The 64,871-nt window shown below is 34.6% G+C and overlaps 7 protein-coding genes and 1 pseudogene across 21 annotated transcripts; 6 read left to right on the top strand and 2 right to left on the bottom strand.

Annotated features, from left to right (window-relative positions):
* The first annotated feature begins 5,246 nt into the window (after positions 1-5,246).
* Positions 5,247-9,890, top strand: LOC130941398 (BTB/POZ and MATH domain-containing protein 5-like). Its single transcript, XM_057869883.1, has 5 exons — positions 5,247-5,933; positions 6,665-7,010; positions 8,144-8,423; positions 9,095-9,256; positions 9,331-9,890. The coding sequence occupies exons 1-5, from the start codon at positions 5,524-5,526 to the stop codon at positions 9,516-9,518; spliced, it is 1,386 nt and encodes a 461-aa protein (XP_057725866.1). The 5' UTR covers positions 5,247-5,523; the 3' UTR covers positions 9,519-9,890.
* A 1,260-nt stretch (positions 9,891-11,150) lies between these two features.
* LOC130941304 (KRR1 small subunit processome component homolog) lies at positions 11,151-18,045 on the top strand. Of its 6 annotated transcripts, none has more exons than XM_057869758.1 (13): positions 11,151-11,575; positions 13,730-13,968; positions 14,819-15,179; positions 15,282-15,392; positions 15,959-16,027; positions 16,187-16,243; positions 16,389-16,427; positions 16,541-16,645; positions 16,741-16,823; positions 16,910-16,991; positions 17,216-17,359; positions 17,473-17,547; positions 17,652-18,045. In XM_057869758.1, the coding sequence occupies exons 3-13, from the start codon at positions 14,886-14,888 to the stop codon at positions 17,766-17,768; spliced, it is 1,176 nt and encodes a 391-aa protein (XP_057725741.1). In that variant the 5' UTR covers positions 11,151-11,575; positions 13,730-13,968; positions 14,819-14,885; the 3' UTR covers positions 17,769-18,045. The 6 variants fall into 6 exon arrangements, with proteins under 6 accessions (XP_057725741.1, XP_057725738.1, XP_057725739.1 ...); XM_057869755.1 differs by having other exon boundaries at positions 14,816-15,179; XM_057869756.1 differs by having other exon boundaries at positions 14,754-15,179.
* Positions 18,046-28,446: 10,401 nt separating this feature from the next.
* Positions 28,447-29,228, top strand: LOC130939162 (uncharacterized). The gene is made up of 2 exons (XM_057867264.1): positions 28,447-28,642; positions 28,772-29,228. The coding sequence occupies exons 1-2, from the start codon at positions 28,542-28,544 to the stop codon at positions 29,034-29,036; spliced, it is 366 nt and encodes a 121-aa protein (XP_057723247.1). The 5' UTR covers positions 28,447-28,541; the 3' UTR covers positions 29,037-29,228.
* A 1,175-nt stretch (positions 29,229-30,403) lies between these two features.
* On the top strand, positions 30,404-35,269 carry LOC130940967 (pentatricopeptide repeat-containing protein At1g77405-like). Of its 10 annotated transcripts, none has more exons than XM_057869284.1 (4): positions 30,408-30,664; positions 31,188-31,273; positions 31,452-31,656; positions 33,788-35,269. In XM_057869284.1, exon 4 carries the CDS (start codon positions 33,802-33,804, stop codon positions 35,140-35,142), a length of 1,341 nt encoding a protein of 446 aa, XP_057725267.1. In that variant the 5' UTR covers positions 30,408-30,664; positions 31,188-31,273; positions 31,452-31,656; positions 33,788-33,801; the 3' UTR covers positions 35,143-35,269. The 10 variants fall into 10 exon arrangements, with proteins under 10 accessions (XP_057725258.1, XP_057725267.1, XP_057725268.1 ...); XM_057869282.1 differs by having other exon boundaries at positions 30,412-30,664; positions 31,107-31,273; XM_057869280.1 differs by having other exon boundaries at positions 30,412-30,664; positions 31,107-31,273; positions 31,411-31,656.
* On the bottom strand, positions 30,998-31,597 carry LOC130940968 (pathogenesis-related protein 2-like; annotated as a pseudogene).
* Positions 35,270-38,144: 2,875 nt separating the features above from the next.
* Positions 38,145-42,412, top strand: LOC130941236 (3-hydroxy-3-methylglutaryl coenzyme A reductase 1). Its single transcript, XM_057869658.1, has 4 exons — positions 38,145-39,315; positions 40,182-40,363; positions 41,204-41,550; positions 41,648-42,412. The coding sequence occupies exons 1-4, from the start codon at positions 38,378-38,380 to the stop codon at positions 41,888-41,890; spliced, it is 1,710 nt and encodes a 569-aa protein (XP_057725641.1). The 5' UTR covers positions 38,145-38,377; the 3' UTR covers positions 41,891-42,412.
* A 1,040-nt stretch (positions 42,413-43,452) lies between these two features.
* On the top strand, positions 43,453-48,035 carry LOC130942015 (T-complex protein 1 subunit eta). Its single transcript, XM_057870681.1, has 14 exons — positions 43,453-43,581; positions 43,676-43,936; positions 44,212-44,337; positions 44,428-44,631; positions 44,726-44,895; positions 45,007-45,142; positions 45,320-45,436; positions 45,525-45,644; positions 45,731-45,829; positions 45,916-46,005; positions 46,705-46,792; positions 46,969-47,057; positions 47,132-47,206; positions 47,645-48,035. The coding sequence occupies exons 1-14, from the start codon at positions 43,567-43,569 to the stop codon at positions 47,744-47,746; spliced, it is 1,692 nt and encodes a 563-aa protein (XP_057726664.1). The 5' UTR covers positions 43,453-43,566; the 3' UTR covers positions 47,747-48,035.
* Positions 48,036-49,231: 1,196 nt separating this feature from the next.
* Positions 49,232-52,015, bottom strand: LOC130940268 (very-long-chain enoyl-CoA reductase). The gene is made up of 5 exons (XM_057868371.1): positions 51,834-52,015; positions 51,381-51,483; positions 51,139-51,178; positions 49,873-50,624; positions 49,232-49,574 (listed from the first exon to the last, which is right to left on the bottom strand). Exons 2-5 carry the CDS (start codon positions 51,447-51,449, stop codon positions 49,506-49,508), a joined length of 930 nt encoding a protein of 309 aa, XP_057724354.1. The 5' UTR covers positions 51,450-51,483; positions 51,834-52,015; the 3' UTR covers positions 49,232-49,505.
* Between the last annotated feature and the right edge of the window lie 12,856 nt (positions 52,016-64,871).

Below are 64,871 nucleotides of genomic sequence, written 5' to 3'. Positions count from 1 at the left end.
CATTTCTGTTCCAGTAATTTTACGTCGTCGTATCGTCTCTGTGCTCCACTGTTTTTCTCTTTTCTATTCTGATTTTGAATTCCTCTTTTGAATTTGATTTTGACATGTAACGAGATTGTTGTTGTTTTTAGTATTATTGTTGTTGTTAGTTGTGGAATTTGATATGGTGTTATGAGTTTGTTGTTGTTGTTGTGAAATCTGATTTATCATTTATGTGACAGTATTACTATTGTTGTTGGTGGTAGAGGTGTGGTGATGAGATGAGACTGTAGGGATGGCAACACCGCCCGAACCCACGGGTATCCACCCGCCCCTACCTGTTCGGAGCAGATTTTAGCAGGGCGGGATGGGATCGGGTTTAGGTACTACCTGCCCCTATCTGCCTCGGTGTATATATATATTATATAATTTTAATATATAATATGTGTAATATATGTAAAATAATTAGTAAAATAATTGATAATATTATATCATATTTAAAATTTGAGTAAAGGACAAATAGGTCCCTATTTTTTTCCGTAGACATTTTCGTCCCCAAAGATTGGAAAATACATTCATATCCCTGACCCTTCCAAAACGCGGACAAATTTATCCTTCCGTTAAAGTGACTCTGTTGGACTCAACGGAAAACGCTGATATGGCTCCCGTGGCACTGACCTGGCCGTTACGGGAGCACACGAGGCATATAACTTTTTAAAACATGACATATTAGTCATCTCACACCAAAACGTGTAGCTTTTCAAAACAGGATATATTAGTCCTCCCACCCCAAAACGACGTTGTTTCACCCAAACCCTCAATATTTCACATTCATGAGCCCTAATCCTTTTTATAGAAACGGTGAAGTGGGTCACTGTCCTCAGCCACCTCCAACCCCAACCACTTTCTGCCCCCTGACTCCCTCTTTCACCACCACCTACGCTGCTCCTCCTCTCCTTGCCCTATCCCCTCCCTCTCCACTCCCTCGCTTACCCTAACACACTCTACTTTTCTCCCCATGATGCGCACCCTCCACACCACACCCAACAACAAAGACAAAGATTCAAAGAACAAAGAAGGAGAAGAAGAAGAAAGTGTTGCTTTTCTTTATTTCTTTGAAATCATTGTGAACGACCCATCAAAATTTCACACACTGAAATGCTTATTTGATTTAAAAGATTGGTTCTTTTCATCGTTTCTCAATCTGGGTTTCGCTCTATTCCTTAAAACATCACCAAATTACTCTTTTTTATATTGAAAACCAAACCCATCGCTATAGAAAGAGGCAGAGGAGCTGCGGCTCTGAAACCCACAGTGGCGGTGGTAAACGGATCAGGGCCGATGCCAATATTGAAGGAAGTTAGATTATGTGGCGTAAGGAAGAGACCATGGGGAAGATTCGCCGCCGAAATCAGAGACCCGTTGAAGAAAGTAAGGGTTTGGCTCGGAACCTTCGATTCCGCCGAGGACGCCGCACGCGCTTACGACGCCACCGCAAGAACACTCCGGGGACCAAAAGCCAAGACCAATTTTCCTCATCGCTCAGGATCCAGCCGCCTCCATCATGCACGGTGTCTTCTCCTTCCTCCAATTTTTCTAGAATTATGAGGAGTTCTTACATGTTCTTCATAAATTGTACAATCTGGACTGGTTGAATTGTGAACTGAGCCTGTGTAATTGAATTTGTGCTCTGTTATTGGTGAATATGTCGCTAAATTGCTTATTAAATCTGAATTTACTTAGACTCCCACCTCGCGTTTTTCTTGAAATTTCACTGATGTTGCTGCAATTTGTTACTCTGTTGATTCTTTATTTGTGTGTTTTGGATGCATTGCTGATGATTCTGGAATTGTAAAACTGGAAGTGTTGAATTTGATGCTTCTGGATTTGGTGAAGTATTGTTGATTGGTTAAAAATCTGAATCCGATTTGGCTTGAATCTGGAATATTGATTGAAAATGTAAAAGGGTATTAAAGTTTGTTTGGAGGGGTGGGGGGAGAAACGGCGTTGTTTTGGTGGTGGGGGCTAATACGTCCTCTTTTCAAAAGATACAATCCACGTGTCATCCCATAACGGCCAGGTCAGCACCACGAGAGCGTTTTCTGTCGGGTCCAACTGGGTGACTTCAACGGAGGGGTAAATTTGTCCACGTTTTGGAAGGGTCAGGGACATGAATGTATTTTGCAATCATTCGGGACGAAAATATCCGCGAAAAAATGGTCAGGGACCTATTTGTCCTTTACTCTTAAAATTTTACTTTAATTTATGTTATGTATGTGATGATGGTTATATAAATTTTGAATTTAATTTTATTTATTAGATTTTAATAATTATAGGGGTGGAGCGGATACCTGCGGAGGCGGATTAGGGTTCAACCTTTTACTACCGCGGATAAAAGCGGGGCGAATTTTATGCAGATTATTGTAGAGTGAGGCAGAATTGGGTAGAACAAAAACCTTACTCTACCCGCCCCGTTGGCCATTGCCACCCCTAGATGAAAGGTAGAGTGAAATTGCATTGGAGTGAAGAATAGACTTAAAAATATAAAATTTTAAACGAGAATATTTTAAGAATAAAATGTTATTAAAATTTTAATTTTAATTTTTAAAAATTTCAGTTCTTTATATTTTTATTTTTTAAAAATATTAAAAAAAATTAAATTTTGTGTCTAAAAACTAACAATTTAATTCTAACCCTTGATAGCCAAATCCAATAATTTTTTTTTTTGATCAAGTGGATTGGACAACCTTCAATCCTAGGCATTACATCTATACATTTATGTATTATACACCCACACAACTCACTCACACACATTACATAGGAATACACATAAATGGTTCTATATTCCTCCATGAGGACTTGAACCCGGTGTAGCTCTATAAGAGGCACACAAAGTGGCCATCTAACCCAGGCCTCGGCTGCAGCCAAATCCAATAATTTCAATGTCCTAGTCGCAGTTACCAAACTACCTTATACTTGGTTGCTATCAATCTTAGTATTTCTCTACTATTAGACCAATAATATCTATTCTAACTGAATATATACATGTTTACATTTCAAAAAAAAAAAAAAAAAGCACTTTGCAATTTAGCGTTATTTATTTGTGTACCATAAAGAAATAGATCGATAATCATCATTGGCATCCAAACAAAGAACCATTCTTTCTAACCCAAACCCAATGTTATTAATAAAAGTTTCGAAGCCCAAAGCCCAGCCGTTAGAGTTAACAAGTCACTCCACTCCCTAGTCCCTACTCACATCACATCAGACATGCTCCTACCTTTTTTTATCCACAAAAGCCTAAATTCTACAAACGTTTGTTAACCTTACCTACCTTCTCTTTCTTTGCTTTTTGAACACTTTATTGAGTAAAACTGCTTAACTTGATTCAAATTAAGCTTTCATAGGCTCCCCCTCTTCCAATAATACCCCGCCACGTCACCAGACTTTGCACAAAATCAAGGGCACATTTGACATTTTAATACTTCACAAATTTATAGGGATCATACTATTTTAAAATAAAAAATTAAATAATTTATATCAATAAATTAATTAAAAAATAATTTTACGTAAATATTTTGAATAAAAATTAATTATACGTCTGTTTTAAATATATTTATATAAATTGAATCAAACAATTCAATTTAAACATTTACGTATAAATTAAAAAATAAATATATTTTTTGTCTCTAAAATTTGATAAAAATTTTAAAAATATCTTTAAATTTTATTTTGTTTTAATTTTGTCTCAATAGTTTTTTATTTACATCAAATATATCTAGCTAATTTTTCAAAAAATTTAAGACCAATTTAACAATAATTTCATAAAAACAATCTTTAACCCAATCAAATCAAGCATAATTTTCATGTATTATTGTGAGATTGGTCTTACATTTTTTGAAAATTTAGCTGTCGATAATATATTTGATACAAATCGAAAACTTTTAGGACAAAATTAAAATAAAATAAAACTTAGAAGTACTTTTAAAACCTTTATCAAATTTTAGAAACAAAAAATATACTTTACTCTAAATTAAATTAGCTTCATTCAATTTATTATTTATATAAAATATATATAATAAATCGTATCAGTACCTTTTATTAAAAGAATTTAATTATTTTTAATAACAAATTTAAAACTTTACTAATTTTGTTGCATATGCTTTGGAAGATTACACTAAAATCATAACAAACTATATAATATGTGTACTAAAAAATAACTATTATATATTTATATATAAATAAATGTATTATTTTATAATTTAATATATATTCTATATAAATAATTAATTTTTAATATATAAGTAAAATAGTTAAAACCATACTTATTATATAAATATTATTGTAAAAACTATATAAAAGAATTGTTAAAAACTTAAAGTAGATTAAATTCGAAGATTCATTTATTTAACCTATTAAAATTATGAATTAAGCTAATAAAATTTTAAATGTAGATATTTTAAAATAAAGACGTTGTTAAAGTGATAAAATGAAAAATTAATTAATATTAATTTTATAATTTTTATAAATTATGTTAAAAAATTAATTAATATTAACTTAATTAAATGCTTTTAAAAACTTTAAAATATAAAAATTCATATTAAAAGTAATTTATAAATAAATTAACTTTATGTTTAAGAAATTATTATAGAAAGACTTGTTTTAAAATTATGTAATAAATAAAAATGATAAAATAATTTTTAAAAAAATTTCAAAAATTCTTAAATAATTTTTAAAAAGGTTAAAAACATATATAAAAAATTGTGTCAATCATCGCTAATATGACTTTTTAAAAATTAAAAGCCAAAAAAATAATTCTTAAAACTTTTCAAATTAATCCTAAAAATAATTAACTTTATAGCTTTATTAACTTCTTACTTTTTTTTTGGTAAATGAAAATTTAAAACAATTAAGTAAAAAAGAAAAATAAAGTACTAAAAAACTAAAAAGACACACGACGATCCCTTTGAACTAATCTCAAATTTTTTTTAAAACACTAGATTACTAGAAGGTCTACATTCGACCTCAAGTCCTCAACGCTGTCTTAAACTCTTACTTCTTTGCTCTAGAAAATCTTACTCTTAAAATTTCTATACACATACATATAATTAATTTTAACGTAATTTGATTAGTTCGAAATTTTATTACTATCAATTTTTTAATTTCAAAAATTTTCCCCCAATGACGTCAACCACCGTTACCTCAGAAGTCTCCAGACCGTGACGACTGACGCACCCAATTGAATACCAATCTCAAACCCAAAACTCTTACTCTTTTCTTCTTCCTTCCCAGAAAAAAAAAAAAGAAAAACAAAATTAGAAAAAAAGAGAGTTAAATTAAATAAAAGCAAAATTGGAATTTAGATTCCAAATTCCTCAGATTCCCCAAATCCAGTTCACTTTCGTTTTTATTTCCATTTCAACTTCAATTTAATTTCATTTCCCGTTCAGATTGAGCTGAATTCGTTCTCCGTTGTCGTTTCGTTTCGCACCGAAATCGCATGAATCTGCGATTCTGATAGCATATAGCTAACAACCAACCGCCATGGCCGGAACCTCGACGACGCCGGAGAAGTCGGCGACGGCGATGGCGCTGATGTCTCCGACGACCTCGCGGTCGGTGACGCAGACGGTGAACGGCTCACATAAGTTTGTGATCCAGGGTTACTCTTTGGCGAAGGGTATGGGAATCGGAAAACACATCGCGAGCGACGTTTTCTGTGTCGGAGGTTACCAGTGGGCGATCTACTTCTACCCCGACGGGAAGAATCCGGAGGATAACTCAGCTTACGTTTCGGCGTTCATCGCTCTCGCTAGCGAAGGAACCGATGTGAGGGCGCTTTTCGAGCTCACGCTTGTTGATCAGAGTGGACAGGGAAAGCATAAGGTCCATAGCCACTTCGATCGGTCGCTTGAGAGTGGACCTTACACCCTCAAGTACAAGGGAAGCATGTGGTAGGGTTTTACGGATTCTCGATTTTTCTTTTTCCTAGTTTATATATGAATCCTATGACAATTCTATTGTGTTCCGAGTTTGATTTTGCTTTTCTTTTCTGTTGGTTTGCGGTGATATTTAGTTCGATTTTGATTTTTCATGGTGTTTGTATGTGTAATGAAGCTTATGTTGCATATGTGAGGAGAAATTAGGGATTATCTGGCCTCAGTTTCATGATTATTTCCTCCATTCTGCAATATTCTTAACTTTGTATATTTGATACGCTCATAATTCAATGTTTGTGGATACAAAATGATGGTGTGAGGAGAGAATAATTTTTTATATGATAGAAGTGGAGTTGGAATGTAACATTGTCATCTCAAAGTGAGTTCATTATTGTTCTTCCTTAGACTTAGAGGCACAGTTCATTATTGTTCTTGATTGGGTCGTTCTTGCTCATAATTAACTCAATTGAAAACATTATACTGGTCAGAATAGTATTTATTGTAATTTATATGGATAATTGTTATTTTTGCAGTGTCTTGTGATGCACAAATCGAATGCTTAACGGAAAAAAAACGCGCGTTCCATTAATTCTGTCCTTTTTAGTGTCTTCGATACATCATCATATTCCTTTTTGTTCCTCTTTATGCCAATTAGACGCTGAAATGGATGCTGGGTTAATGCGAAAAAAAGTACTGTGCTATTTTGATGATTGTGAAGTGATGATAAAGTTTATCTATTCTTGCAGGGGGTACAAGCGGTTTTTCAGACGGTCTGTGCTTGAAACCTCTGATTTTCTTAAGAACGATTGCTTGAAAATCAACTGTACAGTTGGAGTTGTGGTTTCAGCTACAGATTGTCCGCAACTTCACTCTATCAGTGTACCAGAGTCAGACATCGGATCTCATTTTGGTATGCTATTGGAAAATATGGAAGGGTCAGATGTTACTTTTAATGTAGCTGGGGAGAAGTTTCCTGCTCATAAGTTAGTGTTGGCTGCTAGATCCCCTCAATTTCGTTCGAAGTTTTTCGAAGGCTTAGATGCGGAAAAGCGAGAGATCACAATATCAGATTTAGAACCTAAGGTTTTTAAGGTAAAAACGTATTATTTTGGTCCCCTTCCTGATTTTCTTTCATTCATGGCATTGAGTTTGGCTAGGATTTACTTTCAGATATTGTGTTTTCGTCTGAGTTCTTTTGCTAGACTTTGTGATTTTCTATATAGAAATATGATATTACAGGAATTAAGGGAGAAAATACAGATAAAGTTTTCAAATTGCAAAAAGATAAGCCTTTTTAAAAAATAAATAGCTGTTTAGTATGAAATGAGGATATACGAATGAATGATGTGGCACATCAGTCTTTCCATATCCAGTCACGATTGTTGTCAAATGTAGAAAGAAACAGCCATTCTATTTTATTTTCCCGCCTTTACTGATTTTGCGGATGCCATGTGATTCTGTACGTCACTAGTATACGTACGACCCGCGCGATGCTCGGGCTGATTAACTGATCCATTGAAAATTGAAGGTTACCATTTCTGTTTGCATAAAAAACATTAAAAATATAAGGTAAGCCAATATATAGACGCAGCACGTGGCTTTGAAAATGAACTTGTTAAATGACTTTGCTGTTCATTTTTTCGCTAGAGAAGAAAGAAATAGTCTGCCCAAGGCAAAAAAACCTACCAAGTACATGTCTTTTCCAAAGGAGAGAGTTTTTTCAACACATAATAAAATTTAGAACCCACAACAAAACACATCTACGCACCCTTCACAGTAAAAAACTTATATAAGAATTAATAATTGCCACATGCCCCCTGTCAGAGTTGTTTCGATTGTGCTTTTGTACATCATTTGTCAAAATCTTTTAGTACCACATTTAAAAATATATGTTTAAGATACTATGCAGAACTGATTTAATCATAAGAAAAATCTCTTTTGCATTTGGATATAATTATTAAAATTGCTTATACTTTTAATAAATCTCCCTTCTTCTGCATCTCTTAAAACCAGAATTTTCTTCTCACATGCATCTCAGAAAAGAAAGCAGAACATTAAATTATTTTCTAATCATGATTTTTCTCTCTAAAAGAAGCGCTTATAAAAGCAGTCTGCAACTCTCCATAAACTCAGAAAAAATATTTTTGAAAGTATTTTTCTTGCAAAATAGGTACAAACATTATGCACCCTACCTAGGTATCCTAATTTTCCTTTTACTTTTGCAGGCCATGCTGCACTTTATCTATAGGGATACCCTTACAGAAGAGGTGGACATGGTTCCATCTACCACATATAGTGATTTTCCAGCTTCGGATACATTGAAAGGGAAGTTGTTAGCTGCAGCAGACAAGTATGGCTTGGAGAGGCTTAAACTGATGTGTGAATCTTGTCTTTGCAAGGACATTTGTGTGAGTTCCGTGGCCAATATTTTGACTTTGGCTGACAATTGCCATGCTACAGAGTTAAAATCTGTTTGCCTAAAATTTGCTGCTCAAAATCTAGCAGGTATGCTTGATTGTCATCACTTTACCTCTTTCTCAACTTGTAATCATACACACGTTAATAGGGATGATTTCCTTGCAAGTTTTTGTTAGTGATGGCTAACTTAAAATTAGACCTGAAATGAAACATGGTTCGAATGCAGATAAAGTTTCAAATTTAGAATTCCCCCCTTTCTTTTTGTTAGTTTTCTTCCACTACTTTCTTTTTTCACTCCTTCCTTTTCCCTTCTTAGTTATTTTTAATTTTCTGTGCTTGCATATTCCAATATAAAACACAGCATCTGGTGAGGGGTTTGTGTTTTGCATTTCGTTTTGTTTGTGTTTTGCATTTCGTTTTGTTTGTTCTTGAGATTTTAGAAAATTATGGATCATGAATTGCTGGGATGACTTTTGTTCCATGCGCTGATTCTGGGGCACAAGGAGCAGTTTCCTTGGCTTAGATGAACACACTGGACACCACAATCATTAGATTTTCATTAGCGTCATAATTAGTTATCAGTATTATGGACTTCCTTGATTCATTTTTCAAACATGTCAGGCTACACACACACACATACATATACACTTGTAGAGAATCGCGTAAAGAGTTAATTAAAAACATTGACCTTGTTATTTCCTTTACCTTAATTTTTTACATACTTCATATGACGGTTCCTGTTTTGTATGGACTTTTAGCTGTTATGAGGTCAGATGGATTTGAGCATATGAAAGAAAAATGCCCATGGCTACAGTCAGAGATCTTGAAGACAATTGCGGGCTGTGAGAGTGACAATTGCAGCGGAGGGGAAAAATCTCAGAGCGTGTGGGCGCAGCTATCAGAAGGTGGTGACACAAATGGTAGGAGGGTCAGGCAAAGAATCTGATATCTGTTGTCACACACTGGTATCTCTCTGAATCTTTTGTAAATGCAGGTGATCATGCTGATAAAAATGATAAAGGCAAAGGAGAGGGAAAACCCTTTTCTGTCCAACTTCCCAATGTTTCAATGGGTAGTAGTTTAGGAAAAAGAGGTAGACCACTACTAGTGGTATGCGTATGCAGGTTTTTGTTGTCAATGTCACAAGTGATGTGTATGTTGCTAGTGCAGAGAAGTCACTAAAAATGAGCTACCTCTGGAGTAGTAGACTTTTGACACTGAATATACTTTTAGAAGTGGATAATTGGGTTGCTGGACTATCGCTCCTGTCTTCGTTCTAGTTAATTGTGCTATATTTTAACCCTCTTAGCATGTGTTTGTGAGTTTGGGTCTTGAAGGGGAAAAGAGTTGAGGGAAGGGCTTGAGAACCGACTCTGATTCAGTCAAGTCATTCGTTTCTCTCCCTTCTAGTTAGGTGGTGTTGTTGTGTACCATGTACAAAAAATATTCATTTTGTAGCAATCATTTTCTTCATGATAACATTATCACAATTGGTAGTGACTAGCTCACAACATTTTATTTGTACAATAATATATTTCTCTGATATAAGCAATAGATGACTAGGGCCTTATATGGAAATGCTAGTTCTAAGTATTCTGGTTTCAGGCTATTGGAAATTTATGAATTTTAAACTTAAGTAGCCACTTTCTTACTCTTACGGGTCTGCTCAATTTTAGCAGACATTTATGTGCAACTAGTGTTTGGGTATGTGCACGATCGAATTGTACGTGAACCCGGGAATTTTTTGTAATTACTCATTTTATTTTCATCTGAATTCTTCAATAGGCAATGGATAATCTCGGTGGTGGTTGTTTTAATGCATTTTGAAGTTTGATAAGTTATTTCCCCTAATCAAAGAGGAAAAAGAATGGAAAAAGCCATGTGTCTAATTCAAAGAAACAAGTTACTATAAATTATAGTAGAAATTTAGGTGCAGTCAGAAGTTGATAGTCGAGAGAATTTGATAGTTGAGAGTCGTGTGCAGTTGATACTTGAGAGAATGAAAGCCGTTAAATAATTTAATTTGACTGATTTGATTAAATTTTTATCTAACAATTCTTGGTTATTAATTTTCAGGTGCACTTGAGTTTTTACTATAAATTATTTCCACCATCAAAGTTTTTTTTTGGTCCCACCATCAAAGATATCTCCATCTTGCTGTTACAACGTTTATCAAATCATCCAACATTTTATAGGCCTAATGCTATAGAATACAATTATATAATGAGCCCGCTAGAAGGTGGACAATTTTCTTGCCAACTATGTAGAAGGAGCTTAAGGCCTTAAGTTCACCCTCCCTCGACTTCATCTTTCTAGATACTGTGCCACAGTACTTGAAGGAGTCCTTACATGATGATGGTAGTTACGCCCCAGTCAAATTTTTATTGGTTTTTTTTTCTTTGGGCCTAGATCCCGTTTAGTTCACCAAATAAAAAATAGAATATAATAATTTATGTAGCTAAAATTATAGTTATAATATTTTTTTCGTTACCTGAATTGTGTGAAAAGTTGTGTGTAATATAAGTATAAATGTACTGTCCGTAAAAAAAAAGTATAAATATACTGAATTTATGTACAGAAAATCAAAATCTGACAAGTATTCTGAAAACCGGATCGGACCGGCCGGTTGAGCCGGGAACCGGCAAAGAAAATAGTCCGATCCAGTGTGTAAAACGCAAAATAAAAACCGCTGAACCGGCCGGTTACCGAAAGGTCGGACCGGACCGGAACCTGGCCGGTTTACAGAAAACGACGTCGTTTCCTTCCTTGAAAGGCAAAAAGCACGCGTTATCCCCCATTCCCCCTTCTCCAACTCCTTCCTTCAGCAAAGAGCAAATTGCCCTAGCCTCAAACCCTAGCCTCCACCAATAGTTGTCGCGGTCTGTCGGAGTGAGAGACTGCTGCCGCCGCCCATCGCACTCAAGAACTTCCGTCTTCGTGCTCTCGGGCCTCTCGCCGGATCCTCCACGTTGGGTGCTCGCATCTCGCCGTTCTCCTCTGTGCACGGCTGCTCGCGCCTCCCTCCGCCAGTGAGTGCTCGAGCTGTGCGTGTTGGTTGCTGCTCGTCGTCCGTGGTTGTCTCTGCTCGATTCTGCCTCCCAGTCTCACTCGAGTCTTGTCTCAGTCACTGGCATCTCGTGGTTCGTCTGTCTCGTTGCCGGCGGCAGAAGCAACTCGTGGGGTTGTCTCTTGCTTCGTCGCCTTCCGTGGGGTGGTCGCCGACACGCTGTCGACCGTTGGTGAGTCCCTGCACCATCCTTCCTGGTTCTCTCTTTTTCAGATTTCCCTTCTCCCTGTATTTTTGCATGTTGCTGAATTGCTAATCAAATTTGCCTTGTTGCTAATCTAAATGTTACTGTAAATTGGGACTTTACTTGGATTTGTTAAATTTGTTGCTGTAACTTGAATTTGTGGCTGAATTTGTTGCTTCCCAGTCACAGAATCAGAACAGAATACTTAGTTAGTGCTTGGTTGATTGGCTTTGCTCACTGATTATATTTGATGATAAATTTTAAATTGATAACTTTTAAATTTTAAATTTGCACTGCCTGTTACTGATTCACTGTTCCTTCAGTACTTTTTGTTGTTGTTAATCATTGTGATGAGCTTTATTAAAATTGGGTTGAAAACTGTTGAATCATTTTTTCATTTTTCATTGTTCTTAACTTCTGTTCTTATTAAAAAATTTGCAATTGGTGATCTTTTGATTTATTATATGCTTCATGTTTTTAATTTCACTCTGCTTCTAGGCTTTGAAATCAGTTATGTAACTGTGATGCAATTATTTAGTTGGATATCTGATGTAATTATTGAGTTTTTGATTTGCAAGGTGATTTTTGGTTGATTTTTTATTTAATTTGGTAATGGTGTTTATGATTGGGGTTATATGGTTTTCATTCTTTTTGAATTTGGTAATAGTGTGATTACTTGTTGCTGTTTGTAATGTTTGTTGCTGAATGATAATTGTTCTTTCTTGCCTCTGTTTAGTAATGTTTATTGAAATTTTGTACTTTTTCAATGCATATTTGCATATGTGTTATTAGTCAAAGTCATGTCAAGGCCATGCAAATTTATTCAATGTAGTTAAGCATTACTTGCCTAGTCCAGTATGTATGCTCTCTGGTTTCCTAGAGTAAACATTTTGTGAATTTATGAATATTATAATGTTTCTTGGAGACAAATTCACATGGGGAGCATTGTATAATCTCATGTTAACAACAGAGACAAAAATTCACCTCACTACACTATATAATCATGCATCTAAGCTCATATCTATTTTCAGTTAGTTTGTAGTTTTGTACTATACGTTATTTGTACATATCATAGTAAAAGAAAAAATAACACTGGTTACAACTGTTTGCTGAAAATGTGCAAACTTAAGTCATGAAAGTTGTTTGTATAATGTGAGAACTCAATGAATAAGTAGCTTTGCATTGTATTTAATGATTATGTTGTCTGAATGATAGTGTTGTCATGAGACAAAAATGGGTCGAGTTATATTTTAGGATGTGTATTTATAATTTATTTATTATTTTATTTTAAAACGGTTTTTTTAGTTGAATCATGATTAGACCGGTTGGACTAGTAAACCAGTAACTAGAATGGTTCAATGACTGGTTCGGTTCTCAGAACCTTGCAAAAGATTAGCTTGTTGGTCTGTTGGCTTTAGTTTCTATAATCAATTCAAAAATTATAATAGAAGATCTTGAAATTTATAATTATCATATTATATTATAAGAATATAATTCAAAATATATCCAAATCTATAATAGATAGTTTTTGAGCTATGGTTATTCTTTGATGTCAGAATCTATTCTAATTTAAAAACTTATAACTTATGGACGTACTACACTTTTACTGTTTCTAATAATCTTTGTATTATAGACAGTTGAGTATATAATGTTCTATTCAATTAAGCTGTTATACGAATTCCCAATAAGTTCTTGTTCCTGGTTGTTTTTCTATCTCTTTTTTCTACCTTTCACTTTTTTATTGATGGCTAGAAAAAAAAATAAAACGGTTGTTTTTCATAGACATTTTTTTTTTCTTTTGTCACATATTTCTTTAAAAAATCATAACTTCTATTTTTCTGTTTTGTAAAAAAATGGGAGGAATATTTTTTATTTATTATTTTAAAAATTGTACTAATTCAATTTTTTTTATTGAGTAACACACATCATATTTAACTCGGTATAATTAGAATTAGTTTCATTAATTACATAACCACGTGTTGCAGCCCAGACCAGGTTATTTTTTACTTTTTTTAATTTTTAAATGAAACGGCGTCGTACGCCAACTTCAAACCAAAACCCTAACTCTTGTCGCTCATCTCGAAGAACGTCTTTCTCCCTCAATTCTCAGACTTAAACTCTATCTTCTCTCTCACTGCCTAGCCCACTGGAGTCTCTCTCAGACTCACTCGCCGGAGTCTCGTCGTTCGTCTCGCGGCCTTCCTCGTCGTCTCGCGGCCTTCCTCGTCGTCTCACTCGAGTCTCGTCCCTGGGTTCCTCGTCGCTGGAGGAGGAAGCAACTCGTGGGGTCGTCGCTTGCTTCGTCGCCTTCCGTGGAGTCGTCGTCCCTCGTCGTCTTCTGGTTTCGGGTTCTCTCTGTTGCCGTGGGCCGTGGATAATTGGTGAGTCCCTGCATCATTGCTTCCCCTGTTCTCTCTTTTCCAGATTTTCCTTCTCCCTGTATTTTGAGATGTTGCTGAATTGCTAATCGATTAATATGCCTTGTTGCTGATCTAAATGTTGCTTTAAATCATGACTGAACTGGGATTTGTTGAATTTGTTTTTGTAAGTTGAATTTGTTGTTGTAAGTTAAATTTGTTGTTGAAAATATCACTGAGCTAATCTTTTGATTGATGAAAATCATCACGGAGTTGAATTTGTTGCTGCCTTGCTGAAATAATTACTTAGCTAAATTTTTTGTTGCTGTTAATCATCAAAGTTGAATTTATTGTTGAATAGCAATGAGCTGAATTTGTTGCTGTAAGAATAGGTTTGGTTTTTAGTACTGATTGATTTGATTCTTGCATAAGCAGTATTGATTTGGTATAATTTGTTGAATTTCGTTCTTAATTAGTTTTTAATTTACTTATTCTGTTATGATTTGCTCTCTTTATTTAAATTGAAAAAGTATTTTGTACTGGTGACTAGTTTATTTTCTACTTTTGCATCATTAGTTATGTTTAAGAATTGATACTTGTTTGTTATTAATGTGTTTGTGAATACATGCTTTTGAATTCTTAATTTTAAGCTTATTTTTTGTAATTTTATATTTATATTTGATTGTGACCGGATTAACTAGTTCAACCGATAATCCACCGGTTGAACCAGTGACCCAGTTGCATGATTGGATCGATTATCGGTTTGGTTCTGATAACTATACTTCGTCATTTTTTCCCCTTAAAAAAAGTTTGAGAGAGATAAAAAAGAACAGAATAACCATCAAATAATACTCCTCTCCACTTATTCCAGCAGCCACTGAACCCTCCAAAACCCTCGAAACCTCCCACCGCTGCTCCACCGCAAACCCCTAACACCCACCATGGTACGTGACGGCGACGCGACGGACCAAAACGGCGACGCTTTGGCACCACCACTTCCAACCAACGAGAAGCGGAAGGGGAAGCACGACAAGCCAAAGCCATGGGACGAGGACCCTAACATCGATCATTGGAAGGTCGAGAAGTTCGATCCTTCTTGGAACGAAGGCGGCATGCTTGAGGTCAGCTCGTTCTCCACTCTTTTCCCTCAGTACCGGGAGAAGTACCTTCAGGAAGCTTGGCCTTTGGTGAAGTCTGCGCTCAAGGAATTTGGCATCTCTTGCGAGCTCAACTTGGTAAAACCTAATTAATTCTCTTAAGTCTTACCGCTAGGGTTTGAGTATTCATGTGCTTAATTATGGTTTTAAATTTTTGTTTGCAATTTGGAATTTTTATAGGTTGAGGGTTCAATGACGGTTTCCACGACCAGGAAGACGAGGGATCCTTACATTATTGTCAAAGCTAGGGATCTTATTAAGCTTCTTTCACGAAGTGTTCCTGCTCCTCAGGTATTCGATATTGTGTTTATCTTAAAGCTATGAATAGTTTATAATTGTAGCGGTTTTTTATTGTTATGTTTTTTTGTATGTGCTTTGTTTGTTGTGCTTCAGCTTTGGTGTTTTCTGTTTCTGAGAGTGAATATAAGCCTAGCTTGTATTGTCAAGTACTCAAGTATGTGCAATAAGTGTGTGATTGAATTAGTTTATTTTAGGTTCAAACAATTTTTAATGTAATGCGTTCTGATGGAATCCAAATATGATATAGGAAAACAAGTATTTATTTTACTAGGATAAAAAGTTTCAGACTATTAAAGGTTTTTTGAAGTGAAAAATATGACCCCCGAAGGTCCAGTGTTAATTGCTGTTCTCATAAGCTTGAGTCTATAGACCTAAAAGGAGTGACTTCTTTTGAAAATTGATAAACTGATAAAACCTATGACATAGCATACTAGCATTGTTGTCTTTGCGCCTAAACAAACCGATGAATTCTGTGTTCTGTGTGTGATATTTTTTATTTCATATATTTGTACCTGGTGCTGCATTTTGGTTCTTATGTTGGGCTCCGTTGATTTCAGGCAATCAAAATACTTGACGATGAAGTGCAATGTGACATCATTAAAATTAGTGGCTTGGTTCGCAATAAGGTAATTTCTACGTTGCATTGCCTGAATTTCTAGCCGCCTTTGCAGATTCTCTCAATTTTCCCCTAGATTTTAAGAGGGTTTGCTAGATATTATTTCTGCTTGTTCAGGTGGTATATATATTGTCTAGTGAAGCTGAAGCCTTTCAATTGACTTTTGCAGGAGCGTTTTGTAAAAAGAAGACAACATCTTGTGGGTCCCAATTCTTCCACATTGAAGGTATGTTGTTTTTTTAAGGATTTTGATTTTTCTCGACTCTGGGATGGATTCTTTGTTAGCTCTCTTCCAAGGTCTTCATATTCATACTGCTGGTTGTTGATTTCGCCTTTGTAACTCACTTTTCTCCCACTATATTATTGTGTAGGCCCTTGAAATACTCACAGGTTGCTACATTCTTGTCCAGGTAATTTTTAATTGTTGCTCTAGATTGTTAAGATGGACTTCAACTTGATCCAAGATTTGGGTGGACTAGAGAATGAACTGACTTCTTTTGAATTTTTGTTCTCAATTCCACAGGGAAATACAGTTGCTGCAATGGGTTCATTTAAAGGCTTGAAGCAAGTAAGGAGGATTGTTGAAGAATGCATGCTGAATAAAATGCATCCTGTGTACAACATTAAGGTTAGTGTACTTGTATTTTCTGTAGACTAATTTTATTGTATGAAACTTCAGGTATCAAAAATTTCTCAAATTTCCCCTCTTTTTCACATTGTCAGGTTCTTATGCTGAAGAAAGAACTTGAAAAGGATCCGGCCCTTGCACAAGAAAACTGGGATAGGTTTCTTCCAAAGTTCAAGAAGTATGCCTGCATTCATTTGATATTTTGTATTAACATTCATAGTACCCACACTCTGCTGCAGCTTTATGACACCACACCTTTTGTAGGAAAAATGTTCAGCAAAAGAAGGTTAAATCTAAAGAAAAGAAGCCATATACTCCTTTCCCGCCTCCTCAACAGCCCAGTAAGGTGAGACAATGACTACCATCTCCTGTCATGTTGGATTTCATTCTATCATTGCTTAGTATAATCTCTTCTGACCTATTGACCCCTTCTAGCATCACTTCCAACCTCCTGCCTTTGTTCCCCTTTTCTCAGGAGTTATGTCCATACGAGTTTTAAATTGTGTTTGTTCTGTTCTTGTCTTGACATCCTGTGGTTTGTTGTTAATTTATGAATTGATGGTGTTTCAGGTTGATATTGAATTAGAAACTGGAGAATACTTCTTAAGTGCTAAGAAGAAATCAGCAAAGAAATGGCAAGAGAAGCAGGAGAAGCAAGCGGAAAAAACTGCCGAGAACAAAAGAAAAAGAGAAGAGGCCTTCATTCCACCCAAGGTTTTTCTCATATTTCTTTTGCAATATCCTCTACTTTTCGATACAAATTTTGCCGTGCATATTGTTTTTAATGTTCTTTATTGCATTGTAAAAATTTTATTTGCACTCTTCAGGAACCTGCAAAGCCGGTGGATAAGTCTGAAGATGCTAATAATAATAATGTAGCTGACATGACTAAGTCCTTAAAGGTAACTTCAGCAGAATTTCCATTTTGCCAAAATGAATGTCGAACTAGTAGTGTCTCTTGAATGTGTTATCATGTAACTTGAATCAAAATTTGGTTTATCAACAGCAAAAAGCAAAGAAGCTAGGGATGCGCAAATCCGAAGAAAACATAAATGCTGAGACATACATCATAGGATCATCAGAACAACCATCAGGAAAGAAATCAAAGAAGCAAAAATCTTAGTTAACATCTGATCCTTTGGAGATGGAAGATGGGCTTGTGGATTGAAATCGATCCCAAAAATTCGTCTCTTAGAAAAGTTTTGACACTAGTGTGCAAGTCTATGGACATTGCTGCCGCAATTTGTTGAGAAAGTGGGAGTGGGTTGCATTGTGTCTCACTCGTTTAGATTGTAACATGTACGACAATGGTCCCTTTTCTAAATGTATTGGCCAAAATGGATCTTTTCAATTTTTCCTTTTAATTGGTGTTATTAAGTGTGATTTTTTAACATATAATATCTCATAAATTCTTAGTTTCCTTTAAAAATTTCAATCATGTTAAGTGGATATTAAAATCAGTTATAAAAATCAGTTATTAATGTAGAATATACATTGGAGTATAAAACAAATTAAAATTAAGTTAAATTATACAAGTGACTGATTTAATCGCTGAATTTGGTGTGTAAATAATATTATATTTGACAATCTATTTGTTCATACCCTGGCCCAATGATAAGGGTCCAGGTCCTATTAAAAAGCCTAATCCAATAGATTAAGCCTTACTAAACGCCGCCTTTGCATACGAAGTCGGTGTTCATCCCGACCTGCGATGAAGAAGTCGGTTATAAGATTAGCTGGCAGATAAACACTCATTCAAATGAGTAACCACCCCGAAAATCTCTCTAACCACTTCATAAAGCCATATCTTAACCTCCCTAAGATAATGGGACGGTTATTATCCTAAAGATACGGCACTACACCAACGGTGGTTATTGGCTTACCACTATAAATACACTGACACCCCTCAGGTATCCCTAAGTCCAATACTCTCTAGATCTGCTCACACTCTTGCTAACTTAGGTATCGGAGTGTCTTTGCAGGTACCACCCCCCATTCACACGCGAGCATAAGTCGGACGGAGCCTCCCGAGTTGCGGACCTACCTGGAGTCCCCCTCTATTATACACTTGGGCCGCCAAACGCCATCCATTGGACTAATCTCCGGTTACCTACCGTAACATTGGCGCCGTTGCCGGGGACCCGCGAGATCATCCCTCGATGGCGGAAAGATCCCATGAAGAAGGCCATGTCGAAACAGATTCTGAACAAGAGAATCTAGACATGGGAAATGGTAATGAAGACAATGACCAGCATAGAGAGGGTACCTCCGGAGTAAAGAATCCGAAGGTAAATTCCTCAGATGGGCGTGAATCAGAAAAGGAGGGACCATCCCACGTAGCTGAACTAATAGGATTGGTTCATAGCCGCCTGGAGCAATTGGAGCAAGAGCGGGAGAAACAAAAGGAAACCGAAAGGTACCTTAAAGAGGAGATGGAGCGGCGAAAAGAGTTAGAAAGAAAACTCTTACAGCTAGAATCCTCCCTCAAGAACTCCCGCGACGAAGGCGAAGATCAACTCCCGGGCGGAGAAGATCCCTTCAGCGAGGACATAATGAGGGCAAAAGTTCCAAGGAACTTCAAAAGCCCTGATATGGACCTCTATGATGGAACTACGGATCCAAAGCATCACCTTAGCAACTTCAAAAGTCGGATGTATCTAGCTGATGCCTCCGACGCTACGAGATGCAAGGCTTTTCCGACCACTTTATCGAAAGCAGCGATGAAGTGGTTCGATAGCCTTCCCCCGAGATCCATCACTAGTTTTGAAGACCTCTCAAGGAAATTCTTGATGAGGTTCTCAATCCAAAAAGATAAGGTAAAACATGCACCCAGCCTCCTGGGAATAAAGCAGGAGGTCGGAGAGTCTTTACGAGCCTATATGGAAAGGTTCAATAAGGCATGTTTAGAGATCCAAGACCTGCCCACAGAGGCAGTAATAATGGGGTTAGTCAATGGACTCAGAGAAGGTCCATTCTCACAATCCATATCTAAAAGACACCCCGTTTCTCTAAGTGATGTACAAGAAAGGGCCGAGAAGTACATCAACATGGAAGAGAACGCAAAGCTAAGAGACCTGAGTTCACGACCTGGACCCACTTCCTCCTCTAGGGAGAGAGAAAGGGAAGGCAAAAAGAAGGAAGAACTCGGTCTCGAGAGGCCCAGGAAGTATCACTCTTATACTCCTCTAAAGACTTCTATAATGGACGTATACAGAGAGATTTGCAACACTGAAAGGCTGCCACCCCCAAGACCTATTAAAAATAAAAAAGGGGGAAGTCGCAGCGAGTATTGCGAGTACCATAAAATATATGGTCACTCCACCAATGACTGTTACGACCTCAAAAATGTGATAGAAAAGCTGGCTAGAGAAGGTCGGCTTGACAGATATCTCATGGAGAGGTCGGACACCCATGGAAAGAGAAAGCGAGATGACATGGACAGGAGAGATCCTCCACCACAGACCCCTGAGAGACACATCCACATGATCTCAGGAGGATTTGCGAGAGGTGGAATCACCAAATCTTCTCGCAAAAGACATCTCAAAAGAGTCTACCAAGTCGAGGAAGAGACACCCGACTTCCCCACCATCTCATTCACGAAAGAAGATGGGCAAGGGATAATCCCCGGGCATGATGATCCCGTGGTGATAACTATGATCCTAGCCAACGCCCATCTCCACAGAACCCTAGTAGACCAAGGAAGCTCAGCGGACATCCTTTTCAAGCCCGCCTTCGACAAGCTTGGGTTAGATGAAAAAGAGTTGAGAGCTTACCCCGACACCCTATATGGGTTAGGGGATACGCCAATAAAGCCGCTAGGATTTTTACCCCTTCACACCACCTTTGGAAAAGGGGAAAAATCAAGGACTCTGAGCATAGACTTTATAGTCATCGATGAAGGGTCAGCCTACAATGCCTTAATCGGCAGGACTACCCTTAATCGTCTTGGAGCAGTGGTATCAACTCCTCACCTCTGCATGAAATTCCCGACTTCAGGGGGAATAGCAACGGTGAGGGGAGATCAAAAATTGGCAAGGAAGTGCTATAATGAAAGTCTAAATCTGAGAGGAAAGGGCAAAGAAATTCACACCATAGAGCTGGGCGGCACAAGGACCAGAGAAGAGATACGACCCCAGCCGGGAGGAAAAACCGAGGAGATACAAGTCGGTGAGGAGGAAGGAAAAAACACCTACATAGGAGCCAACCTGGGGGAAATCCTGAAACAAAGGTTGGGTGAACTCCTAAGAGCTAATTCCGACCTCTTCGCCTGGAAGGCTTCCGACATGCCCGGGATTGATCCCGAGCTCATGTCCCATAGGCTCTCGGTTTTCCCAGGGTCCCGACCTGTACAGCAAAGAAGACGCAAGCTCGGCCCAGAACGAGCCTCAATAGTAGAAGAGCAAGTACAGGCGCTCCTGGAAGCCGGCTTTATTAGAGAGGTCAAATACCCAACGTGGCTAGCTAACGTAGTGCTAGTCAAAAAACAAAATGGTAAATGGAGAATGTGCGTCGACTATACCGACCTGAATAAGGCATGTCCTAAGGACCCTTATCCTCTACCAAGTATTGATACCCTGGTGGACTCCAGCTCGGGGTACCAATACCTATCATTCATGGATGCCTACTCGGGATATAAGCAAATCCCGATGCATGAACCCGATCAGGAGAAAACATCGTTCATCACACCAAAAGCCAACTATTGCTACGTGGTCATGCCATTCGGACTGAAGAATGCAGGAGCCACGTACCAAAGGCTGATGAACAAAGTGTTTTCCCCCCATTTAGGGAGCTTAATGGAGGTATACGTCGACGACATGTTAGTAAAAACCAAGCAAGAAGTCGACCTCTTAACCGACCTCTCACAAGTCTTCAACACTATAAGGTTGCATGGGATGAGACTAAATCCCGCAAAATGCGCCTTCGCAGTAGAAGCAGGAAAATTTCTAGGCTTCATGCTAACACAAAGAGGGATTGAGGCCAATCCCGAAAAATGCAGAGCCATCCTAGAAATGAAGAGCCCGACTTGTTTAAGAGAGGTTCAACAGCTCAATGGCCGACTTGCAGCCCTCTCCAGATTTTTGGCAGGATCGGCACTAAAATCCCTTCCATTATTCTCCTTATTAAGGAAAGGATGCCAGTTTGAATGGACTCCGGAATGTGAGGAGGCGTTCCAAGAGTTCAAAAAATTCTTAAGCCAACCTCCTATCTTAACCCGACCAGTATCGGGAAAAGACCTTGTCCTATACCTATCCGTGGCAAACAAGGCTGTCTCATCAGCCCTGATCAGAGAAGACGAGGTCGGTCAACACCCGGTCTACTTTACCAGTAAGGTTCTACAAGGCCCTGAGCTAAGGTACCACAAACTAGAGAAGTTTGCCTACTCCTTAGTGATAGCCTCACGAAGGCTACGACCTTACTTTCAGGCTCATACAATAAGAGTCCGCACAAACCAACCCATGAAGCAAATCCTCCAAAAGACGGATGTTGCAGGGAGAATAGTTCAATGGGCAATAGAGCTCTCCGAGTTCGATTTGAGATATGAAACTCGGACAGCAATCAAAGCCCAATGCCTCGCCGACTTCATTGCAGAATATGCAGGAGAACAAGAGGAAAAACCAACTACATGGGAGCTCTATGTAGACGGATCCTCCAACAAAACAGGGAGCGGCGCAGGTATAATATTGGTAGATGGAAAAGGAACCCAGATAGAGGTCTCCTTAAAATTTGAATTTCCGGCTTCAAACAATCAGGCAGAATATGAAGCCTTGATTGCCGGATTAAAGTTAGCAGAAGAAGTTGGCGCTACAAAGGTGATGATCTACAGCGACTCACAAGTGGTGACTTCCCAAATAAGTGGAGAATATCAGGCGAAGGACCCCAATATGAAGAAATACTTGGAAAAAACCTTGGAACATCTGGGGCACTTTGCGGAAACCGAGGTTAAGCACATAACTCGGGATCTAAATAGCAGAGCTGACGCCCTATCCAAGTTAGCAAGTACCAAACCCGGAGGGAACAATAGAAGCCTGATCCAAGAAACCCTCCAAGAGCCCTCGGTATCAAAAACAGAGGATCAACAAGAGGTACTTGAGGTAGTCGGCCTAAACCTCGGATGGATGAACCCCTTAGTCGAATACCTGAAATTCGACATCCTCCCCAAAGAGGAGAAAGAGGCTAAAAAGATCCGAAGGGAAGCACAACATTATACTTTGGTGAGAAATGTCCTTTACAGAAGAGGGATATCAACGCCATTGCTGAAGTGCGTACCGACCTCAAGAACCACCGAGATGTTGGAGGAAGTACATAGTGGGATCTGCGGAAACCATCTCGGAGCAAGGTCGCAGGCCAGGAAAGTAATCCGAGCAGGATTCTATTGGCCGACCTTGCAGAAAGATGCAACAGACTTCGTGAAAAAATGCCAGCCATGCCAGATGCATGCAAATTTCCACGTGGCTCCACCAGAAGAGCTCATCAGTATAACTTCCCCATGGCCTTTCGCAAAATGGGGAATGGATCTGTTAGGTCCTTTTCCCCAAGCACCAGGGCAAGTCAAATACTTGATCGTGGGAATAGATTACTTCACAAAGTGGATAGAAGCAGAACCACTAGCCACTATCACCGCCCAAAGAAGTCGCAGGTTTCTCTACAAAAACATTATCACAAGGTATGGAATACCTTATTCCATTACCACAGACAATGGAACCCAATTCACCGACGCCACCTTCAGAAATCTAGTAGCCAGTCTGAAAATCAAGCATCAGTTCACCTCGGTAGAACACCCACAAGCCAATGGGCAAGCCGAGGCAGCTAACAAAGTCATACTGGCAGGATTAAAGAAAAGACTACAGGAAGCAAAGGGAGCTTGGGCTGAAGAGCTCCCTCAAGTATTATGGGCTTATAGGACAACCCCCCAATCCGCCACAGGGGAAACACCCTTCCGACTAGTTTACGGCGTAGAAGCCATGATTCCAATAGAAATCAGCGAGCAAAGCCCAAAGGTAATTCTCCACGATGAGGTCGGAAATATACAGGGGCACAAAGAGGAGCTCGACTTGCTCCCCGAAGTCCGAGAGGGGGCCCAGATAAGAGAAGCTGCACTAAAGCAAAGAATGACTACGAGGTACAACAAAAAAGTCATTCGAAGAACATTTGCTACAGATGACTTGGTCTTAATCAGAAATGACATCGGAGTCAACAAATCGGGAGAGGGAAAACTCGCCGCGAATTGGAAGGGACCGTACAAAGTCAAAGAAGTCTTAGGAAAAGGTTATTATAAAGTAACCGACCTAAATGGCAATGAGCTACCGAGGTCGTGGCATGCTTGTAATATGAAAAGATACTACAGTTAGAAGCGAACTCTACTCCCTGATGTACTCTTTTCCCAACTTCACGATTTTTTCCCAAAGAAAAGGGTTTTTTCTGGAGAAGGGTTTTTAACGAGGCATCATAGTAGAGGCTAAGGGAAAATAAGCTATCAAGACCCTTAGTAGCAAAAAGGTACCTTCCCAGTTAATAAAGATCTTTTTCGTCTATTATATCTCTCTTAAATATCCTTCTTTATTTTTATAAGTCTTTCTACGAAACGCGCCGACTTAAGCTCGACAAAACGTGAAAATCCCATGAACCGACCTAACATGGTCGTCAGGATGAAACGACGAGGTACAAGTCGGCGTAAAGAGGTTATATGAGTTGATCGTATTAAACTCGGGAACAGTCCAACTCATAAGTCAAAGACAAGAACCCGAGTAGAAAAACTCGGATATATTCCGAGTAAATGAAAAACGCATCGCAAAAATAACCTAAGTCGTAAAAACTCACTAAAGCAAAAGTTGAGTATAAAGGATAACAAAAGAGATATCAAAACCTGGAAAAAGTTCAAAGGTTGCATACAAACCTTTGAACGAAAAGGGCTTGAGAAAACAATACAAGCTAACAAAAGGTTTTTTCAGAAAAGATCAAACATATCCAAAACAGAAAAGCATGTACACGCACAAGGTAACTTAAACCCTTATCCAAAAAGGGCATTTATTTTTAAAACCCTTATCCAAAAAAGGGTACGGATCGGAATATTTTGTTTACGGCCTTAAAAGGCCAGAAAAGGAAATTGTTCACAAGCACCAACAGATAAATAAAGTTTAAAAAAGGGGGGACCCACAGGCCGGGCCCCATATAGCCATAAAAATAAAGAAGTCATTTTTTGATCGGAGTAGAGGAATCACCACCACCAGGACCGGGAGGAGGAGCCAAAGAGGAAGTCGGGGTAAGGATTGAAGAACTCGGAGCATCTTGGGAACGAGGAGGAGACTCAATAATCCTCTGTCCCCGAGTCTTTAGGTCTGACTCGGAAACGACCTCGGGAACAGGAGGATCAACAATGGCGCCATCAATAACTACTTTGTCAGGATGTAGTGGAGAAAGGTCCAAGTCGGGAGCGATGACTCGGACCTGTTCCAAGAAAATTCTCCAAGACTCCTCGGCACCATTGGCGATAGAGTCCTCCAACTCGGCGTATGCGTTCCGAGAATTCAGCAAGTCCTTCCTCACGGCCACAATATCTTGAAATAAGCTGTGGTAGCTGTCTTGCGCCGTTTTCCTCAGATTCGCCTCCAAAGTGCATTGGGCCCGCAGTTTACCCTCCTCCTCCTTCAGGTGATCCCTCTCCTTCCTCAATTTATCCCTCTCCTCCTTCAACTCCTTCTCATGCTTTTCATAAATAAGAATCCTCCCCTCTAACTCCTCAACCCTCGAGGATGCCCCCAAAGAGCTGAGGGGAGCCTTCTCAAAAATGTCCAAAAGTTTGCCACAAACACCCGCCGCCCTAAAACTCTCCTCAGCCATGGTGGTAAGGTGGTTTCGAACAGAAACATCATCCATACTGATAAAAGGATAGATGTTCTTTCGGACGAATGCCATAGCATCCGCCTTAACCCCACCATCGAAGGAAGAAGAGCCAGACTCCAAAGTCTTACGCTTCTTCTTCTCGGGCTCGGAGAGAATTTGGGCTGAAGGGGGTGGTCGGGGCAAACTCGAGGAAGAAATTACAATGGGTTGAGAAGGAGTGCCAGTGTTCTTAGGAGGAGGAGGTGGAGGAGGAGGAGAGCTGATCGCCCCGGACCTAGCCCGGGACTTCGCCTTGGCCTCTCGGACCCTTTGGTAGGCCTCCTGAGCGTTCTTTTTTGCCATATCTACAAAAGAAACAACCAAGTTACAAGTCGGTATAATATAAGTCGGCGGAAACTACTCGGAAATAAAGAATGCATGCACTACCTATTTGAGATTGAACGAAAGACGGTGTTCCCTGAAGAATTTTTCTGGTATCCAAATATGGGGACCTCCCCCACGCTTCTCGGAAAAACCCTACAATGGCCGCCTCCACCTCATCCAGGTCATCGGGACCATATTTTTCACAAGAGGAGGGCGGCGACCAATAAAGGGGAAAGCGGGGAGAGGAATACTCATCCAGAAAAAAGGGTGGTGACCCTCTACGGCTTGAACTTTGAAAAAGAAGTTTTTAAAGTCGTGGAAAGATTCATCAAAAAGGGTGAAAATCCTCCGACCTTGAATGGCTCGGAAGGATACCCATTGCTGTTTATTGTTGAGCCCACTAAAGGGCTTGGTCACATGGAAGAGAAAGAAGAAAATCTTTAGAGAAGTCGGAAAGTCCAGAGCATGGCTTATAAACTGATAAATCTTCAAAAAACCCCAAGAATTGGGGTGAAGTTGAGTAGGGGCAACATTACAATGATGCAAAACAGATATCTCACAATCTGAGAAAGGAAAAAAAACACCCAAACGGGTGATCATGCACTCATACATAAAGAAAAAATGAGGGGCCTCCTCATTTTCTCTCCCAAAACAGACCCGGTCTTCGGGACCCGGGATTATCAGTTCGTATTTGGGCTCGTCCTCCTCTGAAGTACAGAGCCTGTGATGAGTGCGAAGATGAGTGATGAACTCAGCGTCGACCAACGGTTCCTCCCCAAGGACCGTAACATCTACCCATTGAGAAAGAACGTCTACGGAAGCCATTTTTTATATATAAAGAAAAGTGGCAGAAACCTACAAAAAGGGAAAAAGAAAAGGAAAAATCAAAAAACACGGCCTCTAAGGAGAAAGATTCGAAACTAGAATCTACAGGTCAACCTATCTACTGGCAAAACAAAACATGCAAACAAAAAGCATGACATGAAAAAGGCAAAGCTAACCTTTATCCGAAAATGAAGGATGGGGAAGAACGGAAATCTTCAAGCACAAGAATGCAGCAAAAGGAGAAGTTTGAAAAGATTGCAGAAACGGAAAAACGAAAGAGAGGGAAAGCATTTATAAATAGGCTAAGGGGCATAATGGTAAAAACGAGGTAGTCATTAATGAGATTGCACCGTTTCCAAAGCCCTCAATCCCTAAAGGATCCCTCAACAGGCACGACGCTTGAATTGACGTAACCGTCAGAAACAAAAGGTCGCGTAAATCACGTCGGTTTCAAAACCCGTGAAAGTCGGCTACGAACCCGAGTTGAATACTTGAACCCAAGCCTTAAAAGGATCTTGGGCTCAAGTAGGGGCACTGTTCATACCCTGGCCCAATGATAAGGGCCCAGGTCCTATTAAAAAGCCTAATCCAATAGATTAAGCCTTACTAAACGCCGCCTTCGCATACGAAGTCGGTGTTCATCCCGACCTGCGATGAAGAAGTCGGTTATAAGATTAGCTGGCAGATAAACACTCATTCAAATGAGTAACCGCCCCGAAAATCTCTCTAACCACTTCATAAAGCCATATCTTAACCTCCCTAAGATAATGGGACGGTTATTATCCTAAAGATACGGCACTACACCAACGGTGGTTATTGGCTCACCACTATAAATACACTGACACCCCTCAGGTATCCCTAAGTCCAATACTCTCTAGATCTGCTCACACTCTTGCTAACTTAGGCATCGGAGTGTCTTTGCAGGTACCACCCCCCATTCACACGCGAGCACAAGTCGGACGGAGCCTCCCGAGTTGCGGACCTACCTGGAGTCCCCCTCTATTATACACTTGGGCCGCCAAACGCCATCCATTGGACTAATCTCCGGTTACCTACCGTAACACTATTCTTTTCCATTTTAGTATTTTTATTACCAGCCACATCTCTATAAGGTTATTTAAAACAAAGAAAGCAAAAAAGGAAAAAAGATTTCAAAAGATTAGTTTAAACAAAGAAAGCAAAAAAGGAAAAAAGATTTCAAAAGATTAGTTTAATTTTCTTCTACCAAAGTTAGCAGTAATTAATTTACCTTCAATGTAGGCAAAGTTGCGAATTTATAGCTCGTATTATTAGTTTATGCTACTTGATGCAAATACACTTTTGAGCATAGTTCTTTGGAATAAAAAATAAAACTAGTCTTGAGATTTTAAGATATTTATCTTTATAGTTGTCAAAATTGTTTATCTAATCAAAATTAAAAATCAATTAAAGTTTTAAAAATTTGGATTAGATTAATCTTTATTTAAAAAATTACATGAATGAAAATGGATGGTTACAATTACATAATTCGATCTAATTTTAGAGTTTTTTTTAATTTAAAAATCAAATCTAAAAAATCTTATTCAAATTACAACTACTTATGAAAGAATCTTTTTATTTATTTATTTATTTATTTTTCCCATATTATTAGTACCAATTATTTATTTTAAAAAAACAACATAAATAAAAATCAATCTAAAAAGGTGGAATGTGTTATTTTAGAATCAAACAGAATCTTTGTTATTGTTATATATAGTGTGAAACTGTTGAACATATCAGTATATCACACATAACCTAATCAAAGTCTCATTCCTTGGTTCCCAAGTACTCAACAGAAAGCTATATTTATAGCCAATTCTCAATCCTTTCTTCAACTTGACAAGTGACAATGACAAAGACGGAGATACAGAAGGACAAAGAGTGGTGCGACCATTGTGTGAAGTTTTCCCAAGTCAAACGCGAAACCTACTCTAGTGATTTTTGGTCCAAGTAAGTATAGTATGTACATATATATATATTCCTAATTCATTCATCAACAGTTTTAAATTAATTATGATTCAGAAAAATTTTATTATACTTATGATTTCACTATGTTTTCCAACGTTGTGTGTGTTATAGTTCTTGTAATACATGTGGGAGGATTCTATCAGATTCATCACTAAGGGGCTTCCCACTCCCAATATCCTTTCGAGTGAGTATGAAGAGGAGACACAAAAGCGGTTCCGAAAGAAGAACAAAGAAGGCAGTGGATAAGCATAATCATGATGATATGGAACAAGTGGAGAAGAAACAAGGATTAAAATCAAAATCCAATGATGATGAAGATGATGATGGAATTGATGATACAGGAACAGATTGTGCAAGTTCTGTAACTCGTTCATAATTTTTTCCAGTTTAACTAACTAGGAGTATAGTCAAGTGGAGCCAGTTAAAAAATAGGTTAGTTATTTTATAACCTCCCACTATCTTAATGTTTAAAATCTTAAAATTAAAAATAAAAAGAGATTAATTTAAATTGGCTTATATTATAATTAAGTTTTTAGACTTTTTCTTTTTTTTTTTTCTTTCTGTACTCATTACGTTGTTATTGCCAATTTTTAACAAATTTATATTAATTGTGACTAATATTGCGGGTTTTTAATGTAAATTGCAAGGTCTTTTATTTATTCATTTTGCTCAATTATACTATATTATTTATTTGGTCAGTAGAATAAATGATGTAAAGTGAAATATATCAATAAAATAAAATAGTACGAATTTAATTATTAAAAAAATTATAATTCTTAATTATTTTTTATTTTAAATTTTAAATTCTAATTCCTAATTCATGTATAGGGTTTATTTTAGATTTGTATCTTCTAAAATTTAAATTTCACCTTAGAGAATAAAGTGTGATCTTTTATCCTTAAATAGGTTTTTTTATATTTATTCTCGATCACACCTGTAAAATTAATTGTGAAAAATTACACTTTATTCTCTAAAATAAAATTCAAGAGGATCCAAATCCGTTTATTCTTTATTGTAAAATCAAATCGAATTTTTTAACAACTAACTTTAAAACTGAAAAAATTATATTTTTTTAGATTTTTTTTACTAAATCAATCGGTTTTGAAAAAAAATTGAACCAAATCGAACAGAAATAACACATATTCCAACTTTGACTTGTCTCTTCTGTCATCATTAGCCCTCAAACAGTGCAATATTTAATGATTATTTTATTAGCAATAAGTTTATAAGTAAACTTTTTTTGACTTTTAACGTACAAAAAGATATAGTATTAATGGCTAGTACAATTTTTAAAATTAAAATATAGCTTTTTAACAAATTATTTAAGTGTTTATGAAAAAAATAATTTTTTTTATAATAAAAAATTTTTTTATCATATTTTTTTAAAATAAATATTTTTAGAATTAAAAATCCAAACATAAAATAACTTATTTATAAATTATTTTTAATATAATCATTTATTGTTTAAACTATTTTTTTTTTAAAAATTAATTAAATTATTTACTCAAATTAAACTTTAGTCTATTTAAATAAATATTGAAATTCGAATTTCATTTGTTTATACCATTATTTAAAATTGAATTAGATTGGCCGGTTGAACCGGTTCGACCGGGAACCGATGCTGTAAACGATTTGGTTCATCACTAAAAACCGCTCATAATAGAACCGGAGAAAAACTGATGAACCGGCCGGTTTGCCTAATGTGACGTCGTTTCGAGGGGAAAAGAATAACGCGTTGCTGCTTGCTGGTCTCTCTCCTCTCTTTTGTTACTTTCATTCATTCCTTCATTCAAAGAAAACACAAAAGGGAAAACCCTAGCTAGCCTCCATCGCCGCCGAACGGAGTGACCCATTGCCGCCCTCCGTGGCTGTCCGAGGAGTCTCTCTTTGTACTGTCGGCGTTATCCAAGTCAAATCCCCTGTTCGATGTCTTCTTCCTCGCTCGGCGCCCATCCTCCATTGGATTCGTCCTGTTGCCATCGTCTCGTCACCATTGTCTCGAAGGTCAGTGGCTTTGGTGTGCACTTGTTCTTCGATTTTTGTTTTATTCTTTGAATCTCTGTTCTGAAATCAACAAATCATTGAATGATTATAGGGTTTTGTGTTTTGTTGAAATCATTGATTTGCTCTGACTTTGGTGTCCTACTGTGGGTTCTGGGTTCTGGTGTGTTGTTGTGTGTTTTGCGGCTCTGCTGTGCTGTTGCTTTGTGTTTTTGTTGAAATCGTGAATGATTATTTGATTTTTGGGTTCTGGCTTTGCTGTGCTGCTGCTGCTGCTTTGTGTTTTTGTTGAATTTGTAGATGATTATTTAATTATTTAGCTCAGGGTTGTGTGTTTTGTGTTTTAGATTACATAGAAGAAAACCAATTACTTGAAACACTTGCACACAAACATGCCCAGAAAAAACAACTGCAACATTGAACAAAGTGTTCTAATATTGAGCAGGATTGGCCAAGTCGTAACCCTCAATAGCCTTGAAGAGAGCTTCACCCTTGGCCTTATCCTTCTTCATGTCTTCCTTGTCAGGCTTCGCATCTCCTTTGGAGTGGAACTTCACACTCAGCTTCCCAATGGATTCTCCGTTGGGTCCTTCTACCAACAACGCTGTAGTTGTATGCATAGTTAGCCTCATCTATTGCCTCCACTTTGTGCAATATAAACTTGCTTTCTCCATCTGCATATATATCATTATTATCACAATTCACAACTATGATTATCTCATATATAGTATGTTTACTGAATTGAATAGTTACTGACCCTCGACAATGGTGAGTTTCTTGATGGTTCCAGGACCACCGTTTCCCTCAACGATTTCAACACTCTTGATGTCATCAATAATCTTAGGGGTGATAGAATCCGCATCCTTCATAGCATTGTAAAGTTTGGCAGGGGGGCACGCGGGAGGTGATTGCATCCTCAAATGTGAAGACGGCCATGATTGTGAATTAAGAAGCTAAGGGAAGGAATCAAAGGAATGAGAAGTAGATGGTAATAGGTGAGGTTAGCTTTTGTAGTGTGTGTTTGATGAGCAGAGGAATGACTTCTATTTACTTTTAGGCTTTTAGCTGCTGGGAGAGTAATACTAATATGCTGTTGCTGTGTTGTGCAATTGTGACTTAATTATGCTCAGATAGATAGATTAGATTTATAGTTAGATTAGATTGTGATTGTTTTGATGATTTATTGATTTCAGTTATGGATGATAATATTAATCATGGAGCAATTCTTGATAATAATACATCTATGGATAACAATTTGTCTACCTCCTGTGTCGAATGTTGTTAATCCCAATCCTCCTAGTTCTAAACTTCCAACGATAGTCACTCATAAGCTTCTTCTATATTTTAGGATGTTTATTTATAATTTATTTATTATTTTATTCTAAAACGGTTTTTTCGGTTGAATCACGGTTGGACCGGTTAGACCAGTAAACTAGTGAACCAGTGATCAGAGCGGTTTGATAACCGGTCCGGTTTTTGGAACCTTGGTTTATACAGTAATTTATTGCCCAGTATCAAACAGTAAGTTTTAGATTTGCCGCGGACTAATTCTTGATAAGAAATATGCGAAAAAAAACCCTCTGAATCAGAGCTCCCAATCTCCCATTCCATCCCACCCTCCCCCTGTCCTCTCACTCTCTTCTCCCATTGAATCTGATTCACTCCCACCGTCTCACTCCCTCTCCATTCTTACCGGCGGCTCTCACTCTCCTCACTCCTCACTCCATCCCCGAGCAGTCCATGACGGAGCTTCCTCTCCTGCTACTGTCTTCCTCGGAGATTAGTATTTTATTTATTTACTTTTTCTATTTTGAAAATAACCTTCTCTGAATCTCTGTTGATCTCTTATTTTTTCTCTGAATTAAGCCCTGAATATAGTTATGTATGAATATAGTTCTAAACTGATAAGAAGGTCTCTTTTGTCTGAGCGTTTGGGAAGATTTCTTCAATTTAATGTAATGATTTCTTCTCTCTTTCAGTCTCTTCAATTTAGTCGATATGAACTTTGCTGTTTTTTAAATATTCAAAGTCTGTTAGCGTATTGATGTATGAAAGTTAATTGTGTATTTGGCTAATTGGCTCTATAATTTTATCTTCAGTTAGGTAGTCAATTTGTATTAACCATGTAAGTTTTATTATACTTAAAAGTGTAGTTATTATTGGTGCTATAAATATAATTCTTATTGTTATTGCTGCTACAAATGAATGATGTGAAAGAACGCTTTCTTAGCTTGATATTGTTGTTGAAGTGAATTGAGGTGTATGTTGTTGCTTTGGTTTTTTATCTTAGTTGTTGACTTCTTGTTTCAATTTTTTTATTCTTGAAGCTTATATGTTTCAATAGCTTGATGAAAAATCTTGAAGCTCGATAGTTGAATGTGTCTAATTAGGCAAAAACTAGCTATTCTGCTACTAATATGCAGAATTTCTTGGTGTTCATTTTTGTGACAGGATTTTATTTAGTTACTTAAATTTTTTAGTGTATAGATGTTGGTTTATAAGACATTTGTATCTTGAATTTGGATGTGATGTACTCATTATTCTTGTTTATCGAACATTTGGATTTGAGAATGTATATGATTTCCTTTCAATTAAGATTTAAAAACCGTTAAAATCGACCGAACCAAATTGCTTTTGGTTCGGTTTGGTGGAAACAACACAACCGATTGGTTGATATCTTGTAGCAACCGAATTGGTCAGTTCGGTTAAACCGAATTGATAAAACCTTTGGTATATAAATTGATAGTTTACACTACACTATATATTTCCATTACTGATTTTCTAGAAGAATTTCCATTTACACAGCACTATATATTTGCAAGCTAGTTATTTTAATATATTTCTTTGTTGGATTGAGTATAAATAAAACCTTTGGTATATAAATTGATAGTTTACATACTCCTAAAATATAGTTCTGTTCTACGTGGCTTTTAATATGCTTTGTAGGCTTACTAACTGCTTCCACCTATTTCAAGAATCAAGTCCCTAAGACTTGAAGTCAGTTGTAAAAAAATCTCTGCTCGTCCATAGTTTGAATTTCTGATTTGAATAGTTAACCTTGTTTAGGTAGTATTTTTCTTGGATTTAAGATGCATTGTGTATTCTTCTGCATGTCTCTTATTGAAGACTAGAGTTCTTGGATGATGGTAGCAAAGCCTCTGTGGCATTCTCACATACACCTCGTTAAGCAAACACTCGCCGCTATAATCAAAGACCTTCCCTTACATGCTCATCGACCTCCTTCCCCCTCTCCCTCGTGGACAGAAGATGCTGTTTCACAAGTGATTCGGTTCATCCCCTCATGCTTCTTTAGGTCCCCTCGCTCGATTGGCTGCCAAACCAGTTTCCGACACCGCACTCCTCTCCGACAGCGCAACCTCAATGAAGAACAACGAAAGTTCCACCACAAACTCCTTGTGCTTGGCCCTGCTGCACACAGGGACCCCGGCAGGGTCAACCTTGGTCTTCACAAAGCCCTCCAGTTCTTCCGATGGGTCGAGACTCACTTTGGGTTCCACCACACTGAGGTCACGTGTCGCGAGATGGCAATTGTGTTGGCCAGAGCAGATAGATTCACTGCTCTTTGGGATTTCTTGAAAGAGATGTCTGGAAAAGAGAGTTCCAAGCTTGTGACCACAGAGACCGTTACGTGTTTGATAAAAGTCCTAGGAGAAGTAGGGCTGGCTAATGAAGCATTGTTTGCATTTTATAGGATGAGGCAGCTTCACTGCAGACCGGACATTTATGCTTACAATACATTAATCAATGCGCTTTGTAGGGTTGGGAATTTCAGGAAGGCTAGGTTCTTTCTTGAGCAGATGGAGTTGCCGGGGTTCCGGTGCCCACCGGATACATTTACTTATACCATTTTGATAAGCTCTTATTGTAGGCATGCTATACAAACCGGGTGCAAGAAGGCCACAAGGAGGAGGTTGTGGGAAGCGAATCACCTTTTCCGACTCATGCTCTTCAAGGGATTTGTTCCTGATGTTGTGACTTACAATGCCTTAATAGATGGTTGCTGCAAGACCTATCGCATTGCGAGAGCATTGGAGTTGTTTGATGACATGAAGAAGAAAGGATGTGTCCCTAATAGAGTTACTTATAATTCTTTAATAAGATACTTCAGTGCAGTGAATGAGATTGATAGAGCTATTGAGATGTTAAGGGATATGCAGAGGTCGAATCATGGAGTACCCGGTTCGAGTTCATACACACCTATCATTCATGCCCTTTGTGAAGTTGGCAAGGTTCTTGATGCTTGGAATCTTCTTATTGAGATGGTTGATGGAGGGTTAATACCTAGAGAGTATACATATGCATTGGTTTGTGATGCAGTTTGCAAAGCAGGTGAGAGTAGCTTGTTAGAGGATGAAGTTCATAAGAAAATAAAAGAAGGTATTAGGAATAGATACAGGCAAACAATGAAATTCAAACCCATTATAGGTCGCAAGGGGTATCCTGAGATAGAGGACATTTGAATAGTTTGTAATTACATTATTTATACCAAGGTTTGTTGGTATTTTTTGTGTGCTATCATTGAAAATTTATTTCGTAGTTAACAACAGTTTAAACTTTAAATAGTTGTTATAAGTTGGAATATTTATTTGGCTCAATTGTTTATGAAACAATTATGAGGAAATAATGATATAATTCCCTAGCTAAATGTAATGACTAATGAGTAAAAGTAAAGTAGCAAACTCAAGACCCAATTAGGAGAGTTTTATTAGTCCGTGTAAATTATTAATTTATTATAAATAGAGATAGTAAGAATGTAATTAAAAGAAAAAAAAAAGTAATCGATATCTTTTCATCTTTAGAATTCAGGAATGATCTCTCTTTTATTTCTCTCTAACTTAACCAATTCTTTCCCTAATTTCCTCTAATCTCATCACACTAACTAAAAACAATAAATTAGAGACAATCACTAGGAATTAATTCACATAAACCATGATTTTTTTCCAATTGCGGGGATTTCAAAGTTGTGTGCATTTGATAACTAGCTTTTCATGAATTCAGAGAGGCCCAACAATTTGGCTTATTCCCTGGCAAGTCATGCTGTCAGTGCCCTATGATTTGTTGTATTTTTTGGATCATTCCTTAAAGGAAATTGGTTTTGTTTCAGGATAATAAAGAGAAAAAAAAAAGCAATTGGTTTTAGGGTTTTATTATGGTGGAAAGGTACAATGCAAATGCAAAAAGACATGAATGCATATATGGAGTGACCCCATGTATGGAGTCACCCCATGTAGATTGATTGAACTAGCATAGTTGTCATTTGTAGTAATTGATGGAATTATGAGAACGTGTTAATGAATTTAAAGTTATTCTATTTTGTTTCTATGTGGAAAGCCATTTACTCTTTTAAGAAGAAGCATACAAAATGTTGTACCAATGAAACTGAATTCTTAAATTGCATATGAATTGGCCAAACTATTTTATAAATCTTTTTTTTAATGAAAAAAATAAATGAATAACATATAATAATTGGTCATATTATTGTTGGCATAATATTTTTTCTATTAAGTGTAAAACACATCAAATCATTTTCTGTATCTAAATGTAAATGTGTTTCATTTTAAATTTTTTGAAACTTCAAAATTTTAATTCTTGATCATTAATCAACTGATATTAGTTTGCTTATGTGTTAAGTTTTTTCAACGAGTGCTAATGTTTAAGTCTCAATGTTATATTTTAGGTTCTGATAAATATTCAAATATTATGGTTTTAATATAGAACTTTGTTTAATTGCTTTAGATCATGGTAAATATTCCTAATTTTTCTTTTGATCATTATAATTATAAACCTCAATAGTTAACACTAAGCCTAAAGGGGAAAAATTTTTCCTTAAAAGATAACTAATGCTTATACTAAAAGAATATTAAAGCGATCCCTTTATCTATTCTATACCTTTTCAATAATTGTAAAAACAACAAATATTATTTGACTCCCATTTGGAAAGATATAACTAGATAAGATACGATATGATATATAATTAATTAAAATGCAAAGTAAGTTTGAAATTGGAAACTTCTAGCATGCCTTGTTGGGTATGTTTTTCACTTTTTTTGTGAGGATGACTTTTTTTATTGATTAAGCAAAATCAAAATCTTGGAACTTGGAAGAATAACAAAGCAAACTGACAAGGACATTTTAAACATAGTAGAAGTCTCTTTAAAACTACTCTCACTATTTTCTAAAATGCTTTTTTTTTTCAATAAGATTTTTAAAAAATTACAGGAATGATATTCATACAACTATTAACTTTTACCTACATTGATTTAATTTATAAATTTAAATTATATTTTTTTTAAATTGATCTCTAAACAGTAAACACTATAATGATCTCTGGATTTAAATATTAAAGGGTTGATACTTTTTTCTTCTTATGACTTTTTTTTAGTTTTTTACGGTATCTTTTAGACAGGTTAAGGACTAATTCGTCGCGGATTTGAACTCTATTTAAGGGTCTGCTGCTGGTCAATAAATTGCTGCATGCATAAGGCAGAATTCGAACCTTCAATACTTACTTAAGCAGACGAGTGAGTCTGACCATTCGACCAATTCAAATTAGTTCTTCTCATGACTTATAAGCAGACAAATGTACTCAAAGGAAAGAAGGGAATAGACATGTCACATGTCCAATGGCCCTCAACATTTCATCTATAACACAAATAAATAGATAAAATAAAAGAATAAAATTTTTTCGAAGAAAAAAAATTATTTACAATTTTTTAACTAATATATAAGTATATAACCAATAGTTTCCCATTCCTTTGACCCTTTTCTACATTAAATAATTAGTTTTTAAGAAAAAAAACAAATTTTACTTAAAAAAAATTTTTTTTTCTTGACTTTTAGTGAGACAAATATAGAAATATTAGGTGACTAATCAATTTTTTTTCTCAAATTGCGAAATTGTCCATCATGCATACAAAAATGTTAATAGACAACCATTTTTATCCAAAAAAATACTAACATTATCTCAAAGATAAAGTAAATATAATGAAAAAATAGTTATTTACATTTGTGAATTTTTTTTATAAATAATATTAGAAAGTCAATGATCTAGAAAAAAATAGAAATGAGTTAGTATTGACTATTAACTTAAATACAAAATAATTATAAAAATAATTGATTACTTTATATATTTTTATATCATTTGTTTAGTGAAATATGTAAAAAAAATATTAAAAATGATCAGAATTTATTATTTTTAGTTATTATTTAATTATTAATTTAATTTTTTTAAAAGAATGAATTTTTTAATTTTTTAATTATTTAATAAAGTACAATCTTTTACTTTAAATTATTTAAGTAAAATTATAAAAAAAATATTGAATAATACTTTATCAAATAATTAAAAAAAATTAAGAGGATTTACTTTTATTCTTTTGGTCTATTAATTGATCGACATATTTTATTATATGCTTTTAAATATTGAGGAGATTGTAAATGAATATTTTGATTTGAAAAAGAAGGGTTTGAAAATTGGAGGAGGTATGCATGTAGTGGGGAAGAGAAGAAAGAGCAAATGAAACAGCAAGGCAGCTGAAGGGTCCCCGGTGGCAGCTCAGCATTCCCCATTCACCACCTTCGCTGGCATCCACGCTTCTCTCTCTCTCTCTCTCTCTCTCTCTCTCTCTCTCTCTCTTCGCATTCCCTTTTTTATTCTTCTCATTCCTCATTTCTCATTCCCACCCCCCTCCCTTCACAATGGACCTCCGCCGCCGCCCTCCCCCCAACGCCACCGCAGCGGCCAAGAGACCAACAACCACCACCACCACCACTACACCTCCCAAGGCCTCCGACGCCCTCCCACTCCCTCTCTACCTCACCAACGCCATCTTCTTCACCCTCTTCTTCTCCGTCGCTTACTACCTCCTCCACCGTTGGCGCGACAAGATCCGCACCTCCACCCCTCTCCACCTCCTTACCTTCTCCGAGATCTCCGCCATCGTCTCCCTCATCGCCTCCTTCATCTACCTCCTCGGCTTCTTCGGCATCGATTTCGTCCAATCCTTCATCGCCCGCAACTCCAACGACGCATGGGAAGAAGAAGAAGAAAACGAACAACAAAAACTTGAGCAACACCGCCGCGCCACTCAGATCCTCCCTACTCCTCCGCCGCAGCCGCAGCAGCCTGAAACCCTAATTCCGTCGATTTCCTCCGCCGACGATGAGGAGATTGTCTGCTCGGTCGTCGACGGCAGGACACCGTCGTACTCGCTTGAGTCGCGTATCGGTGACTGTTTTCGCGCTGCAGCGATTCGCCGCGACGCGCTGCAACGCGTTACCGGGAGATCCTTGAAGGGTCTGCCATTGGAAGGGTTCGATTACGATTCGATTTTGGGGCAGTGTTGTGAGATGCCGGTGGGGTACGTTCAGATTCCGGTAGGTGTGGCGGGGCCGTTGCTTCTGGACGGTGTGCAGTATGTTGTGCCGATGGCGACGACGGAGGGGTGCCTCGTTGCGAGCACAAATCGGGGATGCAAGGCAATCAGCGCCTGCGGTGGGGCCAGCAGTGTTGTGTTGAGGGATGGGATGTCGAGGGCTCCGGTGGTGAGGTTCGGCACTGCGAAGAGGGCGGCGGAATTGAAGTTCTTCTTGGAGGACCCACTTAATTTTGATACACTTTCCGTTGTTTTCAACAGGTTGGTGTTCTTGTTTATTTTATTTTATTTTAATTTATCCTTTATATTTTAATTGATTTGCCAGCAAATGTCATCTAATCCTTTGTGGATTCATTTGAATGACTTTGGCAGTATATGATTGAATGAATGTCTGTGCATGCATGCATATAAATTGGTGCTTTTTTAAAAAAAAAAAGTAAAATATTTGTTTGAAGGATTTAAGTTTGGTACACCAGGATTAAACTTTTTTATTTATGCCATAATAATTAAGTTGTTTTATTTTTGTTGGGTTAGAAGTTGTATGAGATGGGCGTTATGTGGCCTCTTTTTGTAATGGTGGTGGTTGATGGTTCTGTACTTCTGTGTGTGGGAAAATCTTGTTGTTTTGATGGTGATGGATTGTTCTTGCATGGACTAGAGTCTCATAAGACAAGTGTGTGTCTTTTCTTTTTGGGGTTGGGTGGTGTTTGTTAGGTGAGAATTATAGCTGTAGTTACATCATTCACTTGAAAGTTGCATGATTTGTTTCCAAAAATGGTAAAAGAGGAAATTTGAGGGTGTTAAGGTGTAGAGCACTTTTAGTTTTAGACCCTAGTCTAATGGTTTCTGTTTCTTCTTAGAGGTTCCTCTCAATTTAATGCCTTGGCCTTTGGCCTTTGATTTTGCGCCCCTCATCTGTGAAAGACTGTTGGTGGAGAGATTATTGTTATAAATATCCCCCTCCTTTTTTCTCTTTTGTTTTTATTTGTATTTTTGGTGTTCTGAGTTTGATGTTGATCCCTTATTTAAAGTGAAGAGACGGAGGGCTAGATTGTGGATTCGTTTCTAGGATATTTCTATTTGTGTTGAAATTTGGATCTGATAATTTTTTTTATGCGTGGTTTCAGGTCCAGTAGATTTGCAAGGCTTCAGGGTGTTCAGTGTGCTATGGCAGGGAAGAACGTTTATTTGAGATTCACTTGCAGCACTGGTGATGCCATGGGGATGAACATGGTTTCCAAAGGAGTGCAGAATGTTCTTGATTTTCTTCAAAACGATTTCCCTGACATGGATGTCATTGGCATCTCTGGTAATTTTACATTCCTTTTCACAACTTAAATTAATTGTGATGTTATTTGGTATGCCTGATGTGATGGATAGCATTCAATTGACATAATTCTTTTTTTTTTTTATATGCGATCACATTGTTTGGTTTTTCGTCCCCATTCAATTATGGAAGTGGTCCAATTTCATTATATCATCTGTGAAATTTTTGCTTTTTAAATATATATTATATTATGTTGTTATCATTTATCTGTTTTGAATTGGAGAATTGTGCCTTGCGATGGTGTGATTGTAGAGGTTATTGTGTGGACATTGTCAAGTTGGTTAGTTATTTGAGTTTGATTTGTTTGTTCCATTTGCTTGTTAAAATCAGACCAATATTCTTAAACCTTTATTATTAATTGGTTTTTGATAAAAAGAAATGTCATGCACATAATTTCTGTCTGTGTGTGTGTGAAAATAGTATGCATTCAATTTAATCTTATTTGTTAGAATGTTCATATTTAATTTGCGTATCCATACATTCTTAAAACTATGAACACTGAATCAAAATTTTAATTTAAAAACTTAAAAATAGAAAAAAGGAATCATGACATCACAATCAGAATTATCATCAACAGTTATGTTTCATTTGCTTGGATTCCTTATGATCTAGTATTTTATCTGATTATTTCTTTTACCGTGTTAATCCACTCATTTTATTAGTTTTCCAGTTTAATTGGTGGTATCTTTTCTGTCAGACTCTATTAATCTCTCTGTCTGGTATTTGATTTTGATGTCTATAATCATGGTATGCTGAAATGATTTTAACGGGAATATTAGATCTACGATGTGATGGTTAAATAACTGCTGACTTGGTCTTCAGGAAATTACTGTTCGGACAAGAAACCCGCTGCTGTAAATTGGATTGAGGGTCGTGGCAAATCAATTGTTTGTGAAGCAATTATCAAAGAAGAAGTGGTGACAAAGGTACTGAAGACCAATGTTGCGGCCTTGGTTGAGCTCAACATGCTGAAAAACCTTGCTGGTTCTGCTGTTGCCGGAGCTCTTGGAGGATATAATGCCCATGCTAGTAACATTGTCTCTGCCATTTTCCTAGCCACTGGTCAAGATCCAGCTCAGAATGTTGAGAGTTCCCATTGCATCACCATGATGGAATCCGTCAACGAAGGGAGGGACCTTCACATCTCAGTGACTATGCCTTCCATTGAGGTGATTTAAAATTTTGCATCTCAATCCAGTAACTTCATTATTGTTATTCCCTTCAATTTTAATAGCTAAATCTTTGTGTGACTACTTGTCTTCTCAGGTGGGAACAGTTGGGGGTGGGACTCAACTTGCATCTCAGTCTGCATGCTTGAACTTGCTCGGTGTAAAGGGCGCGAGCAAGGAATCACCGGGATCTAACTCAAGACTCTTGGCCAAAATTGTCGCTGGCGCTGTTCTAGCAGGAGAGCTGTCTCTGATGTCTGCTATTGCGGCTGGACAACTAGTCAGGAGCCATATGAAATACAACAGATCAAGCAGAGATGTATCTAATTGCACCTCTTGAAGACCAGATGACGTGGTTGAGGTCACTGTTTGTTGTGAAGTTTTGGAATTTAAAAAAAAAAAAAAGAGCACAAAAAAGGGTCTTTTTGAGTTGGGGGGAAATTTTCTGAAATTGCAGAGGAAAATTGAAACATGAGTAAGATTGCTGGCATCAACTTTTGGCTTTACATTGGTTTCTGTCGATCCTTCACCACCTGTTTTGGGGCTGCTTTTGGATCATCCTCTGTTCACAATCCAAGCTTTGACAACCTAACCCTGCAAAATCATTGGATGGGTGTTGATATTTTCTTTAACTGAGACATTTGGTGTGTTGTATTATAATTCTTTTTTATGATATAATATGATTAGTGTATGTACCAACGTCCATTGATACATTAATTTCTATTTAGTTGGGCGACCAGAAAGGATAGGGGTTTGTCTTGTTGCATTGGCTTCTGAAGTATCTTTTATTCATTGAATTGAACAACTCCTTTCCTATGTCTCAGTTTTTAGCCACACTGGATATTACAGAGATATTCTTATTTATTTGTTTTGTTGAAGTTAGTTCATAGGCACATTGCTGCTACTGTTTTCAAGCATAAGAATTATCACTTAATCATACCGAGCACCCCTATCTTTATAATTAGAACTGATTCACAACAGCGGAACACTGAATTGCGGAAAACTTACGCCAATTAGCTTGTCAATAGTGTTGAACTAGTCTGATCCTATATATTGTTTTGCACCATTTGTTATCTTTTTTATTATGAGCATATAGTGGACAGAGGTTGTTGTTGCTATTCCTCTCAAGTATTATAGATTCATATAATTTTCGTGAAATTTATTTAAATAAAATTTGCTTTTCTTTTTATCTTCTAACCAAATATACACCCCAAGAACTTATAGGGTTTAACCTGTAAGAAATTAGTTATTACCTTTGGAAAAGAGTTTGGCTTTTGTTTGGGTTTTTGTCGTGAATGTTAACTTTGCATCTATTGAATTGATCGAAAATTTTTATATAATATAATATGTTACGAGGGAGCATATCTTATTTTTAAAATTTGTTTCGAAACAATACCAATTTGATCTCTGAAGTTACATCCGAGTCTCAATTTAGTCCATAAACTTTTCAAATTTAAATCAATTTAGTCTTTGCAGTCATTTCCATCACAGAGTCAATTGAAAAATTTAGGGATTAAATTGAAACAATTAAAACTTCAAAGACTAAATTGAGACTCGAATATATCTTTAGGAACCAAACTAAATATTTTTTCATTTGTTTCCTTTATATTCTGTATACTATACGTCTATATCTTTCTCCTTTTTGGGACTCTAGTCTATGCTCTATACTGCATGTTTATTTTTATTTTTTTTGGTGACATACTGCATGTTTATTTAGACTGGTGATTAACATAACAAGGTGAATATATAGATATATATATTTTTTTGGTTCTGAAAGCAAGGTGAATACTAAGCCTTGTGGGGCGGAAACAAAAATATAAACGGGCTGTGAGGGTGAAAGGCCCAAAAGGTGACTGTGAATCGGACTCAGCGTCACTAGTGACTTACTCACACTCACTTTCCCTGTCCAACAGAACGAACCAACCAGAAACTTCACCCTCCTACTCTCGTTTAACTTCCAACTTAAACCCTAGCTCTCTCTCTCTCTCTCTCTCTCTCTCTCTCTCTCTCTCAACCATGGCAGCTATGCTGGTATGTTTTCTCTCTCTCTGTTTATGTTTCTCTGTGAAAGTGCAGTTAGATTGAAGAAAATGTGTGGTGTGTTCTCTCTCTCTTTTTTTTGCAGCAACCGCAGATCATACTGCTGAAGGAAGGTACAGACACGTCTCAGGGGAAGGCTCAGCTAGTCAGCAACATCAACGCCTGCACCGCCGTCGCCGACGTCGTCAGGTCCACCCTCGGCCCACGCGGCATGGACAAGCTCATTCACGACGACAAGGGATCCGTCACCATCTCCAACGACGGCGCCACCATCATGAAGCTTCTTGAGATCGTCCACCCTGCCGCCAAGATCCTCGTCGACATCGCCAAGTCACAGGACTCCGAGGTACATCACTCTCAACTCACTCACTCACCTCGGCTCAGATCCATCTTCTGGACCTGCATTTTTTTTAATTGTTTTTGCTTCTGATGTGTGTCATTGTTAATGTAATTGGAGAATGGAGAATGATTGAATGGTTCTTTCCATTTCGGGTTTAGAAATGCTAGAATATTAGTAAACTAACTAATTTAGAAATGATGATGGAAGGAGGAAACCAACTAACTTGCTAGTCAATTAGTAACAGTTATAACTTAATGGCCACCATTGTTGTTAATTTGCAGGTTGGTGATGGAACCACCACTGTGGTTTTGCTTGCTGCTGAGTTTTTGAAGGAGGCCAAGCCCTTCATCGAAGATGGTGTTCACTCTCAGAATTTGATTAGGAGCTATAGGACTGCATGCACATTGGTATTGAAATTTGGTTCTTCTGTAGTTGAGATTGTGTCTTGATTTGTGGCCTTGTGTGAGATTCTCATTTCTGATTGATTGTTGGTGTAGGCGATTGAGAAGATTAAAGAGCTGGCGGTTAGCATAGAGGGTAAAAGTTTGGAAGAGAAGAAAAGCTTGCTTGCAAAGTGTGCTTCTACCACGCTCTCTTCGAAACTTATTGGTGGAGAGAAAGAATTCTTTGCATCGATGGTTGTGGATGCTGTTATTGCAATTGGAAATGATGACAGATTGAACATGATTGGAATCAAGAAGGTATGTGCATTGATTGTTTTGGCACCATTGTGTTGCAGATATGGTGTTGTTCTGGGGTTGTGCTTTGGAAATCAATTTGGTGTTTAATTTACAGGTTCCCGGTGGTAACATGCGGGACTCATTTCTAGTAAATGGTGTTGCCTTCAAAAAGACATTTTCATATGCTGGGTTTGAGCAACAGCCAAAGAAGTTTCTCAATCCAAAGATACTACTGCTAAACGTTGAATTGGAGCTAAAATCGGAGAAAGAAAATGCTGAAATCAGGTGGCCATATTTGAAATTTTATCTGGTCTTTTATTTATTGATACTGCTGAGATTCTATTGAAAGATTAATTGCTTAAATGGATTTCCCTCTATTTCTCGTTTTCTTTACAGATTATCTGATCCATCACAATATCAATCAATTGTTGACGCCGAATGGAATATTATTTATGACAAATTGGATAAATGTGTCAACAGTGGTGCAAAAGTAGTTCTTTCACGATTGGCTATTGGTGATCTTGCTACACAGGTTTTTAATTCTCCAATCTTGGTCAAATCTTATCATACTTTATTCCATATTCTTTGTCCTTTCAGGCACACAGAAATCATTAAACCTTTCCAAATTGCAACTTATGTTGCATGCTTCTTTTTTACTTGCTTTCGTAACAACTTCCAGAGACATTTATTATTTGTCCTATTTTAACAGTATTTTGCAGATCGAGACATTTTCTGTGCTGGTCGTGTAGCAGAAGAAGATTTAAAAAGGGTTGCTGCTGCAACTGGTGGAACTGTACAAACATCTGTCAATAACATCATTGATGAGGTTGTGAATTATTTTTTGGGATTGATCATGGTTTGTGTGTTTTGTATTATATTATTTGCTGAAATTCTTGTGATTTGTTTGCATGAAGGTACTTGGAACTTGTGAGGTTTTTGAGGAGAAGCAGGTTGGAAATGAAAGGTTCAACATATTCAATGGATGTCCATCTGGACAAACAGCCACCATAGTTCTTCGTGGAGGAGCTGATCAGGTGGGTTAGTGGTTGTGCAGTGCCTGTCTATATGTCCTTCTATATAGATCTATCATTTCTTGGATTTATAATTGATTCTCTTACAGTTCATAGAGGAAGCAGAGCGAAGTTTGCATGATGCAATCATGATTGTTCGTAGGGCTTTGAAAAACTCAACTGTAGTTGCTGGTGGAGGTGCTATAGATGTACGTGTCCAAAATTTATAAGTTTGATATCTTGATGAATTATGAATTGATTGATGTGGATGTAAATATGTGGTTCATGTTGACAGATGGAGATAAGTCGATACCTGAGGCAACATGCACGGACAATAGCAGGAAAGTCTCAGCTTTTCATTAACTCATATGCAAAAGCTCTAGAGGTAAGTGTCTCTGGAATTTGAGTATGATGGCTATGGTTGTGGTGTATTATGTGTTATGTTATTATTCTATTATGTCATTCAATGCTGAGTAATGGGTGCTTTGATAACTTTCCAACAAAAGCTTCTTTGTTTAATGTCTTAAGTTGTAAAACGATGCAAATCAATGAGTACTACTTTTCTTTATTATGTATATTTTTTTTCAGTCAAACTTCAGTGGTACGAAAAGTTGTCTGTAATAATTTTTAAGTTCCAGCATTGTCATGTTCAAAATGAATTAGTATTTTCGCTGAAGATTATGCCTTGCTATTATATTTGGGGTGTGAACAAAAGGATCCTCTTTTGCATTTTTTTAAATGTTGTGACTATCCTAACTTTTTCTATGTTAGTATTATTCTTTATTCCAAGTCTTTTAGAAGTACTCATTGCATCTGAGACTTTAATTTCTGTACTAAATATTGGAAGCTGGGAAGAAAGCATTATCAATTCAAGTAGTCTGGCAGTTGAATTCACGTTAGAATGACCTTATCTTGAAGTTGCGTCAATAAATACATATTGTAATAGGCATGCTAGATTATGTAGTGTAAGAAGTGAGCCATGAAGGTTTTCGTTTTTCCCCTCCCCCCGCCCCTGGTTTTCCCTTCTTATTTTATATTATATTTTTTTTAATTTTGATGCTTAGAGTTATGGTGTAATTTTCAGGTTATACCCAGACAATTATGTGACAATGCTGGGTTTGATGCGACTGATGTGCTGAACAAACTAAGACAGAAACATGCACTTCCATCTGGTTGGTTGCCATTCCTCCAATATGCATGCTTTTCTGCAATGTCTTAAAACACAATTTCTTTTATGCATGATGCTTGTGTTGTGCTAAAATTTTGCTTGTTTGATACTCATGGATAATTAAGATCATTTGCATAATAAACAATCTTGGCTAATGTTATCGTTTCCTGATTGTTACAGGTGAGGGAGCACCATATGGAGTGGATATAAGCACTGGTGGAATTGCTAACTCATTTACTAACTTTGTCTGGGAGCCTGCAATTGTCAAGGTATCTGCCTGACTTTGTACTCTTATTTTAATGTTTGATGTCAGTGTTGTGTAATCTAATCAACAATTTTGCAGATTAATGCTATAAATGCTGCTACAGAAGCCGCATGCTTAATACTAAGTGTGGATGAAACAGTTAAAAACCCCAAGGTGAATTTCTGACTAGTTCTACAATTATATTTCTCCATCTTTTTAATTATTATTTCATGTACTATATTTCGATAGAACCATTGATGACACTATTCTCCTATCGACTTATTTCCTCTCCACCATTAGTTTCAAAAAGCTCGAAACACATGCTCTTTAAGCAGCTAGTAATTTGCATACTGCCTTGGACTTGGATTTTTGATATACCTAACTTCCCATTATAATAATTAGTGTCACTGCCAGTCAATTCCTTTGATAGCTATTATCAATTCATCACTAGTTCTGTTGATTGCAATTAAAATCACTTCATAGTCCATTTCATGTTCATGATTCGAGCCATGTAAAAAATAGTAAAGTGAATATATTTATAATTTCACGGTATATCAGTAGGAGAAATTTATGTGTTTGGTTTTGAATGTCTCGTCTGCTCAACATGTGTAGTCTGAGAGTGCACAAGGAGATGCTGCCGCAAGTGCTATGGGCGGTAGAGGTCGTGGAGGTGCCTTCCGCGGCCGTGGCCGTGGACGAGGAATGCGAAGATGATGAGAAATGTGGTATAATGGGTTGGCTTTTATCTTAGTTCATTTGTATGTTTGTCTAATACATGGAAGGCCAGTGCATATTTATATCTGCTAGTTGATACTGCTAGAAGCATGCCTTATTTTTTGGATCTACAAATGATATGAAATTGTAATGCGGTATATGGGATCATCATCAGAGTGGGATTTGATGGTAACAATTTTCAAGAATTTTGTCGTTACGACATTTACTCATTTTATACGCTGGAGGATTGGGATGGTAGTTAATTTTGCATCTTATTGTTCTTCCTTCCCTTGTGAACTAGTGCGTTTTTTTTTTTACAGTTTTTTGTTTATTTTATTTTATAATTTTTTTATGATGTTTAAAAGTGGGTTGTAGGCTTGTGGCAGCCACAAATTAGTAATAGGTATTGGAAGTTTATTGTTCCTTATCAAATTAAGTTAGAAGAAAAGTTGAAGACGTGATAAATATATTCGAGAACATAAATAAGAACGAATTTCATGTGTATTGGATCATTTCCATATATATATGAGAATCAAAATGTTTTAAATCCTCGATAATGACTGGAAAACAAGCTATTAGTCGCATAAAATCCATGGCTAAAGGTTACTAACATGATAAAATGTCTGCCATATCCCATAAGATTAAGGCATTATACTTGGACTTTTGGATTCTGTTAAATATGATTTTGAGAAACCCTTACAACATAACTAATGTAGATACAACAATCCAAGTAGCACTGTGTATCCGTATCTGCACTTTCAAAAGGTTAATGGAATTTATGTAAAGGTTAGTGGCTTTATATTATCCTAGTTAACCAGCAATATGTTTAAAACTCTAATTGCACATAAACCTGGTCAAAGGTTCGGAGAAGAGCAATAACAAGTAAAAACTCAATATTTTGATGAATTATAGTATAAAATAAAGAGAATTGGAACAAATGTTAATGCACTTCAGAAAATAAAAAAAATGTAACGCATCTTAGAAAATGATCTGTGATTAGAAGTAACAAATAAATGAATAAATTTTAAACGTATATGTTTTATATAATTTTACTAAAAAAATTAACTTAATTAGCAAATTACCTTTTTAAATCTGAATCTTTAATATAATACATAATAAATGAAGAGTAAAAATTCATTTAAATAATAAAAAGTATGACACTCCTTAATAAAATGCCTTTAATGAATAGCTGGTAAGCTGGAGAACTTTTTCAAGCAACAAATAACAAGCACAAAAATAAGTAACAACACTACATGGTGTGGTAGATTTTAAGTCTCCGTGGGGTGTAAGACGTGGAATATTAGCCCATCATTTTCCAAACTGATGAATAATAACAGGTGAAAATTCACATATAGTTATTTTCACATGAAGTTGCTAATTGAAAATTGTTAGATAACAATTTAGCCTATCAAATCATCTAACAGTTCTCAATTTAACAACTTTGCATATGAGTCTCCAACATAATAACATTGGACCAAGTAAAGATTAAAAGTAACAAACCAACCCCAAAACAAAACACAAACATCAAATTGTTCAACACAAGATGCATATTCTAAAGGAACGGTTATTCCCAATAGTATAATCTTAAAATGATATTGCAGATTTTTCTGCAACGTACTAACATCAATGTTTTTTTGGGAATAAAATTTATAGTCTAAAACATTCTAAGAATTGAAAGACAATTTCTCAAGGATTCACTAAAAACTTCATCATACTACAATTCTAAGTCTCTGAATCCTACCAGCAAGTGGTAACTTGTCTACAGGAATGGCGGCAATATTATCCATCGACGAGGATACTTGGGTCGGCCTTCCTTTCCATCGAATAACTGCAAACACCAACAATGAAACATTCATCAATTAAAATTTTCTAAAAGGGTACCATAAGCTAATCGTTTATATCACATTTGATCCACCACAAACAATAGCAATAAAAGAACTAAATTCAGATAGCCAAGAACAGATAAGACTCTTATAAGTCGCAGATTTCAATCAACATGTTTAACATCATATTGCAATCAAATCTTTCAAAACTCTAAAATCTGACAGTTAGCAAACTTATAATTGTTTTTTATTTACTTAAATATAGTTAAATAACTGCAAACTAGAGAGGGAAACGAAACATACCTTCCTCAAACGCCTGTGCTTTGCAAAAGCCCAGTTGGACATGATCAAAGTAGCAACAAGAAGAAAAATATAACCTGCAACAGTTTGTGTTGCAATGTTGAAACCCAACCACTGATAGATTTCTGTGGTATAATTTGCACAGGTAACAATATTGAAGAGAAATCCGCGAGGGATTTGGTATCCACCGTCCCCCTCAGGTTTGCGAAGACTCCTAAGTATAATGTGGCAATAGAAATTCGAAATTTGCATCACTATGCCAAACCCAAACCCAATCTTCATTTGGAGGTCGCTTACTGGGGTATAATTTGGATGGTTCACATAGTAAGCAATGTAAGACCCAAAGGTCCAGTAATATGCGCAGTTGCGGAACACATTGGAAAGAGGAGAAGTAGCATGGCTGAAGCGATGGATGAAAAATGTCTCGAAAATACGTTTGGCATAGTGGAAACACCAATAGTACAAGGCATATGTCTGCACAGGGTGGATGACACGTTCACCTTTGTACCCGAAAAATTGGTAGACAGGGAAATAATAGAAGACTGGATAGAGAAGCAAAGGTCCCAGGTACTCAAAGAAAAAGAGTGTGCGGTAAGAAACTTGAGGGCCTAAGTCCTTGAATACTACAGTTAAGGCTCCTGAATTTCCATCTGTATATTCTTTTAGACTCTTCTTGGAATTAAGGACAACGGGCCTTTCCCTTGATCCTGCTGGGACCGGAAGTGTCAAGCGCTGCCTTTCAGGATACTTCTTAGCTGTTAAAGTGAAATTTACAATCATGTTAATGATCTATAAAACTCAATGCTGCCTATATAAGCATTTTATCATTTCAAGTGTAGTGAATTAATATTATGAAAAACAATTCTTCTAGTTCACCTACTCAACAAGATTTAGGTTGAATTTCATTAGCCGAAAGTTTCCAAAAGTTTCAAGTTCAACAATATAGCAAAAGACTAGATTCATGTAAGAAACTACTGAAGAAAGACTTGTGAATCTAATAAGTGGTACTAAAATTTCAAGTTCATTTTACAGTGTGAAAAAAGATCAAAGGAATTTCAACAAATGAATACCTTATTAAACACTAAATAGTAAGCACAGAAATTTTTGCATAAACCAATAAGGTCATAATGGAGAAGCTTACAGTATATCTAGTAATACCTATCAGACATTTTCAAGAATCTAGCCCAGATAAATAACTGTGATATTATATTATCTCTAAAATAAAAATTATACACAAAAAATAGTGAAGAAAAGCACAAACTCACTCACTTCGTTTGTGAATTTCACGTTGAAGATCTGCTACAGTAGCCTGTGTCAAAGAAACAATGGAATAAACCATAAATTATAACTCTCGAAGACAAAGCTCTCAATTAACAAAGATGCACAAAATTGGGAAGTTTGGTTTATGAAAAATTAGGGATATCAAAATCATAAATCAAAACTACCAGTGAACTAAAAATAATAATTAAAAAGAAAAAAACAATAGGAAGAAGAAGAGAATAGAGACATACAGAATCATTGAGCTCAATGCCACCTTTCACAATCTCTCTTCCGCTCCGAGAAACCAAAGCGACCTTCATCCTTGAAACCGAGACAAACCGACTTCAATAAACACTGTCAGCAACAAAATCGAAGGATTATATTTAAGATCCAAAAAATCGAGATCACACGAAAGTTCCGAATTTCAAAATCATACAATTTTGAAGCAGGAAATGGAAAAAATTCGTAGCTTTTCTTGAGAAAAAGTAAAATGGGGTTGCAGGAACTAGCAAAAAGATTCGAACTTCAACGAAGAAAGAATTCGATGATTCCAAAGAACGCAACTAACTAACAGAATTTAGCAGTGTTATGTGCCCAAAAAATAAAAAAAGGAAATAAATTTAAGACACTTAAGAAGAGTTTCCTCAGTGAAAATTCACGAAGAAGAGAGGCATGCAAAATCAATGGCGAGAAGAGAGTGTCACCTGGATTTGGGAAGAGAGAGAGTGTGTGTGTTTTGTGTGTTAGCTAGTTACACACACACACAAAAAAAGAGTGAGGAAAATGGGGTTTGAAAAATTGGAATTTTTATAATGATAATAATAATAAGTAATTTTAAGGTGAAAGGAAGAAGAATAAATGAAAGTTGTTAATTGGTGTGGTGATGGAGTGGAGATGTTAGAAATTGCGGTTGAATGCATGTTATATATTAATTGAATACAGTTGGGGTAGGAGAACTACCTCTTTGAGCTGATCAACTACATTATACCATACCATACCTTACCCTACCCTTACCAATTTCAATCTTTTTTATTGATTTATGGTTTTTTTTTGTAAATGTTACCAATTTATAAGAAATAATGAAATATAATATCTGAACATTTAAAAATAGAATAATTAACAGATTAATTTTAATTAGTTAATATTAATTATTTTTTATTATAAAATAAATCACCTTTTTAATATTATTTAAAAAAATTAGAATTTTGATTTTAAAATTTAACAATAAGATATATTTAACAAATATTTTGATATTGTGGTTAGTGATTATTTTTTTAATACAAAAATAGAATACATAAACGACTTGTGTCATGTTTATATTACATTGTTATCATTTTTTGAGTGAACAAAATATTAAACAAAATTTACTACAAATTTTATGTATTTGGTCTTAAAATAAAGTCCTCAATTCTTTCTTCTTCTTCTTCTTTTTTTTTTTTTTTTTTTTTTTTTTTTTTGGGTACAATCCTCAAATCTGCATTACTAATCTAAAGTGTGATGGATAAAGGATTATCTTGAGGGGTAATTCAAATTAGGGGCCATGCATATGTAATGGACCTAGGCCCATGTGTAGTGTTGTTAGGCTGAAATTTTTGGTTGACGATGCAAAGTACCTTGACCAAGAAAAATTAAAAATGGAGTGCAAATTATTTAATATTTATGGAGTGATATTTTATAGTATCTATGATTCCTTTAGAATTCTTGGCTTGGGTGTATGTGAATTACAATGTAACATAATGGAACTTTAAAAATTTTATAAGGATAAAACTGTAATAAATATTTGTATTTAAATGCATGTATTTATATGTATATTTGAGTGTTTTAAAAATCTATCTTAGCAAATAAATGATAAACATATGCTATTATGTTTATTGTCTTTTGGATGGGCATTTGTTTTGTTAGCAACTTAGCACAAGACAATAAGAAAATCCACACGAAAATACAAAATTATGTCTGGAATAAGTGTCTTTAACAATTAACATGCTCTCTAAATTGAGAGACGGACACACAAAGAAAAAGATATAAATTATTTTTTTTTTTTTGAAATTATCCTTATGAATATTTTATATTAACAATTTCAATCCTCCAATATTTAACACAAGAATTTCCAAAATTCTGACTAACTTCTCCTTTATGCTCTTCATCTTCTTTGTAGAACCAACTGCCATGGCTTCATAGTCCTTCCTGCTCTGTCTGATCTGTTTGAGCTCGTATTAACAGACATGGTGCCAATATTTTTTTAATTGTTTTTTTTATATTGATATTGTTATTGTAGTTTTTCGTTTTGGTTGAAACTTTTGAAGAAATGGTGGTAGAAAAAAATAATTGTGGTAGATCGTGAAGGTGGAAATAGTGTGAGAAAGAAAATAAAGATAAAAATATTTTTTTATAATTTGTTTGTATTTAATTTATTGTTAGACAGAATATAAAGATATTAATTTTTGTGTCAATATATATATATATATATATATATATATATATCACTTACTATTAAAATCAAATGTAGTCTCATAGACATAAAATAAAGAGAAAATTTCATTCTCCTCTCTTATGGGATGCTAAAATGACACTCTCTTCTCTTCTATTTTATAAATGTACATTTTCTTCTTTTTTAACTTTTAAAAAAAAAATTTCTTTAATCCATTTTAATTTTTTTGTATTAATTAAAGTTAACTTTATCTATTTTCTAAAAAAAATAAATTATTTTTTATCATTAAATTTTGCTTATCAAAATACCTTTTAATAAATTATTCTTTTATTGATTAAATTATATTTTTATCACAATATTTTCAAAAAGTTAATAATTAAATTATTTTTTTTAAGATACTTATCCTTCAATAATATTTTAATTATTAAATTGTGATTTTACTAAAATTTTTGTTAATATTTATTTTTACATTTATTATTAATTTTTTTATACCAATATATATTATTTTAACATTAAATAAAAAAATTTTATCACTGGTAATATGTATAACAATTAATATATATTGATATTGAAAAATAATCTTACTAAAATTTTTTATTTAATATTAAAATAATATATATAGATATAAAAAAATTAATAATAAAATATAAAAAAATTGTTAACGAAAATTTTGGTAAAATTATTGAATGTTATTTTAAAAAAAATAATATAATTATTAATTTTTTTTAAATATAATTTAATCAATAAAAGAATAATTTATTAAAGGATATTTTGATAAGCAAAATTAAATTATAAAAAAATTTGTTAATGGTTTTTTTTTAAAATAATTTTTTTCTTAAAAAATAGATAAAGTTAATATTAGTTAACACAAAAATTTTAAAATTGATTAAAAAAGAGATTTTTTAAAAATTAAAAAATATATATATATATTTATAAAATAGATAAGAGGAGAGTGTCATTTTAACATATTAAAAAAGTAAAATTTTAAATGAAATCTTATTACATGACAATTTGACTTGCGTTTAGTGAAGACTACTATTACAAAAAATTAAAATAAATCTATTCTATTATATAAAAATCGGATGTCTGCATTTAATGATGAAGCTGACGTGGCATGCTTCGGAGAGTGTTTCTCGATTTAATTGTTTTAACTCATTCAATACAATTTATTACACTGACTTAATTATATCAACTAATTGATTTGATTAGATATTTAAATATTTCTTTTCTTAATATAATTTATTATAATTTATATTACTTAATTAATTATACTACATTAATTATAATTCGTTATATTAGTGAATTAATCTTTTCATTTATAAAGTCTAAAATAAAATAAATAAATTGTTATTTATTCTAATTAAATTTGTTTATATACTATATATGAATTAACGTCTATTCTATTATATAAAAATCGAATTTCTACACTTAATGGTGGAGTTGACGTAACATGCTTCGGAGAGTGTTTTTCGATTTATTTCTTTTAACTCATTAATATAATCTATTATGAGATTAATTATATCAACTAATTGATTTGATTAGATATTTAAATATTACATAATTATTATAATTTATATCAATTTATTTTAATAGTATTTCCTAATTTTTTTTATATTCTGGTAGTATTTTTTAATTTATTAAATCAAATTAGGTATAAATTATGTATATTAATTAATTGATTTGATTAAATTATTAATAATTAAAATAATAAATCTATAAATAAAATAAGCAAATGAGATATTTTTAACTAATAATTAAATCAAATTAAATTATATGTATTGAGTCAAATTCAAATCATGTGAATTAAATACTAAACTAAAATATGATTATTTCTTGCTTATTCAAATTAAATGCAATAAATACAAATTAATTTTATTAGATAATTATAATTTTCTGGTCTTCTATATAGACAACCAAACAAAATGATAAGAATCATCATTTTTATCGCTCTTGCTATTTCAACTCTTCTTTTCTTCTTTTTTTTTATGTAAAATTTCTTTTACGGATAAATGAAAAAGTATAGATGAATAATATTTCGTTGATTGTTTGTTTATAACTCAAAAATATCTCAATTTAAGCCTTATCGTTGCTGATGGAATTGGATGACAATGTGCTCGGCATACTTGCGGCTTAAGAAATCAAGTCATGTGCTCGAGGTGCACCGATGCAAACTTTTGGAGCACTGCCGTTGAATTCATTGTATAGTTACAGCAAATTATGATATAGTTAAAAAACGTTTATGCATGCATGCTATTCTTCTTTATATATGTATCCCTCTATTTTTACAATTCACATCTTTATATTAGATTCTTTTTGACATCTTTATAATAAATAATTATTTATTTTTATAATTACTATTTATAAAATTTATTACATAATTTTCTCCTCTTAATATCAATATTTAATGAATATAAGATACAAAATATTATTTATATTATTTAACATACAAAACAAATATCTTAAGTCATTATGTAGAACAAGAAGTATAATAGTGCAAATACTTACTTACTTATTTATTTTATTTATCTATTCTATTATATAAAAATTAAGTTTCTACACTTAACGATGGAGTTGACATAGCATGCTCCACAGAGTGTTTTCCGATTTAGTTATTTTAACTCATTCAATACAATTTATTACAATTACTTAATTATATCAACTAATTGATTTAATTGGATATTTAAATATTAATATAATTTATTATAATTTATATTACTTAATTAATTAGACTACGTTAATTGTAATTCATTGTATCAGTGAATTGATTTTTTCATTTATGAAGTCTAAAATAAAATAAATAATTTATTGTTTATTCTAATTAAATTCATTAAATTGGATGACGCATAGCAACGCATACGGTGGCGGAATAGACACAACAATGGTAGTGACTGGGCAGGTAGAATAACGGCGACGAGATGGAAGTTGCATGTTCTTCTCTACTGCATTTGAAAGCAAGTCAAGCAATATTTTATTCTTCTGGGTTTTTGGGAGTAAGGTCACAGAATTGAGGGCAAGAAAAGTTAGGTGGCTATTTAGTTTTTCAAGGCTTTTTTTTTGTTCTAGATTTCTAAATACCTAAAAGAGTACCGTGTTAAAGATTGTATATCATTTATTTCTTTCCTTTTTTTTTAATGTAAATGAATATAAAATAGATTAAAAATTGTGTACGAAAAAGTTAAATTAAGTTAGACAAATATATTATTATTATTATTATTATTATTATTATTATTATTATTGTAATTGAATAAATTAAAAAAATTAATTAAAAAACATCGTTATCCTTGAATTTAACTCTATCTATTATGCAAAATCTCTATTTATATGATTTATTTCTCATTATATCTAGATTACATCTCATTAATAATTATAGATAAAAAAATTTTATTAATTGCATTTTAAGTTTTCAATTATATGTCAGAATTAATTTTTTTAATCTAAAGTTAATGTAAAAAATAAAAAGAAATTCACATCAAATTATTTAGACTCTAGAGTCATTAATAAGTTTTTTGACCAATAAGATGTCATTCATAATTTTCTCTAAAAGTTTAAGTTGTATAAATATAATTAGATAATTTTAATAAGAATAATATTATACATTTAAATTTATCTATTCTATTATATAAAAATTGGATTTTTGTACTTAATGATAAAGCTGACATAGCATGTTTCTAAGAATGTTTTTTTATTTATTTCTTTTAACCCATTAACTATAAGTTATTACGATAAATTAACTATATCAACTAATTAATTTGATTAAATATTTAAATATTATATAATTTATTATAATTTATATCAATTTGATTTGGTAGTATTTTTTAATTTATTTATTTTAATATTTTGTTAGTATTTTTAATTTATTTCTTTTAATTTATTAATCCAAATTTATTGTGTGTACTAATTAATTAATTTGATTAATTTATTAGTCATTAAAATAATAAATCTATGAATAAAATAGGCAACTGAGATATTTTCAACTAATTATTAAATCAAATCAAATCAAATTATATATTGAACTAAATTCGAATCATGTGAATTATGGACCAAATTAAAATAAAATAATTTCTTACTTATTCAATACACTTTTTGTATTTATAAATAAATTGTTGTCTACTTCAATATATGAAATTTTTATGAATTTTTTATTACGCAATTCACTTTAACACAAATAAATTAATTTATAAAAATTTAAACTTGAACGCTTGCTATGATTAAACTCAAATTTTAATTTATTTTGTCATATTATTATATAAATATTAAATTCTTTGATTAAACACTTATTTGATTACGAAATGATATTATATATTACTTTATATTGACAATTAAATTTCAGTTACTACATAAATATTATATTTTAGGTAATTGTATATTTTTTTGTTATATTAAAAATTATTATAATTTTAAAATCATTTAGTTATGTTTATTTTTTTAAAAGTATTGTCATTATTGGAGAGTAACTAATGTTTGTGATAGTATAAAATTAAAAAATAAAAATACAAATATTAATAAGTGTGTTTTGAAGTATAAATCTTGAAGTAAATATATGTAATTATAATTAATGATCATAATTAAAAGTCTTTATTTTATTTCAATTTGTTCAGGACATGTTTATCTTAAATTTTATTTTTTTATTAATTAGTATTTTTTTGTACATTTAATTATCATTAATTTATATAAATCAAAATGTATAACTTAAAAAGATAGATACGTATATAAAAAATAAAAAATATATTTTTGTTCGTTAGTAAAAAATGTATGTCATTTTATTTTATTTTTTTTTGCATCAAATTTTACATTTTTACCATAAGTTAGAGTAAATTATTAAATATAAATTAGATTTACTACTTATTATCCTAATTCGAATTCATTATATTCGATTTATATGGAAATGTAAATGGAGACAATTAGATAACGTTATTGGGTTTAGGGGATTCAGGTAATTTTAGGGTGACTTTGGTTTATCAACATAAATTAGCCTAATATGTGATATTAGTTATTGTTATATATAATAGAATAGATGACATATTTATGCATTGTTTAGATTAGAAGAATTTGTAGAGGAATAACATGCTGGAGAAGAAAATAGATGGAAAAATTAATTTTTCATTATTTGGTTCAACAAAGAAATTGAATGAAAAACATAAAAGTGTATATGGAGCTCACGTAAATTTTTTTTCTTCAAAGTTGCGAAAAAAACTGATTCAAAAGTGCAAACATGGATAAAAATACAGAGTTACCATTTGAATTATAATTTATATATAATATAAAAAACATTAATATAATTTTTCTCTATTATGATTTTTTCTCTTCTTACTTTTCCTTCCATTCAAGCAAAAGAAATTTTTTCCTCTATTTTCTTTTCATTCATTTTTTTCATCTAAACAACACACACAAAAAATATACTTTTCTTTTCATTTTCTTTCCTCTTATTTTTTTATCTTATATCCAAACAATAGTTTAGTGTTTATCCATTTATCTTTTATTAATATTATTAATAAGGATACATGTAATTTTATAAAATGATATAACCTAGACTTTGATTATCTGAGAATTTATTGAGTGGCTAGAATAGCTCCACGTCATGAACCAATGAATGCTAGCAATAAGGATGATCACAAAAACAGCCGAAACGGGTATTTGCAGGAATTACTCGCGTTTTGGAGCTAGATGGGGACTCCCGAAATCCTCACGACCTGCCATGCGAAAATGGATGGGGAGTAGGAGTGGCAAACGGGTCGAAACCTGTCGAGCTGGTTGCATAACCCGCCAAAAAATGCGAGTTTGGCTGAAAATTTATGACCACCAAACTTAAAAATCCCGCCTACCCTGCACCGCCTAATCCACGGGATTTGGCGGACTTCGACGGGACGGGGCAGGCTTTCCCGCTGGGCCAAGTTTTTATTTTGGTAGAGACATTTTTTTACAAATTTTTATAATGTTATTGATCTACAAGAGGATGAAGATGATAATTGAAGGAGTTTTAAGTTATATTTTGGATTATGTTTATGTTTGATTGATTATAAACTTGAAGATGTTTAATTATATATTTTGGATAATATTTTTTTGCTTTGGACAATGCTGGTTTTATTATTTTGTTTCAAAAAAATTGATTTATAAGTATATTTATTACATATTTATAATTATAAAGACGTTAATGTGCGTGAATTTAAAAATTATAATTTTTTTATATTTTTAGAAATTATAAATTTATTGAAATTGTTGTGAAATTATATATATTGTTTAATATTTAATGGTTTATAAAAAAAAGGAGATCCCGCTAGCCTACCATTAGGTAGGCAGGGGAAAAATTCAGAACCGTTTTACTAGGCGGGGCGAGCTTTTGGCAAGACAGGGCGGACTTTCCCATTTGCCACTCCTAATAGGGGCACGGACATAAGTACCCGCCTCATGAAACTTATTAAATATACGCGAATATAAAATTATTAATTTATCCTATTTATTATATATATGTAAATCTATTTCTTGAATTTAGTAACCATAATTTCTGCCTCCAATTTGAATTTTTCCTTTTTCTTCCAGACTCATTCTCAGCCTTGATCCTCTCTCTCTCTAACTCACTTTCTCTACCTCTCATCAAGTCCGTCACTATGTCGCTCAGTATCGTCCTAAAAAATTATGTTATGTTATTATGTTGGATTTTTTTATGTTTTCTCCTTTTTAAATGTTATTTTTCATAACGAATATGTTATAAATTGTGTTGAATTATATTGAATTGATTATTTTATGATTTATTATATTATGTCTTTTTGTGTTAATTTTTTAAAAAATTTTCAAAGAATATTAATAGATACCCGAAGAGATCTACGTTCTCTTAGGAGTAATTAAATAGGAACTTACAATGACGGAGAAAGAACAGAGACATTTTTTTTTAAATAGGAATGAAGGATGAAAAGTGGGTTTCTCACGCTCCCCTGAGTTCTCATTACCATATCTAACTAGCAACGGAGATCCAATTTGAGCCGATTTAAGAGGAAACGCATGGACTTCATCTGCATTGGGTCTTTAAGGTAACGAACTCAAGTCAAATTTGGGACCCTAACAATATATTTTAGTTGATCTTGCTTGCATTGAGGTCTTACCAGGTTCAAATATATCTTAAATTAATATTTTGAGTCATTGTTATAGCAAATACCATACTATTTAATATTATAACACTTAGTATATATAAAAGTTAGATATATTTACAAGACATTTTTTAATTCAAATTAAAAAAATTAATTATCTCTTTTTTAGTTTTAAATATTATTTTCTAATGTAACAAAAAAGTGAAAATAACAATAATCACTCACATAATTAAAATAGAGAATTTTAATATATACATGACACTATATATATCAAGAATTATTATATATGATATATAATTTTTTTTCTTTTCTGTAATGACTATTTATATAATTTATTGAACAATTTTAATTTTTCATCTTAATATTTAATAAATTTAATATACAAAATAAATAACTTAAGTTATCATCTAGCACAATAAGTATAATAGTGCAAATATTTATTTATTTATTAGTAGTAAAAAATATATAAATAGTATAAATTGATATTTTTTTAGTATAAAAGCAATAATAAAGATTATTAATTAAGTTAATTACATAATTAAAAAATTAAGAAGAATTTATTAAATAATAATAAAAAATAAGATTACTATTTTCACATATTACAAAATTTATAAAAAAAATTGGATAATAAATCAATCCTCAATAAATTATATATTAATTCTGTCAAAAAAATAAATAATCAATACATTGGATATTATTATTTACGTACTAATATATATATATATATATATATATATATATATATATATATATATATATATAATCGATTATTAAGTTTATAATTAATTTTTAATCTAATTTTTGGTAATTAAAATTTAAATGATTGAAATTATTAAATGATGAATATTTTGCATCTAACCAATTTATTTTTATTGAAATTAAAAAAATGATGAGTGTTAATCAATTCTAAATTTAAATTTAAATTTGAGTAAGAAAATAAAAAAATATTTTACATTTTATCTCACTAACCAAAATTAATTTTAAGATAAGAAATTACTTTGTACATCATATATATTGTAAGATAGTATGGTCATTTGTTATTTTTTAATAGTAAATATTGGCAAATAAAATGGTGTAAGAAATTAGAAGAAAATGTATTTACAAGTTTAGAAAATATTAATTTATTTTTCAATAGAATAAATTATATTGAATAACAAAAGTTGTTATCGGTTTCTTTTCACACTAACTAATACTCAACGATGGTGTTTCGATACACCATATTTCCAAAAAATATTAATCGATCTAATAACTTTTGTAATGACATAAGTTTATGAATTTGAAAATTTAAAAATTATTTCATAAAATGTGAAGTTTTAACAAGTAACAATGTTGATCATATTGTTTTGATTTCAAGAATGAATACGATAGTAATAAATAAAATTGTCCCAAGAAAATTTCAACAAAGACAAAAATTCATAAGTATTTCTATTAATGAAAAATTAATCTATTTTAAAGACAAATACAATTTTTTCTACAGATTTTTTAACTTGGCAAGTCGAGAATTAATCCACCACATATTGATGTTCTATTTATTAAGGGTCTGTCGCTAACTAATGGATTGTGATACACAAGGCGAGATTCGAACTCCAAATACTTGCTTAAGCGGGCAAATGAAATGACCATTCAATAAATTTAAATTGATTAAAATAAATATTAATTATTTTTAATAATTTTAAGTTGTAAAATATTTATAATAATAATTACTATGTATATTTTTTATTTAAATTTTAATAAAAATTTTATATAATTTTATGTATTATCCCGTGTAGGACACGGGAACATACACTAGGGATAAAAATCGGATGTCTGCACAAAATTTAGATCTTGAATTACTGAATAGCATAAATTGCTCTGGTTTGCCTCCATATAAATTAATACTCAAGGTTGGTGATCCGGTGATGTTACTGAGGAATATTGACTAATCCAGTGGTATTTGTAATGGTACATGGCTACAAGTTAGGAAGCTTGGAAATCATGTCATAGAATGTGAAGTCTTAACGGATAACAATGTTGGTCATATTGCTTTGACTCCAAAAATGAATATGGTACCAACAAATGAAACCGTCCCAGTTAGATTCCAACGAAGACAGTTTTTCATAATAGTATCGTTTGCCATGATAATTAATAAGTCTCAGGGACAAACTTTATCTCATGTTAGATTGTACTTGCCCAAACCAGTTTTTACACATGGCCAACTATATGTGGCACTTTCAAGAGTTAAGAGTAAGAGATATTTAAAAGTTTTACTTATGAATCACGTAGGAATGTCTATAAATTTAACTATCAATGTTGTTTATGGAGAAGTCTTTGAAAAAAATAAGATTTTAATATAAATATTTTAATTTTATTTTAAATTCTGTACCAATGTATAATTATTTTACTTAAAAAAAGTGTAAAATAATTATTACTCACTATTTTTGAATTAAACTTTAATTTTGAGAATAATTTTATAAATTTCTTAACATAATAATTATTTGGGCAATTTACATAAATAAATAAAGTGGGAGAATTATTTACGTAAATGTGCAAATCTGTTTGTTGTTACAATTTTGTGCAAAAATGAATATTATGTAAACCGTGGCAACCCACCACGGTTTCACAACAAACATAAACCGTGGGAGGTCACCACGGATAAGGAAGAAATTATTTTGCATGTAAACCGTGGGAGGTCACCACGGTTTACGTTGGAAGAAGGGTGTTCATAAACCGTGGGGAGTCACCACGGTTTATGTGGACTTAAATAAGGTGGTGAAGATCTATATATATGTGGGTGATTGAAGCATCAGAAGAGATCATTCTCACAATGTGCATTATAATATAAACCATACATGAATACATGAAACACTCTGAATCAGGCACTCTCTACATAGCAAGGTTGCGAGAACCGGACCGGTCAATGAACCGGTGAGGTTACTGGTTCAATGGTTTAATGGTTCCACCGGGGTTCAACCGATTTAATTAAATATTAAATAAAATTATTAAAAAACCTAAAAATAATTTTAAATATATTAATTTAATAAAAAACCGTTAAAAAACCGTTAAAAAACCGGCCGGTTTGACCGGTTTAGCGGTTAACCGACCGGTTCGACCGGTTTTTTACCGGTTTTTTGTTGGCCGGTTTTTGAGCTTACCCGGACCGGTTAACTGACCGGTTCCCGGTTTTTCTGGTTGAACCGGCCGGTCCGGTCCGGTTCTCAGAACCATGCTACATAGTCAAAAGATAAATATTATTTAACAGTAAGTCTGAAATACATAAACACTAACAATAATGCACATTACATAAAGTAATTAGGATGCTGAATACATAACGTAGCTACCAAGATCAATACATAACGTAACTAACATGATCAACACATAACGTAACTACCATGATGAATACATAAACAAAGAAACAAAGTACTGGACAGGAAGATATAGCATAACTAATCAGAATCCTCAATGGTGTCACTGTCATCGTCATCGAACTGGCCAAGCAAGTGCCCTCCGGTGCCACACAAAGTAGGACGTCTAACCCGCCTAGGTCGCTGATCTGGCGCTGGTGCTGTGGGGTGTGCGGGAGCCGCGCTGAAAGCGGAGGCAGGTGTACCTCCTAAAGCAAACCATGGGTCGGACGGCGAAACTGCTGGCTCGTTCAGGTCAACTGCCAACTGAGCCTGAACATCGTCACTGCCTGGCTGCTGCCCACGAAACTGGGCATCCTCCTCAGGCATCTGTGGCCTATAATGGGTCTGATCATCATCCCTAAGCATGTCAGCTATGTCTCGGTAAAACTCGGACTCAGTAACGGGATCAGCAATGTCCACCCCAACAGTTGCGGTCGTAAACTCGGCATAACCAAATGGGCTCACGTTCGCAAACATCTGTGAGCTAGAACCCACGTCGAACGTCGGCTGATCCATGGCTGATGCTGATCCAACTACATCCTCAGCGGCGACGTGACCAGTGCCGCCCCCCTGCTCGGATGGTCCTCCATCAGGCCCACCTCGACGGTCAGGCCGCGCAGGTGGCCGTCTGCCTCTACGTCGAGGAACACGGTAGTCCACTGGATCCCCAGCCTCAGCTCCAGGAACGTCCTGCTCCAATCGGTCGGCAAACTCCCTCCACTCGCGATCCGTGGTCCGGGTCCCAATACGACGACGCCTATCAACTCGTCTGTTATCCGGTCTGTCATAAACATGAACTCTAGGAGGTGCCTGGGACGACCCTCTGTGACGAGCCTCCTCAGTCAACAC

Source organism: Arachis stenosperma, chromosome 7 (assembly GCF_014773155.1).
Source record: "Arachis stenosperma cultivar V10309 chromosome 7, arast.V10309.gnm1.PFL2, whole genome shotgun sequence".
Taxonomy (NCBI): domain Eukaryota; kingdom Viridiplantae; phylum Streptophyta; class Magnoliopsida; order Fabales; family Fabaceae; genus Arachis; species Arachis stenosperma.
The sequence above is the reverse complement of the archived record's forward strand: the minus strand, read 5'-3'. Positions and strand labels throughout refer to the sequence as shown.

What these genes read in the sequence shown, in the direction of transcription:
- LOC130941304 (XM_057869760.1), top strand. Translation starts at nt 14,886, where the DNA reads ATGGTACGTGACGGCGACGCGACGGACCAAAACGGCGACGCTTTGGCA. An exon ending in GTTGCTACATTCTTGTCCAG is followed by an intron (nt 16,428 to 16,540) that starts GTAATTTTTAAT and finishes TCAATTCCACAG; the next exon opens with GGAAATACAGTTGCTGCAAT. An exon ending in ACATGACTAAGTCCTTAAAG is followed by an intron (nt 17,548 to 17,651) that starts GTAACTTCAGCA and finishes GTTTATCAACAG; the next exon opens with CAAAAAGCAAAGAAGCTAGG.
- LOC130942015 (XM_057870681.1), top strand. An exon ending in CCAAGTCACAGGACTCCGAG is followed by an intron (nt 43,937 to 44,211) that starts GTACATCACTCT and finishes GTTAATTTGCAG; the next exon opens with GTTGGTGATGGAACCACCAC. An exon ending in CTGGTGGAGGTGCTATAGAT is followed by an intron (nt 45,830 to 45,915) that starts GTACGTGTCCAA and finishes TCATGTTGACAG; the next exon opens with ATGGAGATAAGTCGATACCT.
- LOC130941398 (XM_057869883.1), top strand. Translation starts at nt 5,524, where the DNA reads ATGGCCGGAACCTCGACGACGCCGGAGAAGTCGGCGACGGCGATGGCG. An exon ending in TAGAACCTAAGGTTTTTAAG is followed by an intron (nt 7,011 to 8,143) that starts GTAAAAACGTAT and finishes TTACTTTTGCAG; the next exon opens with GCCATGCTGCACTTTATCTA. An exon ending in TGCTGCTCAAAATCTAGCAG is followed by an intron (nt 8,424 to 9,094) that starts GTATGCTTGATT and finishes ATGGACTTTTAG; the next exon opens with CTGTTATGAGGTCAGATGGA.
- LOC130941236 (XM_057869658.1), top strand. Translation starts at nt 38,378, where the DNA reads ATGGACCTCCGCCGCCGCCCTCCCCCCAACGCCACCGCAGCGGCCAAG. An exon ending in CTTTCCGTTGTTTTCAACAG is followed by an intron (nt 39,316 to 40,181) that starts GTTGGTGTTCTT and finishes GCGTGGTTTCAG; the next exon opens with GTCCAGTAGATTTGCAAGGC. An exon ending in GGATGTCATTGGCATCTCTG is followed by an intron (nt 40,364 to 41,203) that starts GTAATTTTACAT and finishes CTTGGTCTTCAG; the next exon opens with GAAATTACTGTTCGGACAAG.
- LOC130940967 (XM_057869275.1), top strand. Translation starts at nt 30,587, where the DNA reads ATGTCTTCTTCCTCGCTCGGCGCCCATCCTCCATTGGATTCGTCCTGT. An exon ending in TCGTCACCATTGTCTCGAAG is followed by an intron (nt 30,665 to 33,792) that starts GTCAGTGGCTTT and finishes ATTGAAGACTAG; the next exon opens with AGTTCTTGGATGATGGTAGC.
- LOC130939162 (XM_057867264.1), top strand. Translation starts at nt 28,542, where the DNA reads ATGACAAAGACGGAGATACAGAAGGACAAAGAGTGGTGCGACCATTGT. An exon ending in TCTAGTGATTTTTGGTCCAA is followed by an intron (nt 28,643 to 28,771) that starts GTAAGTATAGTA and finishes TGTGTGTTATAG; the next exon opens with TTCTTGTAATACATGTGGGA.
- LOC130940268 (XM_057868371.1), bottom strand. Translation starts at nt 51,449, where the DNA reads ATGAAGGTCGCTTTGGTTTCTCGGAGCGGAAGAGAGATTGTGAAAGGT. An exon ending in GCATTGAGCTCAATGATTCT is followed by an intron (nt 51,179 to 51,380) that starts GTATGTCTCTAT and finishes TCTTTGACACAG; the next exon opens with GCTACTGTAGCAGATCTTCA. An exon ending in ACGTGAAATTCACAAACGAA is followed by an intron (nt 50,625 to 51,138) that starts GTGAGTGAGTTT and finishes TCACTTTAACAG; the next exon opens with CTAAGAAGTATCCTGAAAGG.